We start from the raw sequence: 71,120 nt of genomic DNA, 5'->3' as shown, positions 1-71,120 counted from the left end.
GTTTGACTATAAATAAAAGACCCATTTATCTTTTAATCACGGCCCTCTCTCTCTCTCTCTGTGCTGTGTTTTAGGGTTCATCAAGCTTGCTATTTGCAATTAAACGTTTCATTTTCGTCGGCTGAGTAATATCCAATGCAATTTAGGTGGTGGGATTGTTTTATCGGTTTGAACCTGAGTTTCTGAACATGGACTTTAAACCCTACGAAATTAATTTAAATCTTTAACCGATAGAAAGTGAATTTAATAGTTAAAAATTCATGCACAAAATCCATGTTAACTTAACTCCTGAGAATTGGATCGGTTAGTGATTATGGGATGCACTCATTGGCAGTATGGATCAAACCTTGTTGAGATTAATGATTATTTATCCTTTGTTATCAGGGTTCTTCGAAGATTAAAAGATTAAATGAAGAGCACAAAGTTGACAAAAAGCTGATTTTCCTATGGATTGTTTTGTTACAAAATTCGTCAACAAGTTGTGTCCGACCTCAAGGCTCGGTCCAATATGAGCCCGTTCAAAGATGACCTTCAATGGAAAAATGTTTTGTAAATCCATGCCTAAGTTGGCATACCACACACCTCCAGTATTTTTAAATTTCCTAGGTGAAGAAGTAAAAACATAATTTAACGCATTATTGGAAATTATTCTATATTGGCTATCAAAACCTTACACTTTCCATTACCAAGCCAATCAGCCTAATAAAGGATGAATTTCTTTTTACTTGAGGTCGCCAATTACTAGCTTGATTCAGTATTAACTTTTCATCGTCAGGACCATCTAAGCCGCCTCACTTAACGTGGGCTCAATACCTTGATGTATGACCGAGGTTCGGCTCATCAAGAATGGGTTTCTGTTATCTATGGCATTCCAATAAACACCACATTTACCTCGTCACAATCACGATTTGGATTTGCAGCAGAATGACATATCCATATCAATTGAAAAAGGGGATTGGAATAGACCGGGTCGGGATTCTGGGCTCATTTAATTTTTCTGATCCGGGTCTTCGGGCTTGCGCATGTTCAGGCCCAAAAAGGCCCAGACCTGCTCATTTTTAAAAAAAAAAATTACTAACGTATAACTATTGTGAAATAATAACCAACTATTAAACCTTCTAAAACTGTTTTTATATTCCATCGAATTATATTAACTGAGAAAATAGTTTGTATTTGACAAGTTATGCGAATCATTGTAACTGTGATTCTACAATTATGTGGTTGATTAAGTATCGTCTATACTATTGCAGTTGATTGTTTCATAATATATATTATTCTAGTCATATTACACGACTATAATTAAATTCTGCATGATGAGTGATTTTTTTTTTTTTTAAGAGAAGAGGTAGTTTAGTGGCGAGCTGGATAATGGCCTTCCAATTTTCGGTGCACAAAAGTTAAAAGAACCAAATTGAGAAAGTGATGTACTTTATATAGAGGATAAGAATTATATCGACAAGTTTCAATGCAAAATATATCCTTCCAAATCTCAATAAGAAGCATATTGCTTACGAGAAAAACCCTTTACATAGAATGAATGTGGACACGTACGAAGCAAGATATATGGATGTGAACAATATAAGATAGGCTATTTTAAAAAAAATGTTATGATTTATGGAATTGCGAGATTACGAATGAAATTATGAAAATACTATTAATCCTATCAAACTCATCTCCTACATCACCACATATCCTCCCCCACAACTCCATCCACTAACTCCCCCATATCTTTATGGACGATGACATGGTCATCTTCCCTGACATCTTTCTATCGTCGACCTTCCTCTTTTGTCCTGCATGAACCAGGTGTTTTTTTTCAGAGACGTACTCCAGCAGATCTCCGGACAAGCGAACCATGCGGGCTAAGCAAGTAGGCACGCATGCAAAGGAACAAATGGCATCTAATTTGACCGTCACCTCCCATTCTTCGAGTTCGTTCTAAATGACAGTCTTAAAAGTCTCGCGGATAGCTCCACAGATGGTTGTTGCTCAATTAATGTCGTTTAGCAGATTCTCATGACTCGGTACCCCATGCGTGAATAGTTAATTACTCCCGTTTTCCTATTTTCTATGCCCACATACGCAGAGCTTTAATAACGGTTGAATCGTGGAGGATGACCCAACAAACAAAGAAATGACGATCACGAAATTAGGGACCGCAGCTCTATAATGCACGTGTTTCTCTCTTCAGATTCAACTGAAGATCACAACTATCCAGTCGTTATCCGGTCGAAGGCATGGACGGCCAAGTAGGCGGTGCCGCTAAGGGCGGCGAAAATCACAACTCTCTCCCTGTTATAGGGTTCAGCAAGCTTGCTCATTTGCAATTATATGTTTCATTTCTTTTGCGGAATGAGATGCAGAGTAGGAAGTGGGATTGTATTATCGGTTTGAACCTGAGTTTTGGGCATTGCCGTCAATGCTGTGATATAAATTCTAACTTTGACCAAAAGAATCCCAAGCTCAACCTAAATAATCCCATCTATCACTCTGATTATATCGTAGACATTGAATTTATATCGTAAACATTGAATAATCCCAAAAAACTCAGTTTTGGGCATCGCCTTCAATGCTTACTTAAATAATCCCATCTATCACTCTAATTAACCCTTGCGAACAAAGTAAGAAAGAGGCTACAACCTAAATAGACATTCCACACTTGAGATTTATGATGCATATATAGTATGAAGATCGAACATATGCCGTGCATTTAAACTATTAACATGTCCCCTTGATCATTAAGTAAACCGATAGGTTTAACTTCTTTCATGTAATTAACCTAAGTTATTGATTTCAAGAAGACTATTAAGCTCAGCTCATGGCCATGAGTAAGGACTAATTTCTGACTGATCATGCACGGATTTTCTTTAGACTCGACCTATGTAAGAAAAATATTGCATACAGATGATGCATCAGCCAATAGTATCCTATTCTATATCCTAAAGACCAATTACCATATATACCTATGACGATTCGCAAATAGATTTGAGGCTAAATTTTATTTTTAGGGTTCTCCTTAGTCATTACAATGTAACTTTAATGGCCTAAATAGAAATATAGTGGGTGGGTTGGCTAAGGGTCTGTTTGTTAACATTCCAATTTCTTTGTTTAAATAAAAAAAAGAAAAGAACAGAAATCCGCTTAGTAATATTAACTAATTTTTCTATTTTTCGGAATAGAAAAGTAGTCGGGGAACATATTTGGAATAGAAATAAGAAGTAGAAAAAAATAGCTTATTATTTGCAGGAAATTTTTTAGAAATAAGTTTTTTTCTTTTCTTCTTATATCTCGCCGGCCCTCGCCTCCCACTGTTCGCTACCCCTGATGGCGGCAGCATGCAAGAAGAAAAAAAAAGAGAAATCTACAAAAATTATTAACAAATTAAAAGAAACAAAAAAAATTTGTGAGTTGTACCAAACACATTCATATTCTTTATATTTCGAGAATAAAATTTTTGTATAGTTATTGAATGCGTTCTTTTTCTTTAGAAATTGTTCTAGAGAATATAAATAAAAAAAGACTATTGCTGAAAAGAAATTGTTTCTTATAATAGAAATGTACCAAATACACCCTAACTTGTTGCAAGTGCTTTTATGCATAGCTAGCCTCATCTTTACTTGGTAATTAATTAATATTATGGAGTATAAAGAATTGTATTCTTGGCAACCTCTTCTTTGCTTAAAATCGTAAAATCTAATGCACGTGTTTCACGCTTTTACCTTGTCATTTGACGTCCCCTACCGAATCCGCACCATTGTCGGCCGCACCATTGTCGGCACCCTAATCATTCTTTGGTTCCACGAGTTCATGCTATATATTGCACGACCTAACCTGCGCAGGCACAGAGAGAGAGAGAGAGAGAGAGAGAGAGAGAGAGATAATGGAGGATAATGGAGGATGAGAGGACGATTAGCATCTCTGAGCCAATGGCCATGAATGGAGGGAATGGACCTTATAGCTACGCCCAGAACTCCTCGTATCAGGTACTTCCTATACAAGATGAATATAAATTGTAGTTTCTGTGGAAATTTTTGGTTGTCGCTTTATATAATTTAATAGCTATCACTTGGTCGATCTAATTTCATAAAAAGTTTTAGCACGCTTAACATTTCTCTTCTTTTTTTCTACTATCTATGAAAAAAAAAAAATACAAACTCATGTTTAAATGTTGCATTGACTGAAGAACTAGAGCAGGAAGCTCGAACATGATTGGGTTCAATGACAAAGCACTTCTATATCGGAATATTGGTAAAAAAGTTTTAGACTTTTACTAATTTAGATCTAAATATTTTTATATTTTACTTATTGAGTCCATTTAACTAAAAATTGTTAACGTGACACTAGCTATTTTACGTGGCATGGCCTGTACCGACGTTTGACAATTTTTTAATAATGTTTAAATATTTTTTGAAAATTTTATATAGTTTTATTTATTATTTTCATTTATTTTTTTCCCTTTCTTTTTTCCTGCTCTAGTCATTGGCCAAAGGCAAGGGCCGGTGAGATCGACTTGCTAGCCACAGGTGAAGCTTGCCCACCCTTGGTAAGGCTTGACCTTGCCTTGTGACTGGTGAGGCTTAGCCCTCATTAGATTCAACAAGGTTGAGCCTCGTGCAACTACTGGTGAGTCTTGACCTTGCTTAGTGACGAAAAGGTCTACCTCACCGATCGCTAGGCGAAGTCAAGCCTTACTAGTCCCAAGATGAGGTTGACCTTGCTAGTGGCTAGTAGTGGTGAACTTTGCCAAGACCAGCTAGAGGAGGAAGGGAAGGGAAAAAAAGAAAAGGAAAAAAAAAACAACAAAAGAAAAACTCAAAAATACTAAAATATTATTAAAAATATTCATTTCATTGATTATGGGTCAAAATCAGCCGGATAAATTCAATTGGCAAAACGTAAAAAAAATTATGACTCAATTGACAAAGTTAAAAATGGTTTAAGATTGAATTGACAAAAGTACAATAAACTTAAGATTATTTGGACAATTTTCACCTTCTATATGCATACTAACATATTACTACCTTGATGATATTTTTTTCAAGTAGTAGATGATCATCTCCACTGCCTAAGCTTATTGATGCGAGTCAAGTAGCTTTAACTATAGGTGCAATAGACAAACGATTTTTTTTTTAATTTATAATTACGATGACGTGGTTTACAAAAATTTTCTAAATATTTTAGTCATAATTTGGTTCACTAACCATAAGATTTCCTTGACCTCATAATTCCGTGTTAGTTTCATTATCAGATTGTCCTATCTCATCCTTGCTTCAACATCTTTTCCACTTTTGCTCTCTCTTCATACATCCACTTCTACTCACTATCGTATCAGAATTAACAACCTTTATTTGGTGCATTTTCTCTCTTATTGCGCAAGTTTGCAAGTTTTTGAGTTGCTACTCGTGTTTGCGAATTTAGGAATTTTGTATGTTCTTGTCATCATCCGCTTCTGCCGTATCAAACGCTATCACTGTCATAAAGTCATTTGCGAAGACTAAAAGTTGTACTCCAATGGTGACTATTAATTATGGGGTGGACTTCCACTCATCAATCACTTCATAAAGTAGAGCATGTATGGGATTATCAACTGAATCTTTCTTGCATATGGTACATTGTTAAAGTGGCTGGACGTTGGACCATCTATCCACTAAACATATGGATGGGTTTTGCACGCATGGAAATAAGTATTGCAAAAGTAATTGCCAATATTGCCCTGTTCTACAGAAAGGAGTCGCTGTAGCCGCCATGGGTATGATCAAGGAAGCTTTACCTGCAACCCTCGATCTCAATCACCTCTCTTCATCCTCTCCAGACCCCATCATCAGAATAGCAGACTTTGGTTGCTCCACAGGACTCACGTCCATTCAAGCCATTGAAACCATAATACAATGCCTCTTAGACCTCATCAAACCCATCAAACATTCGCCATTTCGTACCCTCGAGTTCCAAGCCATCTTTAACGACCTCCCCACCAATGACTTCAATACGCTTTTCGCCAACCTCCCCAAGAAGCGGCGGTACTACGCCATGGTGGTCCCAGGGTCGTTCTATGGGCGTCTCCTCCCGACTGCGTCCATACACTTGGCATGCTCATCCTTTGCGCTCCACTGGCTGTCCCGTGTTCCGCAAGAGATATTGGACAAGTCTTCCTGTGCTTGGAATGGAGAGAGAATTCACTACGAGAGCTCGCCTGCGGAGGTGGTAGGGGCTTACGCTGCTCAGTTCGAGAGAGACATGGAGGCGTTTCTCAGCGCAAGAGCGGAGGAGATGGTCAGTGGAGGATTGGTATTCATGGTTGTGCCAGGTGCGCCGGATTTGGTTCGTGAATCTCAGGCCACCTTAGGGTCGGAGATTGAGCTGCTGGGGTCTTGCCTCGTGGACATGGCGAATACGGTACGTAGTTTCAGTTCAATGCTAAGTCTACTGATCTACGGTACAAAGAATGTAATAACTTTTTGGAATAATAACATCTCCTAGGGAAAATCATGTAGTGCGACATGTCGTTGGTTGTTTCTGCTGTTTATCCAAGGATGAATAATAATCTTTGTATTGATGGTGTTAATATTTGTTGGATCTGTGCAGTAGAAATATTTTTAAAAATAATTAAATAACAGTTTAACACATGGTGAAATATTGGCACGTGAAAATAGACAGAAAATACAAATGGCCAAAATCATTATTTGGCTCCAGGAATTAAGCAGGGCTTTCATCACTTTGAAAATAAATATTTGGAACGCAGGGGATCATAAGCAAAGCCAAAGTAGAGAGCTTCAACTTGCCAATATATTTCCCATCAGAAAAGGAGCTGAAGCAAGTGATCGATCGAAACAGATTCTTCGACATTGAGAGGATTCAGACCCTGAACCACCCCAAAATGCACGTTGCTTTTTCCACCCTCGAATCGCGCTCTCTCTACTTAAGAGCAGCATTCGAGGGATTATTGCTCCATCATTTCGGCGATGAACTGATCATCGATGACTTGTTCCACCGGTACTCGTTGAAAGTGGCGCAATCTCCCTTTTTCCTGAAGCCAGAAAACCATGAATCCATCACATTCTTTATGGTCCTTAAGCGTAAAAAGTCTGAAGAGAACATGCAGTGATTCAACTGGCACATACCGACCGTTGTTTCTGGAAGAGAGAATTGACTAGGAGCAGAAATCTGAGTTCAAATGAACGACGCCGTTAACTAGATATCCCCAACTCGAACAAGTTTGTGCTCCATTCTCCATGTAGTGTGCTTCTTTTTTATTGGAGTGAATATAACTAATGACCATACCGTACTGTCATGGTTATTTGTTAAACCTACATAGATTCGAATTTGCTTGCTCTATTATAAAGAATACGTTAATGCTCATTGCCTTTTCATTATTGAAATGCCTACTTGTTTAACCTGCTCCGTTAAGATATCATATTTTAAAACCGCCAGCTCTGCATCTTTTAGTTACTTGTAGTTCTGGAGTGTTTACATTTTTTGGTGCTATAAGAGCAACCACGACCACCAATTTAGTATCACAACAAAGATAGACAAGATTGAGACCAGACAATGTAGTCAAAATGGAGGGTCTATTACACTTTAAGATTACCAAAATAATTAACTTGAGGAGTGTCTAAAGATTTTCACGATGCTCCTACTTGATTCAATTAACTTGCCTTTTAATTTGGTCCATGTGATTTATACGATATTTTATAGGCCCAGAATTATTTATCTAAAGTGATCTTCTTTGTCATAAAGCAATCAAAATTATTGGAAACGTTTGTATTATGGCATCAAGCGGAGGGAAGGAAAAAATGGGGTGAGGGCCACGGATCATCTACTATCTATCCATGCCCATTTTCTGTGGTTTGCAACGATATTTGACATGGGGCACTTAGATTTTATATATATAAGCATACCAGATCGCTCTCTCACCCACACACCGAATCCCCCACCGGGCATGTCTCCCGTTGAAGTCGAGCTTGCGCTGGCATTGAGCTCGTCTGTTGCGACTGAGCTCAACCCAGCGCGCCCAACTCCTACTCTCGCCACAATTTGCTCGTCGCCTGTACCGAAAACTGGAAGAGTGACCTCAAAATCAAAATCAAAATCAAACCATCATCGCCGAATCTACAAAGATCCCGATCGCGATGGGTGGATCTTGAAGAAGAGAGAGTTCACCTGTCTTTGAGGTATCTATATTTTCTAACTAGAGTTCCTTATTGTGACAATATGGCTAATGGTGATCGATTTCAGGATAGATAAGTTCCAAATCTAGAATCCATACTTATCCTATCAGAACTAGTTTTCAGATTTTGCAACTTGGAAACTATCCTATTTGCCCCGAAACCAATCCCGAAACCTATCTTTTGTTTTTTTGTTCGATTCTAAAGTGTGCTTAGGAGCCTACTTTTCTTTTGTTCCTTCATTTGGTTCCATTTTTTTTTATAGCAAAATAACATGAGTAAAAAAACGGTTCAAAATAAAAGTTGAACAAGGGCGAGCGGGCAGAAGGTGAGTCATGATCAAGCGAAGAATTGTCTAAGTAAATTGAAGAGAGCAGAGAAAAATATGTTAGGAGAAAAATTAGGCTTTAAGACTTTATGAAACTGGTTTCAAATTTGGTTCAGTCAATCTGGTTCTCGAGAACCAGATCAGTTTTCATTGCTTCCAAAATTAGGACTGAGAATCGGACCAGTTTTTAGGATGGTCTAGTCTTAATTTTGAGTAGAACCAATCTAGTTGCATAGGCCAAACTTGTGTTGAATCCATGAGCTATTTGACGGACATTAATGGAGGAGAGTGGTGGTTGGTCATGGTGGGGGTGCGGATGTGGCAAAAATGGGGGCAAGCCGTTGAGGAAGAGAAAAGGTAGGCCTAGTCATGATGAGACTGACGCATGTTAGCCATTCATGGGAAGAAAATATTAGGTGAAATTGTGGTAGCCACCTCAATAATGCACTAGTCTATTCCGTGAGCAACAAGTGTTGCTTGTGGACCCACTTTTAAGAAAAACTTGCAAGCTCCTCTCTCCATCATGTCTCTCTCTTCTTTCAGTGTTTTCTTCTTTTTCATTTTGCCTTCTAAGGCCATGGATGATGCTTGTGCCATGGATTGCAGTAGCCAACCATGGACGATATGCTCATGAGCATGCCGACACCCATCCATGGTTGTTGTTGGTGTTGTTCGAGCATGCTATTGATCCTCGGGTATCCATCTTTCCCATCTACCCATGGACGATCGACTCACGAGCGACACTGATGCTCATCACAGGTTTTTGCCGCCCCCAATTTTAAGAGCAAGCTTAAGCCCCCTATCATCTTTGACCTCAAGTCTTCCCTCACCCCTTGCATCCTTGAGATCCCTTGTGACTTCGATGTCGTTGCCTCCCAAACCATTGCTAGACCCTGTGAAGACGATCCTCGCCCTGGCTTAGGGTGTGTTTGGATGGGCATTTAGAAAGCCTCTTTCAAGCCCCAAAACCTTTTCACCCCAAATTGAGGTGTTTGGCAACCATTCTTCAAGCGGCTTTCAAGTGAAAGTCGACCCTTGAGAATGCTGAAGGCCTCATTTAATGAAAATAGTAAGTTGTCTATTTTGCCCTCAAAAGTTTATTGAAAAACCACTTTTGCCCATTTTAAAAACCAGAAAAACCCTAGATCTCGTTTCTCTTCCCACCCTTCCATCGCTCTCTCCCTCGTGATGACCGCTTCTCACTCGACTACGCTCTTCGCTCGACTGCGCTTTTCCTTTGCTTGTCCTTTGTAGGTTCATCTCTCCTCTCTCCCCTCGCTCCTAAAGCCTAGTGTTCCCGGTGAGGAAGGGGGGAGTCGGTGGTCTTGGACTGCGGCAAGCGGAGGAGCTCTTGCGGGTATTACAAATCGCCGAGTGGGTCCAGCATTTCTCACGGTCCGTACGGTTTCTCCTTTGTTTCTCGTGGTATCCCTCCCCTCCCCTATCGTTGAGTGCGGTTTTTGCGCGGGCTCCGATGGCTCGGGACTGGAGATGCCGTGCTTCAAATTTGCCTTTTTTCGGCTTTTATCATCTGTCGTGATGTTCACAGTTGCTGGAATTGCTGATTTGCGCTTAGTCTCTAGTTCCAATTTGATGCTTCGTTGCGTGCGTTGGCTTGCGCTGACGATTTTTTCCATTTTGGGTTGTTTATTTTTTAACTTCTTTTCGACTTGGATCGCAGGCTTGATTGCGCAAAGCCTAACCGTGGATGACTATCAAGGTTGGTGCGCAATTTCCTAATTTTGAGAGTCTGGGTACCTTTGGATTGTCGATGCACTGTTACTAATCCCAATTCGCTGCTCTCTCTCTGATGGAAGAATTGGAGTGGGAAGTAAGATCTGATTGTAATGCCTATCGAGGGATTTTGGGTCTCCAGATGGTACTCATATTCCAGCGGTGGTCCCTACGAGTGAGCAGCTTTCGTTTTATTGGTTGAAAATGAACATTAACACAAAATATGATGGTCTGTGTGTAATTTTAACATGGAATTTACTTATGTTTGGGCCAGTTGGGAGGAATAGCTCATGATACTCGTATATTTTATGAAACTATTATAAGACATGATTTACAATTTCCCCATCCTTCTAAAGGTTTGTTAATTAATGGGTTTTATGCATTAATATATGTATGTGTTATATGTTGATTAAATTTACAACTTTTTGTGTAGGTAAATATTATTTGATTGATATTGGATATTCAAATCTCACGGGTTATTTGGGCCTATATAAAGAAGTTAGATATCATTACTTGAGTTTCAATGAGGTCCTCAACCGACGGGTTATAAAGAAGTATTCAACCGTGCTCACTCCTCACTAAGATCAGAAATTGAGCGAGCTTTTGGCGTATTGAAGAATAAGTGGAAGATTTTAAAGAGTATGCAAAGTTATCCATATACAAAGCAAGTGAAAATTATGATAGCAACAATGACTTTGCACAATTATATACGAAGAAATGCCCTGAATGATGCACATTTTGCTAGAGTGGATTTAGATCCTAATTTATATACAACGGATTCTGATGATGTAAGTGAGGAGAGTAATACTTCAAACGATGATGTAACATCTGATATGACACGTTTACATGATCAAATAGTTATGAATTTAGGAAATAATTAAGGATATTTGTAATTTTTAAGGATAATGCGCTTCTTTCCTCAAAGCATATGTTATCATGTTTTTATTGTAATGAAAGTATTCTTTTTGTAATTGAGAAAGAGAGCACGTAAATTTTTTCCATTTGATGTTTTTTTAGCAAAAAAAGAAATTTTAATTTTAATAAAATTATTTACACAACATCTTTAACATTGTTGTCAAATATAATTAAAAAAGTCGCAAACATTATTTTTTTAATTTTAAACAAATAAAAATTAAAATATTTAGATTAATCACCAAAGGAGCTTTGTAAATGTGTTTTCTACCAAATATCATTTATCTCAAAGTTGCTTTTCAAAGAAAAATTTACCAAACAGTTTTTGCATTTCCTCAAAGTAGCTTTTTGGGCTTTCAACATTTGCATTGGACTCAAAGCCCATTGTAAATACTAAACCAAACGTAGCCTAAATCCAACGAAAGTGACCCTTGCTTGTGGCCGGTGAAGGCCGCGACACACTTGCTAATGTTGTTGCTGATATTGCTAGTATGAGTACCTAGAGGGGGGTGAATAGGTATATAAAAGATTTTCCTTCAACAATCGCACAATACTAGACAGTTGATGGATTTTAGACAAACGATAATCAAAGTAAGACTGAGATAAGAGAAAATTGAACACGCGGTTTATAGTGGTTCGGCTTATATCAAGCCTACGTCCACTCTTCACCGACAGCCTATTGGCTGGATTCCACTATGAACAAAAAGAGAAGTTACAGCACAGCTTTGCCTTGATTCTACGGTGTAGATGTTCTACCACACCTCCTCAAGATTTCTCACAAATATAGACTCTCTTTTGTATACAAGTATTCGCTTAAAGGAATTTGTCTAAACAAAAAGGAGCTTCAGACTTTGGAATTCTTCTATCGCGCACACCTTGAACAACTAAGACCGTCTTCCTTATATACTTCTTTATGCCATCATACCCGTTGGCACTTACCAAAGGAATTCCTCCAATCTACCCGTTGGACGGAATCAATTAGAAAGATTGTTCAAGCTATTAAATGAACGTGTTGATAGCCCATCAATCCTATTCGCCCATACAATCAGGATCTCGGTTTCCATAAGTAGAACATTCCAATAATATTTAGACAATCACCGGATCTTCAATTATCGAGTCAATCTTCGATCAATCAAAGGACTCCGATATGTCTTCTCCAGCCCACGAGATCTTCTCCAGTTGATAAGGTTAAATCCTTAACGAAACATCCAGGATCGGATAACCTTTCTTCAACGGATTAGAGACTCCAATGAGGATAGACTTTGAGTCTTGAGTCTCAGCTGTCCGGAGGTCTTCGGACTTTAAATAACGAGTCTCGCAAGCCTTTAGACTAGACTGATAAAACGTTTTGTCGACTTCAAAACACTTCAAGAAGATTTCTCCAACAGTTGCCTCCCAAACCCTCCCCAGATTTGGCGAGGGCGACTCTCACCCTGGCTGCAAGGGTTGAGCCCTCATCAAATTTGACGAAAGTGACCCTCGTGTTGGCTATAGGTAGGGGCACAACACCCTCGCTAGTCCTCATCTGTGGCTGGTGACCGGCCACGAGCCAAAGGGAAAGAAAGGACATAAAAGGGCAGAGAGGGAGGGTGGGAGGGAGGGTGAGTGAAGAAGAGAAACAAATGTGCGAGAGGAGAGAGACAAAGGGAGATTCCAATTTTTAGACCGAGCGGGCTCACAACGTACACTAGATGGATTAGCGTATTGCTGAAGTGGCTACCATAGCTATACCCAGTGTTTTCTAATTGTAGCTATCACCGTGTACATATAAATTCCAAATTAGCTGGTTTATTCCATGAAAAAGATGCTCAATTTGATCGAGCATAAGCCTTAGGCTGACTCTTCCCTTCCAAAATCGAGAGAAGTGTGGCCCCAACTATGTTTAGCTTTAAAGTGACCTATCGACATCAGTTTTGGAGCTTTCGCTGTCATTATCTCAATAGAAAATGAGGTTGATTTTATCGGGAATTATTCTGAATGGACAAAGGCAATAAGAGTTGGTGAGGTTACGACGTACGAGATTTTGTTTTTTCAATGGACGGTTTGCAAAAAGGATTCCACTGGCTCCTAAACTGGCATCAACTTCAAGGGCAGGCAGTACCGAGGAGCATGCGTGTGCACATGTGCCTCCCGTGCTTCTCGTCCTCTTCTGTTAGTATTATCGAAGTTGTTTAATGTTTCTCGGTGACCTTCTTCTTGGTCAAAATTAATATGAAAAACGATAAATTTTAAAAAAGAGTCACACAATAATCTAAGTTTCATGGTCGGCAACTTGTTGATTCTTTTGCCGAATTGCACGACTAGACCTGAGCCTGGAGAGAGGAAGAAAGGGAGATACAGAGGATGGAGGAGGAGAGGAAGATTAGCATCGCTGAATTAGTGGCCGTGAATGAAGGAAACGGACCTTACAGCTACGCCCAGAACTCTTCCTATCAGGTACTTCCGTTTACAAGATAATTTTGTAGCGGTCACTTGGTGAATCGAAGTTCGTCTATTGTTTTAGCATGCTGAACGTTTCTCCTTCTCCTGTGAAAAGAATACGAACTCATGCTCATATATCGCATCTGTTGAAGAACTAGAGCAGAAAGCTCGTGTGTAACTGGCTTCAATGACAGAGCGCTTCTTTATGCACCCCACATATTACTTCTTTGATGATATATCTTTCAAGTAGTAGATGATCATTTTCCCCCGTTGAAAGATGTTAATGTGACATTACTAGCTTGGATGGCTAATAGCGAGTACGTTGGCTTATCTACCACAAGCTTCCCTTGATCTAATAATTCCATGTTAATTTTATAATCAGATTGTCCTCTTTCTCCCTTTCTTCCACATCTTTTCAACTTTTGCTCTCTTTTCATTGGTGAAGAGACAGTTGAAGTTGGACAATTCCACAATCTTTGTTCGAGTGACTTAAAAAATACTCTCCTACTAAGTTACCCACTAATTGAGTTACTAAGGGCCCATTTAGTTCGGTTTTGGGCAAATGTCATTGGGAAAATACAAATATCTTTGGGCTAAAGGGGTTTGTGAAAATGCAAATAGCGTTTGGTAAATTGTAGTTTTATAGTGCATTGTGAAATGACTTTGGACAAAATACTGTTTAATAAAAATTGCATTTGTAAGGGACTTTTGTTAAATTAAAAAAACAAAAAAAAAATTGTATTTTTTTTTATGAAGTCTGGTTGCCAGACCGTTGGATATGGCCGTTTAGTTGCCAGATCTGGCCCCCATTTGCTATTGCCTAAGGTCGCCCACCTTAGGTCGCGCGACCTCAGGTGGCCGCTTGGGGTCGCTTGACCCAGGTGATGCGCACCCTCAGGCGGTCATCGCTGGGGTCGGGCACCCAGGCGATGGCCGAATCCAAGAGGGCGACGCTTGGGCCGTTCAGCCGTCGCGCGACCCTAGGCGTCGCTCGCTTGGGTTCAGCTGTCGCTTTGGGTTGTGTGACCTTAGGCAATTGTCGCTTGGGGTCATGCGATCTAGGCCATAAGTTGCCTGGGTAGCGTGATCTGGGGTTGCCTAAGGTCCGGTGATGGTCGTTGGGGTCAAGCGACCCTCAGGTGGTGATCGCCGGTGTGTGCCACCTCTTGGCCGGTGGTTGTTGGCCTCCGATCAGCTTTTCTATGTAGAGGTCGTTGGAGAAGATGAACAGTAACCGAGACTATTTGCATTTCGAAATGCAACTTCCCAAAATACCCAAAGACTTGGTTTGGACTAAAGGTCTTTAGAGTCCCTCGGAGATGCAATTGTATTTTCCCAAAGTTAAACAAAAACACGAACCAAATGTGTTTGCATTTGGTCAAGGGATTTTAGAGTCCCAAAGCCCATTTCAAATGCCGAACCAAACATGGCCTAACTTTAGTTTGAGTTGCTTATTACTGGAATTTATTTACTTTCTTTTTGCATCCCACGAACTTTTTTTTTATTGACTTACCCACTTATATTTGCCTTACTTGTTAATTTTTTTTAAATATTAACCAACTTTTTTTAGAAGGGCAAATTACCAATTTGGTCCTAAACCATTGCAGAGATGCAGAAAAAGATTGGGTGACAGTCTTTTATCTACTGTAAGATTAACAATTTGTTTTATACAAAAAAACTAAATAACTAATAATTATCAATAGTTATGGGATCTATTCTTTTAAAAATCTGTGACTCATAGCAAGCTGTTATTTTTATAATAATCCAAAGACTATTATGTTAGCAAAGCCCCAAGGATGCCAATTAAATCTTAAATTTTTTCAATTTTACTAATGTAGTGTTAAATCTTTACGCGACATTTCAATGTAGTTCTTCTAGTCATTTGAGATGATGTAACGGTTCATTCATCCCTAGCCAAACTACATGGCATAACCAATTTGATAAGTATAACTCTACTCGTAACAACGTTGTTTGCATATTTTTCTAATTTATCTTTTTTTTTTTTTGTTTTTTCTAATTTATCTTTTTTGTTTTCCTTTTCTTGTCTTTCGTTTTTCTTTTCTTTCCTTCTCCACGCTATTGTTCATCTACTCCTTTAGAGAGCTCCTATTCATCGTCCACAGCTCAATCTTGTTATGAGATTACTGACGCCCATGATGACCTCGCCACAGTTGTGTGAGCTTTCGACAATGATATGTACCCAAATCTAGGCTTCATGGCGAGCCACTGAACCTCCAGATATGGGGGCTTGGTTTATGGCTGTCGAATTCATCGAGATCTCAATGGCTATGGAGGACAAGTGGCTGTTTGTAGGGATAATTAGTTCCTGGTCCAGTTCAGTCCTACCCTCGAACTGGGAATTGATGATTCACAATAATGTAGACTTCATTTTCGTGCAGCCACATATGATCACACATATGATGATGCTTCTACAGCTCTGACCCAAAGCAAATCGAATAGGACTCGGCCATATTTTTGTTTTCTCACCATCTTAGGAGAAGCGCGAGTGCAATGCAGTGTCGCCGAACTCATCCATCTGCTTCGATGTCTTTTTTTTGGGTTGGGGGGGGTGGTGTTTGGGGTTTTAACCTTGCAGCGACGAGATTCAACGAGATGCCGAATCTAGAGCCAGGTAAAATCAAACTCTAGAATAAGAAGTGAGAACCCTGGATTTTGGTGATCAGAGAGAGAGAGAGAGAGAGATTTGAAATCTGCTTTTGGTTGTGTCTCTTGTGCAAGAACTCTTACAAGTCGTCTTCCGCCGAGCTGAGAGGCATGAGAGGCAGAGCTCAAGCCATTTAGGCGATTTAGGGTTTTTATGAAAGAGGCGTAACTCGTGAGGTGAGAGAGGAGAGGGGGAGACATGAGAGGCGCACAGGGAAGGGAAGGAAATTGAGTGCAAAATTTAAAAAATAAAAAACAATTGATCTAGTCTCCTTTGGAACCGGACCAAAAATCATTTGGAACCGGGAATTGGACCAATATCTTCAAGAACCGCCTAGAATCGGCTGATTCAGTTTGGTTTGGGCGGTTATGGATGGTCCATGTTGCTCAGCCCTACTAATCACTACTCAACCCCAAGAACACAACAACATAATAACGGCCGACAAGTAAAATAAATAACATATCGTTCGGGGAATCACTACAATTCTGAAAATATCAATCACTTATTTGGCAAGAGAAAATATCAATCACTTATTATAAGCACTAACCAATCATGTCAAATTTCCCCAAAAAAACTTGCCCACTACAATAATAAGGATATTATCATACTCAAAACAACGAGCATTCACATTTACATTTCAAGATAGTGTAATTCACATGTTATGACAATAATTATGTGTGACATGAATAAAACTAGATGACATGAGCTGATATTCAGTTAAACACTCAAATGCATTCAGATAAACGTATTAATATCGTGATATGCAAATACTACATAGTAGCTCACCAATTGACATGAGTGAGTATCTATGCCTACTTGTCATTAGCCATTGAAACAAAAATTGTTGTGTGTTTCCATTAAAGGTAGGTGGGTATTTATATACCCAAGAGTGCATTCTAGAAGAATTATTTGCAAGAAAAGATACATAAAATTGAAAACTTTCCAATACATAAAATTGAAAACTTTCCAACTTCTAAAGATAAGATTCTAAATCTTCTAAATCTGATAGCACTATATTTGGTCGAGACACCCCCTCAAGTTGAAGAGTCGAGATAACGAATCTTCAACTTGTCTCGTAAAAATGCAAAACATACTTTAGGAAGAGATTTAGTGAGGGCATCAACGAGTTGGTTAGCTGTGGAAATAAATTGCACACTGAACTGTCCTTGGGTGACACGATCACGAACAAAGTGAAAGTCAATTTCAATATATTTGTTACGAGCATGGAAAACAAGATTTGCATATAGATAAGTGGCACCAATATTATCGCACCAAAGGATTATGGAGGGGACCTTGAAGAGGGAACTCAAACTCTTGAAAGATTGACTTGAGCCAAATGAGTTCAGTTGCAACATCGGCAAGAGCTTTATACTCAAACTCTATAGAAGAGTGCGTTACATTCGTTGTTTTCTAGAACTCCAAGAGATCAAGTTAGGACCAAGAAAAATAGCATATGCTCTAGTTGACTTCTTGTCATTAGAGCTATTGGTCCAATCTGGATTGAAAAAGGCTTGCAAGCGAGTACCATTAGATTGAGAAAGAAGCAAACCAAATGACCTTATATGATTGTGAAGATGCATTTCACCATTTGTTAATGGTCTTTAGTTGGTGCATGCATGAATTGACAAGTTTTATTAACAGCAAAGGAGAGATTCGGTTCTGTCAATGTCACATATTGCAAGGCACTAACTATAGATCGATAATAAAGTAGGATTAGATGTTAGAGCACCCCCTTCTTAGATAGTTTTGTAGTCGTGGCCATAAAAGTTTGGATAGGCTTGCACTCAGGCATCCTAGCCTTGTGAAGAAGATTATCAATATAACGTCTTTGAGAAAGAAGTAACTCGTTAGAGTGAGAGACAGCCTCTATCATAAGGAAGAAGTGGAGCAAACCCAGATCCTTAATTGACTACTCTGCAGATAATTTTTGTGAAATTGCATTGATTGTAGAAGATGCATTACCTATAATCAGAATGTCATCAACATAAATGGAAAAATAAATGACATAAGTGCCTCTTCGATAGATAAACAATGAGGGATCTGTTTATGATGCCGAGTATCCCAAATGAAGCAAAGACCATGAAAGTTAAGGTTGAAAAGGAGCGTTAGTTTTAGATGGCTTTAATATCATATAAGATTTTGGTGGGATGATAGATACCCGTTCTAAAAACTTAAGTTATTAGATGAATGTGTGGTCATGCTTAGTCTAGTCTTTTGCCTAGTACTAAGCGTGAAAATTTAAACTGGGAGGCAAATGGGATCTAGAAGATTCAAATTTAAAACCTTCAACTCTGATATCATATCGAAATAGAATTTGTTCTATGTTTCCTTTAAATGTAGGTGGGTATATGTATGTATATACACACACACCCAATAGTACATTTTAGAAGATTTACTTGCAAGAAAAGAAATGCATTAAATTGAAAACTTTCAAACTTCTAAACATAAGATTCTAAATCTTCCAATTTCTAAAGATAAGATTCTAAATCTTCCAAATCGGATAGCCCTATATTTGATTGATTTTATCTCTGACTCATCTTGACTAACGAGACTTCATCACCCACAACTCATGAGAGATAGAATCATAAACAGATTCTTGACACCCTACTCAACCTTTTTTGCTACATCAAACAGTATCACTGTCATAAAGTCAATTGCAAAGGCTTCTTGATTCCTCAAAAAAGACAAACCTTAAAAGGTGGAGTCAAGCATTGACAATTATTTTGGGGTTGGACCTCTACTTGTTAATCATTTCAAAAGGTAGCGCATGTATGAGACAGTGAGTGTATGTCTCTTGCATCGTGTACCTTGTTAGAGTGGCCGGACATGGGACAACCTATCTACTGAACGTCTTATATGTGTTATAGAAGGGTTTAATTGCACGTATAAAGATGAATATCGTGGAAGTAATCACCGTGTATTGCCCTATTGTACAGAAAGGAGTCGCTGTTGCCGCCATGGATATCATCAAGGAAGCTCTACTCACCACCCTTGATCTCAATGACCTCTCTTTATCCTCTTCAAACCCCATCATCAGAATAGCAGACTTTGGTTGCTCCACAGGTCTCAATTCCATTCAAGCCATTGAAACCATAATAAAATGCCTGTTGGACCTCATCAAACCCATCAAACAACCTCAATTTGGTGCCCTCGAGTTCCAAGCCATCTTCAACGACCTCCCCACCAATGACTTCAACACGCTATTCGCCAATCTCCCACCCGAGAGACAGCAGTACTTTGCCCTGGCGGCCCCGGGGTCATTCCACAGCCGTCTCCTACCGAGCACGTCCCTACACTTTGCATACTCGTCCTTCACAATCCACTTTCTGTCCCAACCTCCGCAAGAGATATTGGACGAGTCTTCCCGTGCTTGGAATGGAGAGAGAATTCACTACGTGAGCTCAGCCGCGGAGGTCATTGGCGCTTACTCTGCTCAGTTCGGGAGAGACATGGATGCATTTCTCAGCGCAAGAGCAGAGGAGATGGTTGGCGGAGGATTGGTATTCATTGTTGTTCCTGGTGAGCCGGATTTGGTTCATGATTCTCAGACAACTATAGGGTCGGAGATTGAGCTGCTGGGTTCGTGCCTGGTGGACATGGCCAATAAGGTACGTAAGTACATGCCTGGGCAAGCATTTGGCTATGCTAATTGTAGTAAACTTCGCTTTACTAATACTGGTTTCGTGAGGATTAGCAGTAGCTTGTTTGATGTCCTAATTATTCCAACCCAATACATTCACTAGAGTTATTTCAGATGAGATATCATAAAATGAGTAATCACTTGCTTTGGTAGATCATTTTGTAGCAAAACTTCTGAGCCTACTCGTAGCTTCTTTCTTAAAAAATTCTAAAAGTTGCAATACTAAGCTACAAATCTATACTAGAAAGAATCTACTGAAGTTTCGTGAAAATAATATCTCCAAGTGAAAACCATAGAGCGCAACATGTCAGTAGTTGTTTGTGCTATCTATGCCAGGATGAAAAAGTAAATATTACATTGTGTTAATATTTGTTTGATCTGTGCGGGTGAAATCTATTTAAAACATGATTAAATATCAGTTTGATACATGGTGAGATACTGACACTACACATGGAAAAAAAGAAAAAGCAAATGCATATTCGACCAAAAAAAAGCAAATGCATAATTCACTATTTGGCTCCAAGAATTAAGCATGGTTTATCGCTTTGATAATTTGAAAATGAATGAGCGGAATGCAGGGGATTATAAGCAAAGCCAAAGTAGAGAGCTTCAACGTGCCAATCTATTTCCTATCAGAAGAGGAGCTGAAAGGAGCGATCGATCGAAACGGGTTCTTCTACATCGAGAGGATTCAGACCCTGGACCACCCGAAAATGCACGTCACTTTTTCCACTCTTGAATCGCGCTCTCTCTACTTAAGAGCGGCATTCGAGGGGTTATTGCGCCGTCATTTTGGTGATGAACTGATCGTCGATGATTTATTCCACAAGTACTCGCTGAAAGTGGCGGAATCTCCCTTTTTCCTGAACCCAGAAAGCCACGAAACCATCACATTCTTTGTAGTCCTTAAGCGTAAAATGTATGAAGAGAATTTGTAGTGATTCCACTGATATCTACTCTACGTTGTTTCATGGGGGCTGAAAATGCTTTGGCCATATATTCTTTTGGAAGAGGGAATTGACTAGGAGCAGAAATCTGAGTTCAACTCAATGAGTATACTTAAACAAATTCGTGCTTAATCCTCCGTGCCGTGTGCTTCCTTACCGTATTGGAGTGGACATAACTAGTGACTATACTGTCATGATTTCTTGTTAAACCTCCGTAGATTCGCATTGGCTTGCTCTATCTTAAAGAAGACTCTGGATTTTTATATATGTTATATGCTCATTGCATTCTTATTGCTGAAATGGTACTTGTAGTACTTTAGCTGGTACGTCCATGATGGGGTGCGATTGGAACGCATCGTTTCGTCTTGATGCGTTACAATGGAAAGACACTAATGGAGGGGTATGAAGGGAGATGTATAAAAGTCTCCCGAACACAACCGTTGGGTTGGTTGGCAAAATGTACACACCAAATTTCTCTCAATTTCCATCAAGACAGAAGAAAGCATTCCATTTCAGTTTTGCAAGAACAATTGGCATTTACGCTGTGGAAATCGGGTGTTTTCATTATGATTGCATCCAGACTAACGTGAGGTAGTGTTGTTTGTGATTTATCGAAATTCAACATTTGTTCCGGGGCTATTTGCTGTTTGTGCATCGGAATCAGGTAAGTCGTTTTTCTGCCGACTTGAATTCCAACATTGGTATCAAAACACCACCCACCTGGGTGGCGTTGCTGGCTTTGGGCCCTCTCCCCCTCGTGAAGGGGAGGGGTTCGAATCCCCAGTGTGTCGTAGGGTGACTTAACCGCTGGCGTGAGTGTGGTGGCCAGCTTGCATCAGCCCCAGGTTCTTCCCGTCGGTTGTCGGCTTTCGGGGTTTCTTGGGTCACCAAAAAAAAAAAAAAATATTGGTATCAAAGCCCGGTCGTGATTTCTGCCTTGTTTTCATCGAGTTTTCTCATTTACCATTTGATATTGAGATCAAGAGATTGTATTCTACATTGTTTTTGATGTTTATTGGTCGGAATTGCAATATGAAAACTTGAATTCGAACCGAAGCGAAGAACGGGTTCGGGGTCACGTGCATCCGTGAGGTTTTGGCCATTTGTTGAAATAATTTTTTGGTCAAAATTAATTTTTGAATATACAGGGTGAAAGAGCTCATCAAGACGAGTTCGGCTATGGGTCGAGTGCCGTCGGGCGACGCCGGACGCGCCTGAAGCGCTGGTAAAGCCAGCGCGTGCACCACACACGCTAGTCGGCGAATCGGCATGTGCGTGACGCGTGCCAGCCGGCGCGTGGTGACGTCATCGTAACGTCATCCAACGGTTGGTCGCCGGATGACGTCAGCGCCGGCGACAGTTGGTCGGTTGGTCATCGGCCGGCGACCCGACCTGACTCGACTCGTGACCCGACCCGACCGTTGACCGGTCAACGGTCGAACCGGTCAACCGGTTGGACCGGTCAAACCGGCCAGGAGCCATTTGGCTTGCTGGCGCGTACACCACACATGCCATGCACTTAGGCAGCGTGTGGGGGCGCGTGCGGGCTCCGATTGGAGCGTGGTCAGCGGCGTTTTGGTTCGTATGAATGTTCTCTACACAGTGGTGTAATTATTTTATACTTTTGAATTTTATAAATGTATGAAAATGCGTAGAAAACCCTATGTACGCGTATTTTTTGGGGTTTAATGCAGTTTATTCATTTGTAACTTGTATTTTCTTGTGATTAGGGAAATACAGTAGCTAGCTTATGTGCAAATGGTGTTATATATGCTGTGTAGAGTTTGGTTCAATGATATGATGTATATATTTTAACATACTTGCAATTTTCTAGTTGATAGAAAATTAGAACAATGGTAGGAAATCCATTACTTGTTGAATTGCAATTTTAATTATAGTTGAAGCATGATTGTTGTTTATACGTTGGTAATTATCATACTATGCTTTTTTGTAATAAGGAAAAATGTAGAAAATTACATAAGGTCATGTAATTATTTTTCCTAGTGGGAGTTCGTAGGTTGGTAGAATTTGAAAGAATTCTCACCTAGACCTTAAAATTTGCGCAAATTAAACTAATTAATTATAATAGAACAATTGTACATAGAAGTTGATTGGAAACATAGTTAACTTTTGCTTTTGTGTCTTTTGTTGAATTATTATTAATTTAGTTTGTCTTTACTGCAAAATTAAAATATGTGTGTTACTCTGTAAAGTGTGCTAGTATTGATTCTGCGTTTATTATGTCAATGTGTTATAGCAATTGATTATGGTTTCAGCATCCAAGACAATTGTGGCTGACCTCAATAAGGGTGAGAAGTTGAACGGTGACAATTATGATATTTGGCACCGAAAGGTTCAGTACATCCTTGAGGAGCAAGAGGTTTTGGAAACCCTTAACCATACCATGGATGAACCTGAGCATGGAACTTCAGCTCAACACATGAGAGATCTAGAAGCTTATCAAGCTTGGAAAAAGAAAAATAGCATTGCTCGCATCACGTTGTTGAGCTGTATGCAAGATGATCTCATGTGTGAGTTTGAGAGTTATGACAAAACTCAAGCTATGTGGGTTGTCTTGAAAGATAAGTTTAGGGGTACATCTGCCACTAAGCTGAGGAGATTCACCATCAAGCTTGATACATTCCGAAAGCGCCCAAATGTAACGATGAGGTAGCATCTTCGGGAGATGTCAAACATGATCTGTGAGCTGAAGTCGGCAGGTCACTCCCTTACTAATGAACAGCAAGTTCAGGCTGTTATAAGGTCTCTTCTTGACAATTGAGAGCATATGAATATCAATATGACACATAATGAGAATATTGTCACTTTTGCTGATATTGCGTGTCATTTTGGAATTAGAGGATGAGCGCCTAGAGGCTGCGAGATCCTCTACCCATACTTATGTTGCTGAATCGAGTTTGCGCAAAGCTTCGGATTTCAAGCGCAAGAGGAATCTTCAGTTCAACAACAAAGGGAAGAGGACTGATCAAGCACCCAAGAGGGCTAAGACTTTCCGACGCAAGAAGCGTGGTGGGAAGAAGGACAAGGCCAAGATGGAGTGTCACAATTGTGGCAAGATGGGTCACTTTGCTCGTGAATGCACTGAGCCAAAAAAAGGTACCTTATTACTCCATTACTTTGAGTAATGCTTTTGTTTCTAGTACTATAATGCTTGCTGAATCTCATCCAATATGGACTGTAGACTTAGGAGCAACAGACCATGTTGTTGGAGACCGAGAAGCATTTGTGGAGTATCATCGGATACCGCCTAAAAGAAGATGGATATATGTTGGGAATAACTCAAGAGTTGAAGTGAAGGGTATCGGCACGTAAATTAATCTTATGTGGTGGTCGAAACCTATTCCTGCATGATGTCCTTTATGCTCCAGATATTCGACGAAACTTGGTCTCTGTAGTTGTTCTTCTTAACTTAGGTTATGTATTGAATTTCCATAGTGATTGTGTTGACATTTTGTATGGAACAGTTTATTATGGTTCAGGTTATGTATCGAATGGTTTTATGGTGTTAGACATTGACTATGATAAGTACAATGTTAATGTTGATGGTTGTTTTTCTTTAATTGCATCTTCTAATAACGTTGAGATTGATGCAAGTGCTTGGCATGCTAGATTAGGTCACATTGGATTACAAAGAATGCAAATATTAGCTAGAGAAGGCCTTTTAGGGTCACTCACTAATGTTAGTCTATCCGTATGTGAACATTGTTTAGCGGGAAAAACAACTAGAAAACCATATGGTAAAGGAACTAGAGCTGAATTTCCATTGCATCTCATACATTCTGACATTTGTGGTTCTTTGAATGTGAGGGCGAGGCATGGAGTCTCATATTTCATCACTTTCATAGATGACTTCACACTTTTCGGTTATGTCTTTCTGATCTCCCATAAGTCATAAGTATTAGGCTGCTTTAAACGATATATAGCGATGGTAGAGAATTAGTTGAACAAAATAATAAAGGCATTGAGAACTGATCGTGGACGTGAGTATCTAACGGAGTAATTCAAGGCTTTTTGTGATGAAAAGGGAATTGTACGAGAATTGACTATTCCTGGTACTCCACAACAAAATGGGGTAGCTGAGAGAAAGAATAGAACCCTATTGAAAATGGTTAGGTCTATGATGGCACAAGCAAATTTACCTATCTCCTATTGGGGAGATGCATTATTGACTGATGCTATATGTTTAACCATGTGCCCTCAAAATTGGTCACTTTCACCCCTTATGAATTATGGACTAGTATGAAACCAGACTTGTGTAGTCTACGTCCATGGGGATGTGCAGCTTATGTTCATGATTCTTCCCATAAACATGGCAAATTAGGTCATAGAGGGAAGAAATGTATCTTTATAAGATATTCCGAACACTCCAAAGGGTACGTGCTCATAGGTGAACAAGTTGATGGAAGTATGACCGAAATGGAGTCACGAGATATCACGTTCTTGGAGAACGATTTTCCTAGTAGAGGTGAGATTGATAAGGACTTTCAATTATATGAGATGAAAGATCCTGATAACACACCCACTGATATTGTAGAGGAAAATGAAGATTTACCTCAACACACATGACCTAGTGGGAGTGTTGCATCACCTGATGAATTGAATTCATTCTCTTGCGTAAAAGTAATCGTAAAAGTATTTCCCGTCGTCGTTTTAAGATTGAAGGGAAACATTTATGATTACTCAAAAGGACGATGCCGAGCCTAAGACTGTTCAAGAGTCTCTCTCATCCTTTGATAAGGAAGAATGGAGAAAAGCTTTGGAAGATGAGATGGAGTCAGTGAGGGAAAACCATGTCTGGGACTTGGTTGATCTACCACCCAATCATAAGGCCATTGGAAACAAATGGGTCTTTAAGATTAAGCGAAGGGCGAATGGATCCATTGAAAAGTTTAAAGCTCGCATTATGGCAAAATGTTATATTCAACAAAAGGGTATAGACTATGAGGAAACTTTTTCACCAGTTATAAGATTTGCCTCAATATGCCTTATTCTAGCCATCGTTGCACATTTGGACCTTGAATTACATCAAATGGATGTAAATACGGCATTTCTCAATGGAGAATTAGATGAGGAAATCTATATGAAACAACCAATAAGTTTCATAGCTAAAGGTCAAGAGCATAAAGTTTGCAAGCTTCATCGCTCAATATATGACCTTAAGCAATCATCTAGATAGTGGTATCTTCGTTTTCATCGAGCAATAATAACTTTTGGTTTCACGATGATCAAAGAAGATCATTGTGTATATGTCAAGCGATTCAAAGATAAATTTGTGATTTTATCACTTTATGTGGACGATATTCTGTTGGCTGGAAATGACAAGGTTTTGGTTATCACCATAAAAGAATGGTTGTTCTCCAATTTTGAGATGAAGGACATGGGAGAAGCTGCTTATATATTGAGAGTTAAGATCGAAAGAGATCGATCGAGGAAACTCCTTATTTTATCACAAGAGTCTTATATTATGAAGATTTTTGAGCGTTTTAATATACAACATTGTAATCCCATAGATACCCTTGTCATACAAGGTGAAGGCTTAAGTACTGAGATGTGTCCTAAGACTCTAGAAGAAATTAAAATGATGGAAACGGTTCCTTATGCTAGTGCAGTCGGAAGTTTGATGTATGCTATGATGTGTACTCGACCCGACATATGTTATGCTGTGGGATTGGTGAGCCGATATCAATCAAATCCTGGTCAAGCACACTGGAAAGCAGTGAAGAGGATCCTGAGATAATTGAAGGGCACCATGGACTATCGACTTTGTTACCAAGGGAATGATTTATACCCATTGGGTTATTCAGATGCCGATTGGGATGGAGACCTGTATGAGCGTAAATTGACTTCTGGATATTCGTTCTTGCTTAATGGAGGTGCGATTTCTTGGAATAGCAAGAAACAGACATGCACGGCCTTATCTACGATGAAGACATAATTTATTGCATGTTTTGTCGCAGTGCAAAAAGCAGTATGGCTAAAATGTTTCTTGGAAAATTTAGCCACTATCACTGAAGTTCCAAGACTGATGACAGTTTATTGTGATAGTCAATCAACCATTGCCTATGTGAAAGATCCCAAGTATCATGGAAGGACAAAGCACATTAACATAAAGAATAACTTCATCAGAGATATTATAGCGCAGAAAGAAGTGATTTTGCAATACATTTCAACCAATAGAATGGTTGCTGATCTATATACGAAGGCTATTCCTAGAGACATATTCTTGACCCATAGGATGTCACTAGGATTGCGTAGAATGTGATATCTATTATTGTAGAGGATCATTGGTTTATGTATTTGTGGACAGATGTATTGTACTTGTTTATTTGTTAGTGATTTGATGTTTTATCAATAAGTACAAATCCACTATGAGACTAGCACAAACACACATGTATTATTGAAAAGTATGTCAGCAGGCAATAATTGGCTCACTCACACGAGCAATTGCCTTAAGTGCTTTAGATAACACGTTGAGATGAGACGTTATGTACAAATAAATGCTGAAGAGTAAGTTTGGTACATAAAATATGTCGCCTTGATTGGAGTCAAGATGAGGTCTGTGATTTGTTTATAACAAGACCGAACATGATATTCCTATAATCATGTATGCCTGAAAGATGCCGAATGCGAGTACTTAATTGTGCGCTATAGAAAGCGAGCTGATATAGCACTCGGGCTAAACATGAGTACGTGAGAAGCACGTGACTATGTTTAGGCTAAGATCCGTATAGTGGATATATTTGATAAATGAAATACGCTCTTATAGAAAGAGTAATCCACTATAACATGTAATTCATACTACATGTGCATTGTACGATCGACAAGGAAATGTGAGTAAAATTATCCCTATTTACTCATCGTGTAAGCCTTTGAGGTAATTTATAATTTACCTCATTATGTGTCCTATGTTACTTTTGACTATGTTCTCGAAGTGAAAGATCAATGTTGCTACTTTAGCATGTTACGGGCGGTCATGAATAGATATGGCCTATGAGACATGTCTAGGAAAGCAGTTATTCTGAAATTGAGAGAGACATGAGTGCGAAGGAAGACTATTGTTGTTTAACATCTATCACGTGTATTTACTAGTCGACCAATTATATCACTATATGTGGTTGTGGATGTAATTGTAAATACATGGTATTTTTGATAATAGTCAAGTATAGCCTTTAAGGGATAGGTATACTTGGATTGATGTAACAAAATATGTCTAGGGCATTGTAAGACATTGATTGTTTATTTCTTTTTGGGTTGTAGCCATTATGACATCCCTAACAGGTGCATAATTTGAGCTCCCAAGTGCAGGTGTACTCATTGGTCACACGGCTTATTTGCCAGTATGAATTGTTTTGTAAAGTTGATGAATGTTGAATGCCTTATATTCTTGATAGAGCACTATTAAGCCCATCATGTCCGAGTGGGAGATGTAGTACTTTAGCTGGTATGTCCATGATGGGGTGTGATTGGAACGCACCGTTTCGTCTTCATGCGTTGCAATGGAAAGACACTAATAGAGGGGTACGAAGGGAGACATATAAAAGTCTTCCGAACACAACCGTTGGGTTGGTTGGCAAAACATACGCATCAAATTTCTCTCCATTTCCATCAAGAGAGAAGAAAGCATTCTATTTCAGTTTTGCAAGAACAATCGGCATTTACGCCGTGGAAATCGGGTGTTTTCCTTGTGATTGCATCGAGACTAACGTGAGGTAGTGTTGTTCGTGATTTATTCGCAATTCAACGTTCGTTCCGGGGCTATTTGCTGTTTGCGCATCGGAATCAGGTAAGTCGTTCTTTCGCCGACTTGAATTCCAACAGTATTTGTATAACCCGCTCTAATGTCATGTCTTAATACGGGAGCTTTGCAAATATTAGGTGCTGCTAGTTCTAGAGGTTTACATTTTGTGGTGCTCTAGGAACAAGCAAAACCATCAATTTCATATGAAATAATAGGACAAGATTGAGACCATGCAATATAGTTAAAATGGATGGTCTAATACACTTTCAGATTACCAAAATAATACCTGGGGAGTGTATGAAGCTTTTCATAATATTGCTGCTTGATTCTATTGTTCATGAGATTAAGGCTCTGCTGGTTTCACGGAGAAAGTGGCATTTCCGGAAAATGTTTGTTAAGTAGTCCTTTTTCAAGAAAACGATACTATTTTCCGGTGTTTGGATGAAATTAAAAAATGAAGTAGAAAATATTTTTTGCCATTTGGTTATACTCATTTTCCATTATTATTATTATTATTATTATTATTATTATTATTATTATTATTATTATTATTATTATTATTATTATTATTATTATTATTATTATTATTATTATTATTATTATTATTATTATTATTATTATTATTATTATTATTATTATTATTATTATTATTATTATTATTATTATTATATTTTTTTAATCGATTTTTTTTTTTTTTTTTTTCTTCTTCTTCCTTGGCCATCACCATTGCCCTCGGCCGACCACAGGCAAGCTTAAGCCTCACCATAAGCTAGTGAGGCTCCAGCTTGCCAGAGCCTAGGCAACCTCGATCTAAGTTCAAGCCTCGCCTAGTTTGTCGCTCTAGCGAGGCCTAAGCTCACTTGACAATCTAGGTGAAGAGCCTTGTTGGCCTATGGCAAGACTGGAGCTCACTTGTGGGCAGTCACCAAATATCACTTTGGCTAGCAATCGACAGAAAAAAGAAGGAAAAAAATAAAGAAAAGAAAAAAATTATAATAATTAAAAATTCATTTTTTTTTTTTAAATGAAAGGTGTTTGGTAAAAAAAAAGTGTTTGGTTTAGAAGTGGAATAAAAAAACGGAAAATATTTTTTCTATTTTAGAAGACCTTTTTCTGTTGATGGACTATATTTTCCTCGATCAGTTTATTTTCTGTGAAACAAACATCCAAAGATTAGGAAAACATTTTTTTAAAAGTTGTTTTTTGCTAAACGAATGGAGCCTAATACAATATTTTATTGGCCTCAAGTAATTTATTTGAAATGATCTTCTTTGTCATAAAAGAATTAAAATTTTCGGGAACACTTTTCTTATTATGATATTGAGCGCAGGGAAAAAAAGGGGCTTAGGAGAGAGGTTTATGATTTTTATGTATCAAGAGAGGTTAACTATTGAGTATAAATTTTTTATACTAAATTGACATAATCGAAATGTTTATGATTGAATTGATATAAATGTAATATGTTTAAGATCTTCTTTATAAGCTTTCCAAATATGTCTCGACGGTGATGGTGGCAAATAAATACAGAGAGAGAGAGAGAGAGAGAGAGAGAGAGAGAGAGAGAGTTTTTGCCATGAGTGAGATGGCCGAGAGCGTGGGTCGAATCCGCAAGCTGTTGGAGGTGATATTGATAGGCCGATCATGGTGGTGGGAACATGGCGATCATGGTGGTGGCGCGAACATGGGATGGGGCTGAGAGAGCGGTGGGGGCAAAAGCGCTTGCCCATGAACTAAAATGTATTAGATTTTCTTTATAAAACGAACGAGCTCGAGCTCGGTGCCCAAGAAGATAGGTCCACTTCGAACCCGTCTGGTGCATCATGGTGACCAATTGATAAACAGATTTGGGAAGGAGGGAAAGAAAAGAGGGCAGCTCTCTGCCCGCATGGTGAGGAAAGAGGGAAGGAGGGAAAGAAAAGCAGGATGGATAACGCAAGGCATGTTATGCAAAATTAGTATTGTAACAAACGTGAAAGATAGGCTCTCAGTAGATTTTAGATATGGAAAATTTCAAAAAAGGGACGGAAAAATATCTTGAGTCAAATAGGGATTTTTTTTTTTTTTGGTCAATAGGCAAATAGGGACTTAAAGTGGCAATGTTAGTCTCAAATAAGGGCCTAAATAGAGACCTCACCTTGTAGGTCGCTAGCCCGCTAGATATCTCAGCCCATCAAGGGCATTTTCGTCAAAAGATAGTTTTCATTTATTTTTTAAAATTTTTTTCTCTTTTTTTTTTTTTTTTTTTTTTTTTCCTTTTGACTAGTGCCAAGGAGCCTCACTAGTTGTTGGTGAGGCGACCCTCACCATGTCCTCTCTAGTGGCCGTCCATTACTTGAGATCGACCACGGATGAAGAAGAGGAAAACTAGAAGAAAAAAGAAAGAAAAAAAAATCAAAAAATATTGGCACTTCAGATTATTCAATATGACCTGTTAGTCCGTTTTCCTTTTTTTTGTTTTGACTTTTTTTATCAAAATTTCTGGTACGTCCACTCGCTACTCTTTCTGGCGGACTCTTTAACCGTAAGGGTGGGATTTGAAACGTTTGATGATGGCTAAAACTAAAAAGTGGGATTCGTCCACCAATCAATTTTTTCCACTATTTTTCTTTTCTCATTTACCAAACCCTTATTCCAATTTAGAAGAAAGTGCCTAATTAATCATGAACCCATCATATCAGCCAATCTTCATCGAAAATCACCTATGCGGTAGTGTGTCGTATAGGAAGGTGGATAATCACTACAATCTGACCGTGCACATAAGAATTCCCAATTTCCTGGTTTATCTAATAAAAAGATCGAAAGTGAGCCTAAGTTGGATCCAACGGACAAAAGCTAAACAAAAGAAAACGGAACTTAGTGTGTGTTTATTTTATGGAAAACGTAATGTTTTTGAAAAATGTTTTCTGGGAAATCATTTTTTTAGGAAAATAGTTAGTTTTCCTTTATTTGATGATACGTGACTGAAAATACTTTCTGATGTTTGGATTGCATTTCAAAAATAATTGAAGGTGTAGAAGATGCCGATGAAGAGGAAGAGGAGGGAGCGAAGCCAACAAGAGCGCAGGAGAGGCTAGGGTTGGAGGAGGTGAAGGAGAAGGAGAGGGGAGGGAGGAGGAGTTAGGATTTACGTTCACAAGCAAAGAAAGAAAAGAGAAAAGAAAAAAAGGAAAAAAAAAAAATAAGACAGAAAAAAAGATATAATAATAACAAATTCAAAATTTTTAATTATAAATTCTTTTTAATAATAAATTTTTTATTAAACAGGGACCTTAAAATATTTTGGAAAACGTTTTCCAGTTCTTTTAAAGGGAAAATCATTTTCCTAAATTTAAGCTTTGGAAGGAAAATATTTTCCGTTGACTCATTTTCCTAAATGAATCAAACACTAGAAAATAAGAAAAACGTTTTTCCAAAATTATTTTTCGCAAAACAAACACACCCTTAGATCCACTCGTTGGCTTTTGACCCGTCTTCATTTGGCTGCACGTATAGTTCAGGCATATGCCGTAAGCTCACCGTTCCTCTTCCACGTTCGACAGAACGTGTGGCCCCAATCATTCTTAGGATTAAAACGACCGATTGACATAACTTCGGGATATCCGTCTGTTATTTATATCGATTGGAAAAGGATTGATTTTCTATTGGGAAAATTCAAAGGGACAGAGACAACAAGACCAAGCTATAATCTTTCTTCTTCTTTTCTACCAAAGGACGTTGCGTGCCCGGCGCGCTTCTCGGCTTCTTCCGTTTGATAGTACATCATCGCGTGCTACAGCGTCCTAGCTCTCACCATACGTTCAGACAGGACAATGGTCCTAGGTTTGATATTACCTTACTAATAAAAGTAGCATGCCACGCCAGACAAAAATTTACTAATTCAGCTCCAAACTAACAACAGGTCCAAATTCAAGCAAGTTCGTTGAATCCCCCTCTAAACTCTGTTTGTCATAGCTAAGATCTCAGAAAGATGTCACTCATGTCTTGGATAGCTGCGATCCTGCTGTTCGTGAATCTGGTGCCACTGAGCTGTCAACGAGCGACAGTGTCATCTTCTTCATCTGCTGTCGGAGTGCATTCGACTCCGCGAGCTGTCAAAACCATTGGCCTCCCTGCAGATTGTGCCGTCGAATTGAACGCCACCAACTTTGATGCCGTACTCAGAGGCACTCCCGCTACTTATGCCGTGGTCGGGTTCTTCGCTCACTGGTTGGTGCTTCTGTACCTCTTGATAGCATCATTTTGGCACAGCTCTGTGCGTGCATGCGTGCGAGTAAGTTTGATCATGCTTTGCTGTTTGATTTAATTTGACGCGATTCGTTTCACGTTTCTCTCCGGCGAAATGATTAGTGTTAGGTAACATAGAATCGTTTCTGGAAATTTTGAGATCGGGCTAGTTGGTGCGCTTATGTTAGCTCTACAGTGTTGCATCTGACAAGTGGTACTAGTTTTCGAGCTAATAAAGTAGCATGTTCCTTTGTTACTCCATTGCCCATGACCAGCTGAAGACCGTGCGAAAAATATCTGCATCCGTTTGGCTGTGTTGAACATTGTGCTTTCACTTGAATCATTAACTTGGTAGCAGTAGGACATTGGGCTGACCCCTTTTGTTATATTGTTCTGCCGGTCATATATTTATTGGCCTTTGCCAAGAACCATTAGACGGAAGGTTATGGTGGTACTCCTCACTAACAAATATCTATCTGCGGTGGTTGATAAGATGAAGGACTGAATATTGTGTAGTGATTATTGTATTTGTTCGTTGGGCTTGATCGCCCTTGCATCGATGACATAATGATTTTGGTTGAGTATGCTGGCAAGACTTAACAGTTTTATTCTGCACCTCCTAACATTTTGTGGACCATCATCTTGCTGTTGCTTTGCTGCATATCCATGAGCCCTTCATGGTCAAGCTGCAGAAAATTTTAACTGCATATTGACTAGGAATGACCTTATTACCACATTGGTTCAAGCAACCCTTTGGCTTCTTGATGCGGATATCATTGAGTGGAGCCAATAGGAGCACATGTTGGGAGAATACTGTGGAAGGGTTCATGAGACTTGCATGTTTAATCAGAGACATTGTGGATGAGCTGCTAGATTAAGGAATTTCAAGGACAACATTGTATCTTGAGGTGCAGGTTTTCACCCCAATGCACTCACTTTGCTGTGAGTTGGCCTTTAAGACTAGCAGAGAAGATAGCTGCAGCTGATCGTAGTAACAAATAATAACACACCTGATAGCTTGAATATGACTGGCCCAATCAATTAAAACAGCGGTTGCTCAAGTTCCAGGTCTTTTGAATTTTGGAAACTAAGATGCTCATTCTTAGTATGATTCTTATGCTAGAGATAAGTCTGGCAAAAAAGTCGCCAAAATTTACTTTCTCCCAACATGTTAAGGGGCCAACGACAGCCCTTACCTTTTAGGTATAGGTATATTTGCTTATGCAAAGCATGACAGGCACAGTGATTTCCAAAATTTTAGTTAACATTGCAGGTACTGCGTTAGATTGTGAGTTTTTATGTATCTGTGCTTCCATGAGAACAGCTCTGAGCTACTCTCTCTCTCTCTCACGCACAAACACACACTCGTGCATGCATGTGCACAAGCTGAGTTCTCATGAGTGTCTTTATGCAGATTCTTTTTTTTTTTTTTTTTTGTGTGTGTGTGTGTGTGTGTGGCAGCATGGGTGTAGGGATTATTGGGTATGGCTGAATTTCTGATTGCTGTTTGATTACTGATCTTGCAGGTGTCCTGCATGTAGAAATTACAAGGTACTATTTGCTAGTGCTACATCTCCAATATTGAATTTTCTTATTCTTTTTCTCTTTATAACTTCTTGAGATTCAATTTTGTAGCCGCAATATGAGAAGCTGGCGAGAATTTTCAATGGACCTGATGCGGTTCATCCTGGGATAGTTTTGATGACAAGAGTAGACTGTGCTCTGACGGTACTTAAAATTGTTGTGCCAGCATTTCATTCAATTCCAAAAACTGTTGTTTAGAACAGACTGCTTCATGGACAAGCAAGTGCTGATAAACTCTGGTTTCCTTTAGAGAGGGATTGACGTCTGGACTTGTGGTCTGATGGATCAGTATTTGCATGGTTGTGCAAAATGATGTAGGAATTTTGAATTGGATAGGTAATCATGTTGGCGAATATCTGATGTTCAGGCTGCTATTATTAGACAATGAACTTTCTACCCATAGGAAATAGAATAATCTGCGAATTAGCTACAGGTAAAGATGGACGGTCCAGTCCTTGAAGGCCGCCACTTCTATGTACCATCCATTTATGAAAATTAAAACCTGCCCCTTGTCGTTTCACTTATACATTCCGTTGTACTATAGATTAACCTGCTGATGTGGTCTTTGCCGGATTCTCTTTAATACATGATTGAGCTATATCGCCTGTTTTTATTTTTTGGCTGAGCAGATAAACAACAAACTTTGCGATAAATTTTCCGTGAGTCATTATCCTATGCTCTTCTGGGGCCCTCATTCCGAGTTCATTGCTGCCGGTTGGGAACCTCAACAAGAGAAAAGCAAGATACGTGTGATTGATGATGGACGGACTGCAGAACGCCTGCTGAATTGGATCAATAAGCAAATAGGCAGGTAGGAAGTATCTCTAGTATTTTCTGTTTACCAAGTGATTATTCACAGTACGTTGTTCATCTTATAAGTCTTGGGACATTCTAACAAATGCATCCACCCACTTCAATTCCTTTCAGCAACCTGAAATAAGTTCTCCTTCAGGTTTTGGAATGTTTTAACGAATTAGTCATCTGAAATTTTTAGATTCCCAGATCCACAGCTGAAGTATATGCAAAGTTCCATGCTTGGAATATGATATAGCCTTTTTAAGTTTGGTTAACTTATGTTTGTCCCGTAGATGCTGACACACTTATCAGAATGTACACTGAATAATCACAATTGTCAGGGAGTAAAATTGAGAATTTACTATGAGGACCTAATTATTAAATATCAAACAGTGAGCTACATTATTTTTGAGGTGCAAATTAAGTATCCCTTCATGAGAACTAGAGTCTCAAAAGGTTACAACTCGGAGCAGTTTGTTGATTTGATAATTCTTGTTTTTCGAGCTTCTACTTTAAACTGCAGCTCATTTTTTGTGATAATTCTGAGGGAAGAATTGCTGAGGAAAATCTCATTTGTTGAAATCACTAGAAGGGATGGAGTTATGCGTTCTTTATTTGCAGTTGGAGTACAACTTTTTAAACCGGGTATTGGTTCTTTTAAGACTGCTATTACTCACTGGACTGCTAGTCCTTGTCCTTTTGGGAACTGAGATCCTGCTTTCAGGAGAGGAACTAAAACTGTCCCACATATGTTGGATAACTCCTAGATTGGTTTGTGGTTTAAGCTTTGTGATTTATATGGTGAATACTCGTGGCAAAGCAATTTGTGTGCTGGGTCGAGACATGTCTGATCTTCGCTGCGAAGCAGAGTTTACCTTTTTTTTTTCATGTTCATGGACAACTTTCTTGTCTGTCTGAAGAATTTGAGCCAAATGATAAGTTCTGCAGAGTTGAACTTTTTGAATTCTCATTCTTTTTTCTTCTTTTGTTCAATACTGAATTTACAGCACATATGTTTTGGATGATGAGAAATTTGAGAAGGAGCATCCCTCGTCAAGCATCTCAGACCCTGAACAGGTGGGCTCAGTGCTGTTCCAAATGGTTTTCTTCCATCCAAACATACTCTTCAGCACTCTTACTGACTACGAAATGGTTTGATTGAAGATCGCACAGGCTGTATATGAAGTTGAGGTGGCCACATCCGCTGTGTTTGACATCATTTTAGAGCACAAGGTACAATTTGTACACCTTCAATAAGGTTCTGTGAGATCTATTCGTATCTTTCCATTTTTAGCTCAATCACTTACATGCGTTTGCTCAAGGAAGCACGCGTGCATGAAAAGGGAGCAAATGGTAGGTAATTGGAACATCACTCGCATCTTTCATGCGAAATTATTTACTCTCATTTTTCTTTTCCTCTGTTCCTGCAATTCCTCTTATACTTATCATCCGTGCACGCATGCGTAGAGCACTTATGACGGTTGAGTCTAATCACCATCACGAAATTGCTAACCGCAGCTCTATAAGTAGCGGCTTACCATCTTTGCGCTTCGTCTCCTTATAGTATAGTCTCTCTAGATTCCATAGAAGATCACAACTAGCCAGTCATTTCCTGATCGGTCACATTTCAGGCAAAGGAGGCGGCGGCGACAAGGGAGGAGGCGGAGGACAAGCAACACGTGGAGGTGTGGCTACAAAAGGCCGTGGTGGCAGCAGAGGAATGATGTCGTTCGAGAATAACCCAGGGGGTTACTTCGACTATAATAAATAAAGACCTTCACTTGTTCTTCCAACACTCAATTTCGCTTTAACGAAGACTTCTAATGGTTAAAGATCAAACAATAATATGCAGAGCAATAAGCAGATTTTCTTATGGATATATTTATATATTTGGTCACTAAAACGCTGTTAAGTATTTTTGTGCATGGGTGGCCTGATCATTCCTTTAGAGTTAGTGTTACATTATATAAAGAACTGTATTCTTGGTAAATTCATGGCTAGCCTCATGCGCCCCAAAGTAACAGCCTAAATTTCATTGTCGCCAAATTAATGATTCTTTCAGCCGAGATTCTAACCGGTATAAAATCATTGAGCATCACAGTGGATCTTACCCCCAAAACAACTCTTATCAGGTGCCTCCTATTACAAGATTTGTACATATTACAATGTCTGCGTAGGTTGGGTCACTATCCTTTTAACATAACTTAGTAAATCGAATTTTCTAAAAAGTTTTAGCAAGCTTAGCATTTCTCATTTTTTTTTTCTACTAGCCGTGAATAGAAAGTTCATGTATAAATGGCTCCTGCACTCTACTTCTGTGGCATCCCAAAATTCTTAACGACCTCTAGCTATATTAAATTCTATGAATAGGTGATGGAAGTACCATCAAGTTATGGCCATTTAATCCATAATTTGTAATAAGATTTATGGCCAAGCGTTTAATGGATAATTATTTGATAGGAAAGAAAATCCTATCATTGGCCATGTGTTTTATAAATTGGGATTTATGGATTTGTGACTATAAGTTTAATGGTCTTATTATTTATGCAATTAGGTATTTATTTAAATGATGATTAAGATATATTATAAAAATAAAATAAAATAAACTTGGGCCATTTAAGTTTGGGCCTTAGGCCCAAGTGAGATGGGCCTAAAGTGGGCCATAAGCCTGGCCCATTGTCGCATGGAGGGGTAGCCGCATGGCTTCCAAGTGTCTTCAACCAAGGAGACACTTGTCTCCTTCTTAGGGACAAGTGTCCCCCATGCAAAGAGGGGGTGCATGCAAATATATAAGCATCCAAAAAGAGAGAGAGAGAGAGAGGGAGAGAGAGGGAGTGGCTGGTGGAGGATTCGGCCAAAGGGAGAGAGGAGGTTGTGAGAGAGAGAGTGAGGCCGAGAGAGTGAGGCCGAGAGAGGAGGAGCTCGCCCGTCGCCGCCCGCACGCCGTTCGTCCGTCGCCGGTGTGCCGCCGTTCGTGTGGTCTAGAGGCAAGTGAGAGTCCTCTAACTTCTCTTGCATGTTTGTATGTTGCTTGCATGTTGAATCTTTGGGTGTTTAGGTGAGAAAAACCTAAGCATAGATGATTTATGTTTGAATGGCATGGCTGTTCTTGCTCGAACAGTGTGAGTCAGAATGTTGTTTGAGCTTGAATGTGTGTTTAGAGTCCGAATTTGGCTTCGATTTCTTCATGAACGTTGTAGCTAACATCTTTTACTACAACATAATAAAATTTCATGGACAATTATGGAGATTTGAGGGGTCAAACTCTCATCTTACGGAGATGTCAGATCTGGAATGTTTTCGCATGAATTCGCTCGAGTCAGAATGTTGTGAGAGCTTGAATGCATGTTTATAGTTCGATTTTGGCTTTAGTTTCTTCATGAAAGTTGTAGCTAACATCTTAAAATATAACATAATAAAATTTGGTGGAAAATTATGGAGATTCAAGGGGTTAAAGTCTCATCCAACGGAGACCCCAGATCTGGAAAGATTTTACTGACCTTTGGTTGGATTTGTGGTTGCATGTTGGTTTGTGTTGAGAATATCACTTTTATTTCTTCATGAAAGTTGTAGGGGACATCTTAAAATACAACATACTCAAATTTTAAGTGAAATGAACAATAATAGCCTAGTAAATCAACTAGATATTGAAGACGGTGATTCTGGTGATGTATTCCGAGACACCCTAGACTTCATGGACATAGATGATGACTATAATCTGGTTATTTGACTTAGATCTATTCATGAAAATTGTAGAGGACATCTTGATGTATAACATATTCAAATTTAAGAGGAAACGAAAGAGAATAGGTAGGTTAAAACTCAATATTTCGGAGAAGCTTGCACTGGACGATGCGGTAACGGATCCAGAAGCTTCGTGAGACTGTATAAAATAATATAAAAATAATCTGGCTTGGAAGTCTTCATGAAAGTTGTACGAAAATGTCTTGGCTATCACTCGGTAAAATTTCGTAATTTTTGGAGGTCGTATGGATATTTTAATCGAATTTCTTCGGAAACTGTGCATTCTGGTTTCATCCGAAAATTTCATGCTGTTTTTGTGTAAATTATGGATTTGTGTGGATTTCTCATTGGCCGTGTATTTTGCATGAAATCATTATCCTATTGCCTTATTTATTACTTGCCTTAATTTTATGATTTTTGAGATTATATAAATAATTAAATTTAATATTTTTGAAAATGGCACAAGCTGGAATTTAAATAAAAATAAAAAGGGGCATGACAAATGGATTATTTTAATTGGCATAAATTCCATGAATTTTATTGCACCATGTAGTATGTGTGATGAGGTCTGGATGTATGCATTAAGATGCATGTGTGAATTCAAATGCTGAACACGATTGTTAATTTGCCAATACATCATATGCCATGCTAAATTAAGACCAAAATTGGTGAACATGAATAATGTTAAATGAGGAGATTGTTATGGTGGATGATGATGCCCGGTGGCCTAGTGGCGTAATTCCGGAGATTCCCCGGGAGTGTTGGGATGCCCGGTGGTATACGGTACGTAATTCCAGGGGAGGCCTGGTGGTATGTCGGTATATAATTCCGGAAGCCCTGTCGGAGGTTTCTGCCCGAAGGGAATGCCTCGCGATGCCAGGATTGGGGTGCGGGGTGCGGGATGCCCGGCCAGGGAGTGTAAATGCCGGAAGCCCTGTCGGAGGTTTCTGCCCGAAGGGAATGCCTCGTGATGCCAGTTGGGATGCGAGATGCCCGGAATGTGGAGGGCCGGATGCCCAGTGGCCTGGGATGGCTAAATGCCGGAAGCCTCGGAGGTCTTTGCCCGAGGGGATGATGAAATTGATGATTTGAGGAATGGGTGATGTGGTGATCAAAATTGAAAGTTAAAAGTGGAAATTGAACCCATGGCATGATATGCATGATGATATGCATGATGATATGTATGATGATGATGATGATGATGATGATGATATGTGATATGGAATAATGATGATCACCCATGGCATGATATGTATGATGATATGCATGATGATGATGATGATATGTGATATGGAATAATGATGATCACCCATGGCATGATATGCATGATGATATGCATGATGATGATGATGATGATGATATGTGATATGGAATAATGATGATCACCCATGGCATGATATGCATGATGATATGCATGATGATGATGATGGTGATATGTGATATGGAATAATGATGATCACCCATGACATGATATGCATGATGATATGCATGATGATGATGATGATGATGATGATGATGATGATATGATGATATGGCATAATGATATGCATGATGATGATGATGATATATGATATATGATATGGCATAATGATATGCATGATGATATGCATGATGATATGCATGACGATGATGATGATGATATATGATATGGCATGATGACATGTGTAATGTGATGATGCCATGATGAGGATGACGTGTGTGATGTAATGATGTCATGATGATGATGACATGTATATGATTATGAGATTGATGCATGATAGTATGCGCATAGCTTCAAGGTAAGTAATGCCTGCAATGCATGTATAACTTGTATGATGCATTGAGTAGTTATTGGATTCCTTTACCTGCTGAGTGGTTGTACTCACTTTTGGGGAACATTTTAGATTAGTAGATGGTTTGAGCGGTTGGATATGACCGCAAGGAGAAGGATAGCAAAGGAGGGAACTTTTGGACGCCGATACTGGTTGATGGACCTTAAGCATACGATTGTGGGAGGAGATGTCGGTCATCTTTTGAAGTGTAGCCGAGTATAGAAAACTACGGCATTTTGATGTACCGACTAAAGATGTCCATCTGCTCTATGTAAATAAACGCGTTCGGTTTTAACTTATATAAGATATTTAGTAGGAGTGCATCGTTTTCTGAATATAGGGAAATTGAGTTTGTTAGATGTGCTTCCGTATATGAATTGCGCAAGGGACCTATAAAAAAAAAAGTGTAAACCCCTATGTTGTATGGACCTGCTGAAATTGAAATGGTATTAGAGTGACATGTTAATAAGGAAAGTGAAAGGAAAACGAACTGTGGCGATCCGAACGGATCGGGGGCCGTCGAGGGGTGCCACAACTTCTACATGCATTCCAGGATATTACTACGCCTCCTTCAACGATAGATCTTTCAAGCTGGGGATGATCATTTTCCGCTGTCGGAAGAGATTTCGCAAGAGCGAGTTTAGTGGCTAGTTGGCTATTGACCTTTAAAATTCTATTGCACAAAAGTTGAAGAACGAAATTGAGAAAGTGATGTATTTTATATAGAGGATAAGAATTAGACCAACGAGTTCCGAGGCAAAATATATCATGCCAAATCTCCATTACAAGCATACTGCTTACAAAAAAAAATCCTTATATCTTGAATGAATGTGGGCATGTCTATAAAGCAGATTGCATCAATATGGACAATATAAGACGCGTGTTCTATAAGGCCACGAGATTATGAAAGAAACGTATAAAAGGCTGTTGTCTTCTGACCAAAAAAAAGAAAAGAAAAAAGGCTGTTGTCCCAGCCAAACTCATCTTCTACACCGCCCCCATATTCTCACCCATTACTTCACCGACTAACTCCCATTCTTTTTCTTGGACGACGACATCATCGTCTTATCGTCGCTGACATTATTCTCTCGCCGACCTTCTTATTTGGTCCTGCATGAACCAGGTAGTTTTTCAGAGAAAAATAACTCCAGCAGATCCACGGACTAGCGAACCACGCTGGCCGAGCAAGTAGGTACGCATGAAAAGGGAACGAACGGGTATCTAATTTGAACGTCGCCTCGCATTCTTCGAGATCGTTCTAAATGACACTCTTAAAGCCTCGCGGATAACCCCGCTGATTGTTTGTTGCTTAGTTAATGTTGTTCGGCAGATTCTCATGACTTGGTAACATGCGCACGTATTTAATCACCCCCGTTTTTCTTCTCTCAGTTGCTGTAAATCCCCGTATTCCTATCTTCCATGCACGCATGCGCAGGCTTTTATGACGGTTGAATCTTCGAGATCGACCCAACAAACGGAGAAATCACAACCACGGAATTACTGACCGCGGCTCTGTAAATAGCGGATCATGCGCTGGGCCTCTTCACTCGTTCGTTTATAGTCTCTCTTCAGATTCCACAGAAGATCCCAACTAGCTAGTCGATACCCAGTGGAAGGCATGGACGGTCAAGTAGGCGGTGGCGCTAAGGGTGGCGGCGAAAAGGGAAGTGGTGGTGGCGGAGGAGGGGCAACGGGGGTAGTTGGAGGTGGCGGGACTGCAAAAGGAGGTGGCGGCAGCAGAGAAACTATGGTTGCGCCAGGACGCGGCGGATCCGTGCATATTCCGAGGGAGTCGTTCGAGAGGGACCCGCAGGGCTACTTTGCTGGACTTCGTGAGATCTCCAAGGAGAAGAAATGAGACAGCCTATTGACGAGTTGATCTCAAGTATGATGTATGGACTGGGAAAGCAAGTTTGAAATTAAATAAAGACCTTTATCCTTTAATCATCTCTCTCTCTCTCTCTCTCTCTCTGTTATATGGCTCATCAAGGTTGCTCATTTTATTAAGGCTTGTCCTGGTTATGTGACTTGGCCATAGTCAAATTCCGGTTGGGATTGATTATGATTATCCATTGTTCTGGAGTTCGTTAAAGATAAAACAACAATTTCGAAACCAAAAAGCTGTTTTCTGTACGGATATATTAAAAAAATGGTTATTTTATATTCTTTGCGAAACGCAATTGTTGTTTTTATCTTCATAAACATTGAAAACAGTGATAAATGGATAGGACAAACAATAAATCAACAAAAAAGAGAAGTTATCATTGGAAAAGGAAATTTGTAAATAGAAGCTACCATTTATGATCTCCGTGAATACATCATAGATATTGCTCCCCCAAGCTTGGGAGCCTCGATATCTTCCATTTGTGAGTATACGATGCGCTTGCCTTTAGTTTAAAATATTCGCCGATTCCACAAGATACCTATTGGTCAGAAAAACGGATATTCATTACTAAATCAAGTTTGACAAATTATAAAAGAATTCAAGATCCGAATATCAGATCGATCAAAGGGATTGAAGGGGATTTATAATCTAGTTCGTCACATAGGGCCTTTGCAACCCAATTGGCCTCTTTATTGTAGTCTCTCGGCTCAAAACGGATATTGACATCTTCAAATTGGCGTAGCAAATTTGGCAGTCGTGGATAATTTTTTTGGAGGCCCACAGTGCGTCCAGCCAACCCAAGATACACTCAACCGTTGATAAGCTATCAGTTGATAAGAGCAATGATAGATCAGAGGAAAGTACCTGTCCAATTCGCGTGTTTCGGTCTTGAAGCTTTTGTTGAAGCCACTTCAGGGCCTCCCAAAGAGCAAGGGTTTCAGCTATGGAGGCTGTTGGAGCAAAAATCTTCTTCGCAAATCCGTCCAAGAGTACCCCGTCGGCGTTTTGACAGACCACCGCAGTTGATCCCTAGGTCATCAAGTTGTTCCAGGCCCAATCGGTGTTGATTTTCCATCAGATCTAAAGCGGAGATGGATCACTCACTACTGCAGATCTTCGTTCTTCAGCTTGAGCAAGGCTCGTGTTACCATATTTCTCGACCAAGTTGACCGAGATGATTGCTTCATCTATGATTACGCTCCACTTTGGTTTCAGAGCTTTAAAGATGAAGTTATTCCGCGCTTTCCAGATCCGTCCGACCACTTCGGAAAAGAGGGCTTTGGATTTCGAGGTTGCTTGCACGGTAATGTTTTCCTAAACCCATCGGTCCATTCTATTTGCATATTTCTGGGGATAAGTCCGCTTGCACTCTCTGATCTGACCACACTTGTTCTATCCAGGGGCATTTGATGAAGGTATGCTCCGTTGTTTCGGTAGCTTGGTTGCACAAGGGACATTTCAGGTATCATATTCCTCTTATGTAAGTTTTCCTTCACGGGTAAGGCATTGTTACACACGCTCCATAATAAAAACCTGACTTTGGGGTATGTTTTAAGCTTTCGTAGTTCTGTCCATAGTTTCTTTGGTGGCTGGTATGAGGTGGATGGTTGATTTGCCGATTGAGGTTTGGCGGAGTTGCGGAGCTTGTTATGTCCACTTTTGACTGTGTATGCACCTGAGTTGTTTGCTGTACATATAATTTGGTTTGATCTGAGCGATAGGCTTAACAGGGTAGCTAAAATTTCTTGTACCACGCTTTCCTCGAAAATCTCCTGTAGCAAAGGGACGCTCCATCCATCCTCATTGTGGTTGATTAAGGGCGTGCTTGGTAACGCTTTTATTCTGGGGAATAATTTTTTATCAGAAATGGTTTTTTTTTTCTTATTATGTTCTCGGGAATAATTTCTTAGCAAAAGAACGCGTTTAGTAACTTCACAAATTTTTTATTCCCAGAATGCATTTAGTAGGTTCTTAAATTTTTTTATCTTAATTTTTTAATACTTTTATTATATTTTCTTATTTTTCTCTTATTTTTTCTTTTTCTTTCCATAGCCGGTGACTGGCTGGGCAAGATTCGGCGAGCTCGTCGGAGCTTTGCTAGGCCGGGACGAGGTCGAGTGAGCTTGCTTGGCCACGACGAGGCTTGGCCTTGCCTTAGTTGGGCAAGGTCGACCTCATCTAGATCTGGCGAGGCCGAGCTCGTCGGGCCACCGCCCGGGCAACATCGCCGACCTAGAGGTGGCTCAACGAGCCTCGCCATGGCTTGGCATCGTCGGGGGTTGGCAACACTTTGGCGCCAGCCCTCATTTGGCCGGTCGCTAGCACTAGCCATGGCCAAGGTTGGCAACCGGCCAAAGAAAGAAGAAGAAAAGGAAAGAGAAGAAGAGAGGAGAAAAAATAAATTCTTTGTTTTTGTTCTTTTAATTCTTAGGAATTGTTCTTGAGAATAAGAAGTTTTTTTTTTTTTCTTGTTTTTATTCCAAATCTATTCTCGGAAAAAAAATAGATTTTTTTTTATCAAGAACAAAAATTTTACCAAACAGATTTTTTTTTTCTCATTCCCAGGAACAAAAGATCATAAATAGTTGTTCTGGGAACATAAATTTTTTTTTACCAAATAGGGCCTAAATCCACTACCAAGGTGACATCCCGAAATTCGACCCGTTTCGATAAAGTGAAATGGGCATTTCGTCAACGTGCCTATGGCTCTTTTCTCTGAGCTGATCACTCACGAGTTAACTGACCTATTGGGTGAAGCCGTTAAGGGATGTATCGGCCGTAAAATCCCTAAAAGCTACCTAATTGGTTGGATTGAGCTAAAATCACGTCTGATCGATTTTTAACCACGAAATTGAACTCGATTTCGGGAATCGAATTTTAAGCATGTCATAATCCTTTTTTTTAGGACATTGTCTCATCGCTCGTCAATTTATTGACGAGTCCGAAATTTCAAGAAAGAAATTATCGGAAGAAAAAGATTGAAGACCAAAAAGAAAATAGAAAGGAAAAGGAAAAGAGAAAAGGAAATTAGCATAAAAGAATTATGTATTTCCCTTTTCTTTTTCCTCTCTCTCCCTCTCTTTTCTTTTCTTTATTTTCTTTTTCTCTCTCTCTCCTCTCCCCTTTTTCCCTCCCCCTCGTGCGAATTGCCCCCACCGCTCACTTTCTCTCTCTCCTCTTTGACCGGTCAATACATATCCTCTCCCCTCTCTTCTCTCTCCTCTCTCTTCTTCCTCCGCACGCTCGACCGAACCAGCTTCTTTCTTCTCCTTCTTTTCTTCGCGTGCGAACCAGGAGCTCGGAGCAAAAGCAGCACAGCTCGTCCCGCCGCCGCACGCCCGCCCGCGCCGCGCCGCGCACCCGTCGCCGTCCCGCCATCCGCGCACGCCTAGGCCGCGCGACCCAGTGCTGTTCGCTCTGTTCCGGCTTCGACCAGCCACCGTCCGGCCACCTCCGGCCACCGCCTAGCCCCACCGGACCTCCCCCGCAACCCCCTCGCCCTCGCCGGCTTCCCCTCGCCGCCCTAGCCGCCGGAGCAGCCCGGATCGGCTCCGTCCGTGGACCCACGAGTGGGTTTCAGCATCTTCGGGCTGCTTTTGGGCCGTTTTCCGGCCCCGGATCCGCGAGTCGCTTTGGGAAGTTTTGTTCCTCGCGTCGCCGCCGTCGGATTGATCCGATTTGCGCGCGATTTGGTGAGTAATCTCACTAATCTTGGATTAGTTGGCTAATTATGCTTAAGGTTGGTTTAGTTTTGATTAATTATGTTTAGGTTGTTAGATTAGAATTAATTAGCAATTATTAGTCAATTGTGATGTGATTTAGATAAATTGATTGTGTAATTAGCAAGTAGACGTGGTCTACTAATTATTGGAAGTGCCTCGGGATTTTTCCCGACCCTTAGTGGGCTCCAATTAGGCTTTTCGGGCCTAAGTGGATATTTTTAGTATTAATTATTTAATATTCGAAATTAATTAATTATTTATTTATTTTCCGGAAATTCAATTGAGATGGCCTGGAACCGGAAAATTATGCTGATGACCGTGGTGAAGTCCGTTTATTTAATCGAGCTTTAATTTGAGCTAAATGGGATTTTTAATATTAATTATTTAATATTCGAAATTAATTAATTAATTATTTATTTTCCGAAAATTCAACTGAGATGGTCTGGAACCGGAAAATTATGCTGATGACCGTGGTGAAGTCCGTTTATGTAATCAGGCTTTATTTTGAGCTAAATTGAATTTTTAATAATAATTATTTAATTTTCGAAATTAATAAATAAATTAATTATTTTCGGAAATTAAGATTTTGATGGCCGACGACCGAAATCTCGTGCTGATCGTCGTGGCGCAGCCCGTTTATTTATTTGAGCTCCACGTTGTATGGAATTGAATAAATTGAGATATTTTAGGGTTTACCCTAATTTGATTGGAATTGATTGAGATTGAATTGGCCAAGTATGTTATCTAGCATTGATAATGCTTTGTTGAGTTGATTTAATTAATTGATTGAGAAATCGTTGGGTATTTGAATATCACCTAGAAAATGCACGTGAGATTAGTGGTTGATTATATTGAATTGTTTATGTTGGCTCTGTGATCAGTGTATCACCACGGCGAAAAAGACGCCCGAGAGCATATTGAATTGTTTATGTTGGCTCTGTGATCAGTGTATCACCACGGCGAAAAAGACGCCCGAGAGCATATTGAATTGTTTATATTGGCTCTGTGATCAGTGTATCACCACGGCGAAAAAGACGCCCGAGAGCATAGTAAAGTGTGCACTGTATGTCACCTTGGCGAATCGATGCCCGAGAGCATTGATGGAGCTCTGTGACTAAGTGCAGGCATCTAAAAGGGCACGTGGCTCGGTGACTTGATGTATCACCTTGGCGAAGAGGTCGCCTTAGAGAATGCACGTGGGCCCAAGGTTCGAGGCACGTGACCCGGAGACTTGGAAGGTCATCCTGGAGAATGCACGTGGCCTAGCTTTTAAATATCCCACAGTGGGGATTGATGTGTTTGACATGTAATCGACTAGGTCGATGCTTTGATTTGATGTTGTGAATTGATTGACTGAATGGAATTGACCGTGAGTGGTCTTGTCGGAATATAATCGACTAGGTCGATTTGATCGATGCTTCGATCGGTGATATGATTGATTGGGTGCCTATTATGAATTGTACTGACTTGCGGGTGGGATCGAGAGGCCAAGGTAAGTCCTCTGCCCTGTGCGTGTTTAGGCAGCCTTTAGTATAATAGTTTACTAATCGGGCTTAGTGGGGTAGAACTCGCTGAGACGTAGTCTCATCCCAGTTTGGGGAAAACCATTTCAGGACCCCGGTGAGAAGCTGAAGAGGAGGAGTCTAAGAAGGAGAACTCGGAGGTGAAACTTAAGGAGAAAGATTTTTGGGAGAAGATGATAATCCCGAGAAGGGCCTTGAGTACGGCCCGGATGGCTAAGAGTTTCTGTCTCCTTTTGAGATCTCCGTTTTGATGTGAATAGTTATGAAGAGGTTTGTGGTTTGTATAAAAGTGTGGTTATAAATTTCAATATGAAAAATATGGCCCTGCTTTTCTATCCCATCGTTTTATTGTCTGGGGATTTTAACTGCTTCCGCATGTGCTTAAAAATGAAAGGGTCGGCGATACATTGTCCTGGGATATCGCATATTAAAATCGACCAAGGTAGAAGGATGTGTGCATGCCCGAGGATCGGGGCGTGACAACCAAGGTTCATTATGGTTTGTGGGACCTTCGATCTTGCCTGAAAGTAGCTATCCATCCTCTCTGATTTTGATCTTTTGTCCATCCCCCACCTCCCATTTAATCTCTAACTCTATTGTGTCTTTCCCTATGAGTAAACTTTGCCATCCCTATGAGGGTCGGGTGATATTGCTAGTATGAGTACCTAGAGGGGGGTGAATAGGTGCCTAAACAATTTATCGATATACGGAAGCGATTCTTAACATATGATAGAAAGTAAATTCTCTCTTAATTAACAAAATGAAATACGATTGAGGTAGAGAGAGTGAGGAAGAGAAAATTGAACACAGGATTTATAGTGGTTCGGCTTATTCCAAGCCTACGTCCACTCTTCCGCACTGATAGCCCACCGGCTGGATTTCACTATGATCAAAAGAGAAGTTACAGCACAGCTTTGCCTTGATTCCACAGTGTGGATGTTTTACCACACCTCCTCAAGGTCTCTCACAAATATAGACTCTCTTTTGTATACAAGTATTCGCTCAAAGGATTTATCTAAACAAATAGGAGCTTCAGACTTTGGAATTCTTCTATCGCGCACACCTCGAACAACTAAGAACGTCTTCCTTATATACTCCTTTATGCCATCATACCCGTTGGCACTTACCAAAGGAATTCCTTCCAATCTACCCGTTGGACGGAATCAATTAGGAAGATTGTTCAAGCTATTAAAGGAACGTGTTGATAGCCCATCAATCTGTTCGCCCATACAATCGGGATCTCGGTTTCCATAAGTAGAACCTTCCAATAATATTTAGACAATCATCGAATCTTCAGTCATTGAATCAATCTTGATCAATCAAAGGATTCTTATACGTCTTCTCCAACCACGAGATCTTCTCTAGATGATAAGGTTAAATCTGAACAAAACATCCAGTTTTGGATAACCTTTCTTCAACGGATTAGAGACTGTCAATGAGGATAGACTTTGAGTCTTGAGTCTGGCTGTTCGGAAGTCTTCAGACTTTAACTAACAGAGTCTGCAGACCTTTAGACTAGACTGATGGAAACGTTTTGTCAACTTCAAAACACTTCACGAAGATTTCTCCAACAATCTCCCCCTTTTTGATTGTGACAAAACCTTCCTGTAGATTTGGATAACTTTGACCTGCAAAATATTTCTCAAACACATATGCATATCTTATAGAGATGAATGGCTAAAAGATTAACACTAGAATCTGCAACCACAGAAAATAGGTTAGTCTAGTATATAATAAAACCATCCATAAGATATCAATACTTGTTAATAGAAGCAATCAAGTCCAAGTCTAGTTTAGTTCTCATCCAGACACAAAACAAAGTCAAAGTCTGTCAAAAACAGTTAAACAACAACACAATCCAACAAACAGTTAAAAATGATTGAAAGTTTTTGATCAAATCATGCATCTCTCCCCTTTTTGTCATCATTAAAAAGGATGAGATAAAGTCTTGGGAATGCGGACAAGCTGGAAATCTTCCATAGACGAACGATGCCTTCCAGGCCTTTTAAAGTCTTCCTTTAGCCGTGTACAACCTCCTCACTCTTGGCATTGGCCTGATTCGAATAGAGAGGGCTTGCATCTTATCATTCAATGAACAGGAAGAGGCTTGACTTTCATTCTTCAAACTTTGAACTTCGCATCCCAAGGCATAAATCTGACCTTTCATCTCCAAGAGAATATCCATGATTCTGCGAAAATCTGCTCCATTATCAGTCTGAGTACTTACTTCGGCTCGATCTGCAGAAGATGGTAGATCAGCATAATCTTGCAGATTTGGCGATGACACTTCATGATCTTCTTCTGGAAACTGAGATGCATAAACATCTTCTGGGTCTGCAGGCGAGCGACTGACTCCTTCACTTGCATCAGGATATGAAGACGTCACTCCTTTCTCCTGAGCTCCCCCTGTTTCCATGCCTACGGTGGAGAAGAGATTTCCTCGGGTTCTCCTTCTTCTCTTCTTTCTTCTTCAGGTCTTTCTTTCTCTGCTTCTTGCTCTGATTCTCTTTCTTCTTCTTCCTTCTCCTCTGCTTCTCTTTCTTCTTCTTCCTTCTCCTCTGCTTCTTTTGTCTTTTGTTCCGATTCTTTCTGTGGAACAGGACGACCTAAATTCTTCAAAGCCATTGTAGAGATGGTGATGTCTTCGTCATCATCTTCATCCTCAACAAGGAGAGCTCTTCTTCTCTTTGATGAAGCAGCCATGGGCTCCTTCCCTTTTCTCTTAGCAGCGAAGAGAGTTGATGAGATTTGGCAGAGTCTTCTCCTTGAATTTCTCCAATTCCTTGCTCGGTTCCTTTCGGACGCATTTTGGTCACCATTTTCAGTCCTACCACCATATGATCGCATGATCGAACATAAAAGATTTGCGGAGGCTGAATATTCAGATGTTTGAATAACTTCGTAACAAGGCTTGGGTAAGGGAGTTGACCTCTGTCCTTCATCACTGCTCTATACATGTGAAACATAATAGTATGAGGGAGAGAAAACTTCTTACCACAGAGGATGGCATACATCAACTTTGCCTCAGAGCTTGAAACATCGGTTTGGAAGTTGATTTCGGCCGAAGGCAATTGATCACAATCTTGTGAAGCAAGATGTTGAATGCATTCATCCGTGAGTAGGTGATCTTCTCATCTGTTCTCCTGTCCTTCACCAGTTCAAGTGTGGCCCGAGCAATGGAAACTTTGATTGGTTGATATCTGCCTCTCTTAACTTCTAACACATCTGCCAGGATATTCATATCCACAACATAGTCTTGTTCTTTAATGCTGAAGGAGAATCTATTCGCATCCAAAAAGCTAAGATTTGAATAGAAATATGCAGTCAATTCAGCATAAGCCTCAGTTGAGTCAGAGCAAAACTTTTCAAGTTGAAGATAACTGAACTTTTCTCTCAAGTTCACTTTCACAGCATCCAGAAAATCAAAGTCCACACTCCTAGGGTTTATTACCCCACGCTTCAGCAATTTTGAGTACAGATCCTTTTGTTCCTTTGATCTGAACAAATCTCCCATTTTTCCTTGAATTTCAGCCGCAATACCCATTTTCGATTGAAATAGACTGAACAGATTGTCATCGTCATTCCCATCTACAGATTCGGTCCCCGATCACGAGGATCACTTGGGATATTCGCAAGGGTTTCCTCGCCACCCCTTTACGAGCGATTCCCAAACTTTCCATTTTTCGCGAAAGATATATTCGTTCCTATATCCTTTGTCTCTAAGAAACTCATCAACATAGTTCAAAGGAGTATGAATTCCTTTTAAGGCACGATATAGCTTGTAAATAAAAGCGGGCTTTTGAACTCTTACGAGGTCTGCATCCTCGATGATTTCTTCTTGATGCTGATGAACAACGCCTTGAGGACTAGATGGAGGAGACTGACGCTGCTGAGAATGTTGTGGGCTCGGTTGCTGATCCGGAGTAACTTCATCTTCGAAGATCGAAGTGCGTAGGCCCCTCACTCATTCTCTGTGGTCCCCTCCTTGCGATTCTTGAGGACTTTCGTGAAGATGACATCTTTCTCAGTGTTTGGAAGATTCCTTGCTTGACTTTCCCGGAAAAGATGACAACTTTTTGAAGATTGAGCGAAGAAGACAAACGGGAATTGAGGATCGATGCTTTCTAGGGTTTTTGAGAGAAAAGTGAATAGAAAAGTGAAGAGAAATCGACAAAGGCACAATCGGTTAAAAAGAAGAGTAAACGAACCGTCACAAAGGAAATAAAAATATGCCTTTTCAAAATAACTGTCTTTATCCGCAAAAATAGTTATTTCAAAAATAACTTCCCTTTTGAAAAAGAATCGATGCAATATTTACGTTAATTAAATATAGCAACAATTTGAACATAGCCTAATGATCGTACCTTTTCAAGATAAGATTGGAGAGAGAAAGACTTACAGTCTGAAGGTCGAGCCAAGACAGTAGATAAAGTCTTGTTAGCCTGAGTCTGACAGTCTTTAAACTTTGATATCCTCATACCTCAAAATGTTGAGTCCGGACCGTATAGACTCAAATTGATTTTTCTCCAAAGGCTTTGTGAGTATATCAGCCAGTTGATTCTTTGAGTCAACAAATTGAATTGAAACATCTCTATTTTGAACATGATCTCTAATAAAGTGATGTCGAATCTCTATATGCTTTGCTCTTGAGTGGAGAATTGGATTTTTGGTGAGGTTGATAGCGCTGGTGTTGTCGCAATTAATCTCCGTGCATGAGTCTTCAATTTCAAAATCTCTTAGTTGTTGTTTTATCCATAGAATTTGCGAACAGCAGCTTCCAAGAGCTACATACTCTGCTTCTGTTGTTGAAAGAGACACAGTGCTTTGTTTCCTTGAAAACCAAGACACGTCCTACTTCAAGCAACGGCAAGTTCCCGAAGTGCTCTTTCTATCAACTCGCAACCGGCCAGATCTGCGTCTCGAATATCCCGGAAGATTAAAGTCTCCTTCTTAGGATACCAAAGACCAATGCTTGATGATGAAGCAACGTATTTAATGATGCGTTTCGCAGACCGAGATGAGATTCTCTAGGATCTGATTGAAACCTAGCACGGATGCAAACACTTAACAAAATATCAGGTTTAGAGGCAGTAAGATAAAGAAGTGATCCAATAATGATCCTGTACAGCTTTTGATCAACTTTCTTCCCTTCTTCATCTTTGTCTATCTTTAAAGAACTTGACATTGGTATGTCGACCTTTTTGCACTTTTCCAGTCCAAACCTTTTGACAAGATCATTAACATATTTTTCTTGATAAATAAAAGTTCCTTCCTTCAATTGTTTTACTTGAAGGCCAAGAAAGAATATTAACTCTCCCATCATACTCATTTCAAACTCATCCTGCATAGACTTGAAAATTTCTTGCAAAGACTTTCATTAGAGGATCCAAAAATAATATCATCCACATATATTTGAACAAGTAAGAAACTTTTGTTTTCCTTCTTGATAAATAAAGTCGTATCTACTTTACCTTTGACAAAACCATTTTGTATTAGGAACTTACTTAATATGTCGTACCAAGCCCGAGGTGCTTGCTTTAAACCATACAAAGCCTTTTTCAGTCTGAAGACTGAGTCTGGCTTCTTTGGGTCTTCAAACCCTGGTGGTTGTTCCACATAAACTTCCTCATGGATAAATCCATTTAGGAAGGCGCTTTTGACGTCCATTTGGAATAACCTGAAATTCTTATAACAAGCAAACGCAAGTAATAGTCGAATAGCTTCTAACCTTGCCACTTTGGAGCGTAAGTCTCATCATAGTCTATTCCTTCTTCTTGCGTATATCCCTTGGCCACGAGTCTTGCTTTATTTCATACGACTTTTCCTTTCTCGTTCATCTTGTTTTTGAAAACCCATTTAGCTCCAATAACAGTTTTACCTTTTGGTTTGAATGTCAATTCCCAGACATCATTTATGCTGAACTGTCTGAGCTCTTCTTGCATAGCTTCAATCCAGCTTTCATCGATAAAGCTTCTTCTATGCTCTTTGGTTCAATTTCAGAAACGAGTGCCAAAGACTAGACTCTTCTCGCCTTTTGGATCTGGTGCGAATTCCTTCATTCATTTCGCCGATTATAAGATCTTTGGGATGACTGGACTTATGCTTCCAATTACTTGTTGATTTGTCTGATTGATGATCTCTCTTTGATTGAATCTTCACGAACATCTTATTCTGGTTTTCCAGAGTCTGAGATGCTTCTTGAGTTGTAAGCTTTGGAAGATCTGGAGCAGGTTCGGACTCTTCTTGATGAGTCGACTTGATTCATCTTGTGTTGAGTCTTGAAATTTGACATTCATTGACTCCTCCACGTGACCGGCTCTTCTTGTTATAGACTCGAAGGCTTTGCTTGATGTAGAATATCCAAGGAAGATACCTTCATCCGATCTTTCTTCAAACTTACCAACTCGATCTTTTGCATTTTTCAGTATAAAACATTTGCAACCAAATACATGAAAGTATGAAACAATAGGCTTCTTTTCTTTGAATAACTCATAAGGGGTTTTCTGAAGAATAGATCTTAAGAAGACTCTATTGATGATATAGCATGCTGTTGAAACAGCTTCAGCCCAAAATCGAGAAGAAATTTTACTTTCAATTAAAAGAGTTCTAGCCATTTCTTGAAGAGATTTGTTCTTTCTTTCCACAACTCCATTTTGCTGAGGAGTATATGGAGAGGAAAACACATGCTTACAACCAGATTCATCACGTAATTTTGTAAAATCTTGATTTTCAAATTCACCTCCATGATCTGTTCTTATACTAGAGATAACACATCCTTTTTCATTTTGAACCATTTTAGCAAATTTTTCAAAATACGAAAAGGTTTCGGACTTACTTGCAAGGAAATATACCCAAGTAAAACGGGAGTAATCATCAACAATTACTAGGCAATACTTCTTACCCCCAATACTTTGAGTTTTAGTTGGTCCGAAGAGATCCATATGCAGCAACTGTAGTACATGATTAGTAGAGACATAATTAATTGGCTTAAAAGAATTTCTTACCTGCTTTCCCCGAATACATGGAGTGCATGAATCGGTCTTTTGGTATGGCAATCTGGTAGTCCTCGAACAAGCTGTTTTGAAGAGATTTTGGCTAATTGCTTCATGTTGACATGACCAAGCTTTTTGTGCCATAAGCTTGCTTCGTCTTGAATTGAGATAAGGCATTGCGATTCATTTGGTTTCACATCCAGAAGATAGATATTTCCATGTCTTCGACCCATGAAAGACTGAGTAGAGTCTTTACTGATTCCAGAACATGTTCCTTCTTGAAAGAAGATCTTGAAACCAGTATCACACAATTGACTAATGCTGAGAAGATTGTAATTGAGTCCTTCCACTAAGGAAACATTACTTATTGTGAGAGTTCCAATTTTCACGGTTCCAAATCTCACAATACTTCCTTTGTTGTTTCCTCCAAATGAAACTTTTCCACCATTTACTTGAGCAATCTTTATAAAGCAATTTGAGTCTCCCGTCATGTGTCTTGAGCATCCGCTGTCAAGATACCACTTTACTGTTTCTTAACGGAGACCCGCATTTAAAAAAATCTCAAGCTTTCTTTGGTACCCAAATTTTCTTGGGTCCTTTGGTGTTAGTAAGATAAACAAGATTAGCCCATATTTTCTTAACAGGTTTCCATACCATAGGACACTCTTTTTCAAAGTGATCCGGACTGTTGCACTTAGAACATCCGAGAGCATTTCTACCTACGGGTTTTACAAAAACTTTCTTGAAGTGATTTTTGTAAACCTCACTCGAGAGTCTTTTCTTAATTCTTTCTTTTACTTTAGGAAAATCAATCAAGGGGATTGTTTCTTCTATCATACCTAGACCAGACTTATTGAAATAAGGTCTTTGTCTTTGAAAGAATTTTCTCAAGTTTTTCAGACCCTATAGAAAATTTCTTTGATATATTTGATAAGTCTGTTTTTAAAAAGCATTTTCTTTTAAAAGATTATCTTCATTTTCTTTAAAAATGGAAACAGACAAGTCTAGACTTTTAACTCTTTCGCTAAAACATTTTCCTTTTGTTTTAGAGCTGAGTTTTCTTTTTTTTTCAGTTCGGAAATTCTTTTGAGAGAAGTCTTAAGACTAAAGCATAGTTCATCAATATATTTAGAAACTTTGACAGGAATTTTAAAATCACTTGCCTCAAATTCACCGTTCGAGTCGATCCCGAGTCGATCCAGTAGAGTCCGAGTCGATTGTGCCATCGGACATAGATTGGCATATTCATTATCACTTTCTTCACACTCGCATCACTCCCGGGTTTCGGCTTTGAGAGCTTTTCGAAATTTTTCAGCTTTTCCTCTCTTCTTCTTCGAAGAGGACAGTTGGGTCCGATGTGTCCCTTTTTCTTGCATTCAAAGCGACTACATCTTTATTTGGTTCCTCATCATCAACGAGACTTGGTCTGCTGTCTTTGAAAGCTTTGTTTCTTTGAGTTGAACCTTCTTCCTTTTCTATTTAGTTTTCTGAATCTTCTTATCATGAGAGCAAGCTCCTCATCGTCCATATCATTTTCAGAATCTGTATCATCAGAATCATTATTTGATTTTAATGCAATGGATTTCTTACCTTTTGGATCTTCATCTTCATTGATCCTTTTCACTTCATAGGACTGAAGAGTTCCAATCAGCTCGTCGACAGATAGTGGCATGATTCTCTGCGTCTCTCTTATCGAAGTCTTTATGTGATTCCAATCCCTGGAGAGTCCACGCAGTAGCTTGTTTACCTTCATGGGATCAGAAGTTGGTTGACCTTGATTTTCAAGACCATTCACAATATCTGTAAAACGACTAAACATGTCAGATATTGATTCTCCTGGTTTCATTCTAAAGGCTTCGTATTGACCGAGAAGAATGTTGATTCTTGTTTCCTTCACTCGATCTGTTCCTTCATAGGTGATATGCAATCTGTCCCAAACTTCTTTTGCTGTACCACAAGAAGATATTCTATTATATTCAGTTGGTGATAAAGCACAATATAAGGAGTAAATTGCTTTTGCATCGAGTGTTTGTCTCTTGATTATTTTTCCCGAGACATTCCGCTGGTTTCTTCAGTTTCTTTTCCTCTTTCGAGACTCGATGCAAGTGGTAGGAGTAATTCCCTTTTCTACAACATCCCATTCCGAGAGGATCCTTTGATCGTAGGAACGCTTTCATCTTGTTCTTCCGGATGTTGTAATCCTTTCCATCAAAGTAGGGTGGTCTCGGTATTGCTTTGCCCTTCCATCAGCCCCGGTGCTAGCATACTAGCCATGGATCTTTTACTATGAAGTAAAACACTTCAAATAAAGTAAGTACACAGGCTCTGATACCAATTGATATTGCTAGTATGAGTATCTAGAGGGGGGTGAATAGGTGCCTAAACAATTTATCGATATACGGAAGCGATTCTTAACATATGATAGAAAGTAAATTCTCTCTTAATTAACAAAATGAAATACGATTGAGGTAGAGAGAGTGAGGAAGAGAAAATTGAACACAGAATTTATAGTGGTTCGGCTTATTCCAAGCCTACGTCCACTCTTCCGCACTGACAGCCCACCGGCTGGATTTCATTATGATCAAAAGAGAAGTTACAGCACAGCTTTGCCTTGATTCCACAGTGTGGATGTTTTACCACACCTCCTCAAGGTCTCTCACAAATATAGACTCTCTTTTGTATACAAGTATTCGCTCAAAGGATTTATCTAAACAAATAGGAGCTTCGACTTTGGAATTCTTCTATCGCGCACACCTCGAACAACTAAGAACGTCTTCCTTATATACTCCTTTATGCCATCATACCCGTTGGCACTTACCAAAGGAATTCCTCCAATCTACCCGTTGGACGGAATCAATTAGGAAGATTGTTCAAGCTATTAAAGGAACGTGTTGATAGCCCATCAATCCTCGTTCGCCCATACAATCGGGATCTCGGTTTCCATAAGTAGAACATTCCAATAATATTTAGACAATCATCGAATCTTCAGTCATTGAATCAATCTTGATCAATCAAAGGATTCTTATACGTCTTCTCCAACCACGAGATCTTCTCCAGATGATAAGGTTAAATCCTGAACAAAACATCCAGTTCTGGATAACCTTTCTTCAATGGATTAGAGACTGTCAATGAGGATAGACTTTGAGTCTTGAGTCTGGCTGTCCGGAAGTCTTCGAGACTTTAACTAACGAGTGCAGACCTTCGACTAGACTGATGGAAACGTTTTGTCAACTTCAAAACACTTCACGAAGATTTCTCCAACATCGGGCACCTTTGCTTGCTTTCTAGAATTCTCCTATGGGAAAATAGATTCCTTTCAGCAGTTTGCTCCATATTGCATTTGGGTTTTGGATGAATCTCTATGCTTGTTTTCCCAATGTCGCTTTGTTAAAGTCGACTAGTCACTAGAACCTAGCCTCCCCCTACCCCCAAAATCTTCTCTATTTTTCAAACTCTCCCATTTTTTCCAATGTATGCCCTTTGTAGAAGCATTTTGTCCCCACCTGAACAAAGATACTTTCTTTTCAATTGCTCTACAAATCATTATAGGAACTTTGAAAATGGACATGATGAACCGAGGTAATACTTGGACCAACGTTTTAATCAGGATCTCTTTTCTGACCTTCAACATTAGTTTTTTTTTCTACCCTTTTAGTTTGCTATCGACTTTTTCAAGAACCCAGGAGAACATTTACTTCTTTATTTGTTTTCATTCTGATGGAACGCCCAAATGTTACCCCGTTTTCTTGATGACTGGTGCTCTCAATTCCGCTGCTAGATTTTGTTTCAATCCTTGGGGACAATTTTTCCCAAAGAAAATTCCTTACTTATTGAGGTTAATAGCTTGGCCCAACTCATGGCAATACTAAGATAAGATATTTGCCAAATTCTAAGCCTCGGTGATGGTACCATCTGGGAAGAATATGGCGTCATCCACAAATAAAAGATGTGATAGAGTGTGACAATGTGGATTCAATTGAATGCCCTTTAAGCTGTCATCTGTTGTAGCTTTCAATATCAAGGAGGATAGAACATTGACCATAATGATAAATAAATAGGGAGATAAGGGGTCTTCTTTTCTAATTCCTCTAGACGGTATGAAATACTAACATGATTCTCCATTAACCTTGATGCTAAAAGACTTGAGGAAATGCATTGTTTTACGAGGGAAACCCATTTCTCACAAAAGCCCATTTGTAACATGCAATTGCATAGGAAATCTTGTTCCATCCTATCATAAGCTTTTTACATATCAAGGTTTAGAGCCGTTGGAAATTTCCTCGCTTTAAGTTGATGAAGAACCTCTTGAACAATGAAAAACATCCTGAACAATGAATATATTGTCTTATATTCGAGGTCTCCTACAAAAGCACTTTGTTTTGGAGATATAATTTCTGGTAGCCAGGGTTTAGTTGATTGGCCATCACTTTTGTAATAATTTTGTGGTTGAAATTACATAAGCTAATGAGCCTATACTGAGAAATGTTTTAAGGATTTGAGACTTTTGGTATGAGGGTTATATGGGTAATCTCAAGATCGAAAGTACCTTGGCTGAAGAAGTTGTCAATCATTCTAAAAATGTCTTCCTGATTTTCTCCCAATTGTTTTGGTAGAATAACCCGTTAAGTCCATTTGGTCCTAGAGTCTTTGTAGCACCTATTTGAAAAACAAGTTTCTCTTCTTCTCTTGTGACATTCCCCGTTAAGGTCTCATTCATCACATTTGTGACCATTTGTGGGCATTGGTCTAGGACTAGTTGATAATTTCTACTTCCCACCATGGTGTACAAGGATTGATAGGAGCTAGTTATATGTAGTCGGAGGGGTAAATAGGTTCCTACTCCAATTTTAGTCACCTATTTGCAACATGGAGATCTTGTTGCGTTATCTTTTTGTATTGTTGTTGCATTGAAATACTTCGTATTCTTATCCCCCATTTTATCCAATTAATTTTGGATCTCATATCCCAATACATTTATTCTTGTCTTCATAGGCCTTCAATTTGCTCGACAATTGTGCAATATTCTCCCTACTTTGGAGCCCCTACAGTTCCATTAGTCATCTCAGTAAGTATTCCCCGAAGTTTTTGAATTTGGCATGATGCAATTTTAAACTTTGTCCTTCTCCAACTCAATTTTTCAACTACTTTCCTCGTTTTGCTGACAATATCCACAACTTGGTTTTCCTCACTCTTCCAAGCTTTTCTAATTACTTATTTGAAATCTAGATATTCTGTCGAAAAAGCCTTGAATCTGAAAATTTTTAGTCTTTTAGTCTCCATTATCTCTGAAGTTAAGATAATCGGACTATGGTCCGATCCAATAGTTGGTAGCGCATACGCCTCTGCATTTGGGAATAGGACTTGTTAATTAAGAATGCAAAGAGCTCTATCTAGCCTTTTTTTCACAAGTTCTGCCCCTTCCTGCTTGTTAGACTATATATAAGCACACACCTTACTCTTAATATCCATTAATGAACATGAGCTGACAAAATCCCTGAAAGCCATCATTCTATACCGTTCCACTTCTCGTTTTTCCATCTTTTTCCATTGGTATAACACTTCATTAAAATCTCCGATATAAGCCATGGGAGACTATTAGAATTATGAAGGGAATGCACTAATTAGCATACTATTGACCTCTCTCGGTAATTCGTAGAAGCATGAAGCAATGATATTCTCGTAATAACACCACTCGTATGATCATTACAAATAACATCCATGAACTCCTCGATGCTAGTTTTCACTTGCACATTAACCTCCTCATTCCACATAAGTACCAATCCACCCCCAGTTCCAATCGGATTATGTATTACTGAATTTCTGAACTGAAACATTTTTTGAACTCTTTCTACCATTATTCTTGGTTTCCATGAGGAAGTACAAGTCGGACCTCTCTTGAGCCACAAGTGCTTGAAAGTGCTGGACTATCAAGGTTGTGCCCAAAACTTGATAGTTCCAGCTCAATATCTTCATATATCCCTTGGTGGCTTATTCAAGCTAGCCACCAAAGCCCATTTGTTGACCCCTTCCCACACTTAGACAAGGGTATCAAATAATTTCTCCTCATCTAACATATTTCCCTCATATGGAGTAAACTGTTTTTGTTTCTTGGACACTGGAGTCTTTTGTCCTGTTTGGCTTTCTTCGATGATCCTTCTTCTATAGTAATTCGTAGGTGGTAGAGATAGTATCTGAGTTGGATGCACCCTTTTCCCTTTGCTTCTAGCTGTATAATCCACAATTTGCTCCTCTTGAATTGGCTTCATTACTGCTGAATTTTAAATAACTAGTGCATGGCTAGCCTGAGCTTTACTTCGGAGTTGGTATTGGTAGCCTCATTTGCTGAATATTGGTAAGATCTAATGCACGTTTCACGTTCTTACCTTGACTGTGATGTCCCCTTACCAAATCCGCCTCGAAGTAAACTTAAAATGTCGTTGTCGGCATATTAGCGATTCTTTTAGGGAAGATTTTGACCAGATATGAAATAACTGGTGCTCAATCTAATGTTAGCCTTGGGAGGATTCTATTTATCGATCTAGAATTCCCATTTATGATAGCGCAATTCCTTTTCAGGCAAATGTAAGACGGACGGCCCCCCTAGATAGGCGATAGGGTAGGGTGAGTGGTACCGCGCATATTGTGGCAATCTTCCTACCTGTGCTTGCGCTGAGATTCGATACTATCGCATGACTTGACCTGCGCGTGGAGGGTGAGAGAGAGAGAGAGAGAGAGAGAGAATGGAGGATGAGAGGAAGATGAGCATCTCTGAAGCAGTGGTCATGAATGGAGGGAACGGGCCTTACAGTTACGAGCAGAACTCTTCCTATCAGGTACTTCTTATTACAAGATATACATACATATAACAAGATATATCATTTTAGCTTTTCTCTTTGTACTAACAGTAAAATCCTTGTCGCATGTAGTCCGTTCCTTAAAGTTTCCCTGCACTTACAAAGATGTATTGCTCTAATTAACCCTTATGAATTAAGAAACAAGCTGTAACCTAATTAGACGTTCCAAACATGAGATTTTACGGTGCATATATAGTGTGAAAGATCAAATATATGCCATGCACTTAAACTATTTACATATCTCCTCAATCTTCAAGTAAACCAACGTGTTTAGGGGCTGTTTGTTTTAAAAATTAAAAGAAATAGAAAAATTATACAAGTTTAACAAATGTGTTTCTATTCCTTTTCTATTTTAGGAATAAAAATTTTGTACAGTTATCAAACGTGTTCTTCTGTTAAAAAATTGTTCTCCGGAACAAAAATAGTTTTTTCTATTTCTATTCTCGTGAACAATTTTTTAACAGAAACGTTACCAAACGCGCTCTTAACTTCTCACATGTAATTAACCAAGTTATCAATCGAGAATTGAAATACAGTTGGTGACGAATTTGCTGCAAGTGCTTTTGTGCATAGTTAGCCTGATCTCTACATGGTCAGTAATTCATATTACACTATATAAAGAATTGTACTCTTGGTAATCTCTTCTTTGCTAACGAGCGTAAGATCTAACACACGTGTTTCCTGTTTTCACTTTGACTTTCGATGTTCCCCCACCAATCCACCCCATCGTCGGCACAGTAATGATTCTTTTGTTGCACAACTTCGTGCTATGTATTGCACGGCATAACCTGCGCAGAGAGAGAGAATGGAGGATGAAATGACGCTTAGGGTATGTTTAGGCCCTATTTGATAACCATCTCTAGAACAATTGATTTTATTCTTTTGTTTTTTGGAACAAAAAAAGAACAGAATTTTGTTGGATAAAATTTTTGTTTCTGAGAATATATATGAAACAAAATTAAGAAGTAGAAAAAAATTATTTTTTATTCTTGAGAACAGTTTCAAGAATCAAGCCAAATTCTTTTTTTATTTCTTTTCTTCTTCTCTCTTCTTCTTCTTCTTCTTCCCCCTAGTCCTAGTTAGTCACTGGCCATTGTCAACCCCCGATAGTGGTGGTTGGCGACCGATTGGGCGAGGTCTGGTGAGCTCACTCGGCCACGATGAGTATTGACCTTGCCAAATCTAGGCAAGGCCGAGTCTCGCCAAGCTGGGGCAAGCCTTGCCAAGCCAAGGCAAGGCCGATGTTGTGCCAATTGGGCGAGATTGAGCCTGGCCTGGCCACCAACAAAGCTCAGCCTCACCTAAATCTAGCGAGGCTGATGCTCACCATGGCCAAGTGAGCCTTTGACAAGTTCACTGGACCTTGCTCAACCATTCACCGGCCATGGCGATCGACAACCGACCATAAAGAAAGAAGAAGAAGAAGAGAAAAGAAAAAAGAAAAATATAATAAAAGTATTAAAAATTAAAAGAAAAAAAATTAAAATCCTACTAAACGCATTTCTATCCTAGGAATAAAATTTTTGTGCAATTAACAAATGTGGTTTTTTGTCCAGAAATTATTTGTAGGAACATAATTAGAAAAATTCATAAATGATTCATTTTTATTTTATTCCCATTAACAATTTCTAAACATTAAAAGGTGTTTGCTCCAAAATTTCTATTCCCATAATAGAATTGCTTCTAGCACCATTTTCAAAATTTCTAATGAGAATCATTTTCTTTTAATTTTTTAATAATTTTATTAGTCTTTTTTTTTTTCTTTCTTTTCCTCTCTAGCCTTCAATTGGTCACACGGCATTGGGATGATTAGTGTCGGGTCAAATGAGGGCCAGCGACCTCAACAGGGGTCGTTGACCCTCGGCAAGGTCGCGCTTCATTGGCCAAGCCTTGTTGGCAATTGAGCAAGGCTTGGCCAAGGTCAAGCCTCACTAGCGGCTGGGCGAGACTTGGTCGAGCCTTGGTTGGGTGAGGCTTGACCTCACCTAGATTTGGTGAGGTCGAACCTTGCATTGCCAAAGCTCGGCCAAGCCTCGCCTTGTTAGGGGAGGCTCACTAGTGGCTGGGTAAGCCTCACTCGGCCTCGCTCTGGCCTAATGAGCCTCCAGCAAGCTTGTCAGACCTCACCCAGTTAGTCGTTGGTGACCAATGGCAGTAGACGGCTGTAGCGGTGGAAGAAGAAGAAGAAGAGAAAAGAAAGAAATTTGGATTGGCTTGATTCTAGAATTATTCTCAGAAACAAAAAAACAACTTTTTTTTTTTTAATTTCTTAGTTCTATTACAAATTTATTTCCATGAACAAATTTATTTCCAGAAACAAAAAATTTACCAAACAGAATTCTATTCCAAATCTATTATCGAGAACAAGAAAATAAAAATTGTTATTGTCTCGGCAAATTGTCAAATGCACCCTTAACATCATTGAACCAATGGCCGAACGAACAAAAAAATTATCAAGAAATTATTGAACCTAATGTACTTTTGTCAATTCAATCATTAATTTTTTAAGTTCGCTAATTCAATCCTAAACATTCACTTATTGGCTATTGAGTGCACCCAACCAATTTTGATCGAAAATTGCTAATATGGCAAGTCGATGCCGATGTGGCATTTTTAATATAATTTTTAATATAATTTTTTTATTATTTATTATTTTTACTTTTTTATTTGGGTTAAAGTCGGCAAGGATTGCCGGCCAACCTTCGTTGGTCATAAACAAGGGTCAACAACCCTTGTCGGCCACATGGAGGGTCGACCAACCCATTGGCCTTGGACGACGATGTTGCCACCCTTGAATTGGCAAGTGCCGTGACGCCCTCATCAAATTTGGCCAGGCGAGGGCATCGTGGCCCTCGCTCAAGGCCAACGAGGGTCGGCTAGCCCTCGCCTATAGCTTGCAATGGCTGTCGGCCCTCAATTGTGGCCAGTGACTGTCGGTTGACAACCCTCGCTAGCAAACCCAATAAAGAGGAAGAAAAAAGTTAAAAAAGGAAAAAGACATTAAAAATTCAAAAAAATTATTTAAAAATGCCACTTCAGCAATTTCTACCAAACTTGGCCGGATGAACTCAATTGGTAAGAAGTAAAAATGTTTAAGATTGAATTGGTAAAAGTATAATATATTTAGGACTTTTTGGACAATTTTCCCCCGAGCATACCTTATAACTATGCCTAGAACTCCTTCTATTAGGGATTTTCTATACAAGATGAATACAAATTCTAGTGAATGTGGATCGTGTTGGTTGTCACTTTATATAATTTTATAACTTCACGTGGTAGATCGAATTTCATAAAAAGTTTTAGCACGCTTAACGTTTCTACTAGCTGTGAAAAGAATACAACTCATGCCTAAATGTTGCATCCATTGAAGATGAGAACAGAAAGCTTGTGTGTAACTGGCTCCATGGACCAAGCACTTACTATATGCGTCCCATCATAGTACTGTTTTGATGATATATATTTCAAGTAGCAAATGATCATTTTCCACTACCTTAAGATATTATTTTTTAAAATTATTTAGTTATAATTTGGTTCACCAACAATAAAATTCCCTTTGTCTCATAATTTTTAGTTTAGTAGTTGGACTGTCCTATCTCATCCTTTCTTCAATATCTTTTCCACTTTGCCTCTCTCTTCATACATCCACTTCTAATCACTATTATATGAAATTACCAGCTTTTATTTGTTGATTTTTCTCTCTTATTGCACAGGTATGCTAGTTTTTGTGTTGCTACTCGTGTTTGCGAACTTAGCGTCTTTTCTGTATTTCATTACCCCGCTTCGGCTGCATCAAACACTATCACCGTCGTAAAGTCATTGGCAAAGACTCGATTCAGCAGTTAAGATAACCCTTAACAGGTGTACTCAAGCGGTGAGTATTAATTATGGGGTTGGTCTGGATGTATCAATCACTTCATAAGCTAGTGCATGTATTAGATATCTAGTGAATCTTTCTTGCGTCTCGTGCATTCTTAGAGGGACTGGACATTGGACGATCTCTCCACTAAACATATGGATGTGTTTTGGATTAGTCTTAATTGCAATTATTAAAATTAAGTATTGCAAAAGTAATCACCACATATTGTCCGACTCTACAGAAAGGAGTCGCTGCCGCCGCCATGGATATGATCAAGGAAGCTTTACCCACAACCCTTGATCTCTACCACCTCCCGTTATCCTCTCCAAACCCCATCATCAGAATAGCAGACTTCGGTTGCTCTACAGGACTCACATCCATCCAAGCCATCGAAACCATAGTACAATGCCTCTTAGACCTCATCAAAGCCACCCAGGTCTTGGTTATAATCCAAGCCTGGCCTTATCATTTCCCTGAACCGCGCCCAGGCAACCCTGGGGAAGGCTTCACGGGGATCAAATGTGGGTCCCTTAACCCTTTCGGGGTTGGCCGGGATACCCAATGGGAAGATTATCCCATACTACTCTCCCCTCATTTCCCTGTAAATGGGTTGTGAGGAGGAGTTCCCCCGGGATCTTCATTTCAGGGGGAGTAGTTTAGAGACCTACTCAGGTCTAGTGCATGTATTAGATATCTAGTGAATCTTTCTTGCGTCTCGTGCATTCTTAGAGGGACTGGACATTGGACGATCTCTCCACTAAACATATGGATGTGTTTTGGATTAGTCTTAATTGCAATTATTAAAATTAAGTATTGCAAAAGTAATCACCACATATTGTCCGACTCTACAGAAAGGAGTCGCTGCCGCCGCCATGGATATGATCAAGGAAGCTTTACCCACAACCCTTGATCTCTACCACCTCCCGTTATCCTCTCCAAACCCCATCATCAGAATAGCAGACTTCGGTTGCTCTACAGGACTCACACCCATCCAAGCCATCGAAACCATAGTACAATGCCTCTTAGACCTCATCAAACCCATCAAAGAACCCCGATTTCGTACCCTCGAGTTCCAAGCCATCTTCAGCGACCTCCCCACCAATGACTTCAACACGCTTTTCACCAACCACCTGCCAGTGAGGCGGTGCTACTATGCCATGGCAGCCCCAGGGTCGTTCCATGGCCGTCTCCTCCCGACTGCATCCCTACACTTTGCATACTCGTCCTGTGCACTCCACTGGCTGTCCCGCGTTCCCCAAGAGATACTGGACAAGTCTTCCCGTGCTTGGAATGGAGAGAGAATTTATTACGTGAACTCGCCCGCTGGGGTCGTCGGGGCCTACTCCGCTCAGTTCGGGAGAGACATGGAGATGTTTCTCAGTGCGAGAGCGGAGGAGATGGTCAGTGAAGGATTGATATTTATGGTCGTGCCTGGTGAGCCGGATTTGGTTCATGATTCTCAGACCACCTTAGGGTCAGAATTGGAGCTACTGGGTTCTTGCCTTGTGGACATGGCAAATGAGGTACGTAATTGCATGCATAGGCTAACACTTGATGCATGAGATTGAATTATGCATTTCAGGATGATTGGCCACGCTAATCGTACTAAATTTCGCTTCACTGATACTTTTCATGAAGGTTAGCAGTAGCGTGTTTAACTTGGATGTCCCAATTATTCCAACAAAGTACATTCACAAGAGCTATTTCAGAGGGGATCTCCTTAAAGAAGTAATCGTGTGGTTTCATGGATCACTTTGTGGCAAAAAACTTTGAAAGTTGCAAAGCTAAGTTTACAGATCTATGCTTCAAAGAATGTAATAACTTTCGTAAAAAATAACATCTCCAAGTGAAAACCATGTAGAGTGACATATTGTAGGTTGTTTCCGCTGTCTATCCTGGATACAAGCGTCGCGACCTCTTTTTTTTTCGGCGCCCGCAATCGGGTACGAGCGCCTAAGGAGGCTAATGGCTCGGCTGAATTTAGTTAAGCCCGGACTCTCCCAAGTCCACCAATTCACGACTTAATGGTCTGAGTTTTTAACCTGTAAATTAATTTTTAAATTGGAGTCGCTACTAATCGATTTGGGGTGGGTTGATTAGAAACCCAAGTGAAGTATCGGGAGAAATACTCACTCCTGCGCAACTAGAGAAATTAGGATCGGGGACTTGATTACACTAGTTAATCACTAATGCCCTTTCGGTACCTAATCTTATTTAAACTCGAGGCTTTTTGGATTTTTGAGAGATTTTCCATACATTTTGGGAGGAAAAACATTTTTTTGAGTATTTTTATCATTTTTGGACATAAAAGGGATTTTTTGAATACAAGTCTTTTTGGCTTTTTCTGAATTTTTAGGCTTTTTCTGAATTTTTGGCTTTTTTTGGAAAATATGAAATATTTTTGATTTTTTTGATTTTTCGGAAAATTAAATATTTTTATCACTATTTTTCGATTTTCTGGAAATTAAAACATTTTTTAATATTTTTGGAAAATAAAATATTTTTTGGGTATTTTTATTTTTTTTTAAATTAAAATATTTTTTAAATATTTTTCGAAAATAAAATATATTATTATTTTTTTTGAAAATAAATTATTTATTTATTCAAAATATTATAAAAACCGGCCCGGGTCAGATCCTCGGGTTGGGTTCGACCCGGGCCGGCGACCCGCACGCGGACAAGCCCGCAACGCGGGCCCGACTCAGATTTTTCTCCCTTTTTTTCTTTTTCCAAGCCCATGAACTAACCAAGGCCCATTTTCATTATATAAAAAAAACATGGATTAACCGGCCCACACGCGCAGGCCCACATCGGGGGGAAACCCTACCCGATCGCTGACCCATGCCCGACCCGCTCTCCGACCCGACTTCTCCTTCGTAGAACCGGATTTTGGGAACCCTAGAGCTCGACGATTTGCGGCGCCGAGGTGGGGCTTGGCTGGGATGTCACCGGGCGGTGACACGGCGACGGTGGCGACGCGGCAAGCGACGGTGGCGTCACGGCAGGCGGCGACACGGTGACGGTGTGAGGTGCGACGGTGGAGATGACGGGACGGCGAAGAATGGGGCAACCGGTAGTTGGAGCTTCTGCGAGCTCCGGCGTGCCCAACCCAGAAGCGAGGGGAGGTCAGGGATACTCATTGGCTTCGGGGACTTCAACCGGGGCTCGTCGGTAGGGGGCAAAGACACGGGTGGATGAGAGCGTGTCGCGGTGGCCGGATCTCGTGGATTCTCCTCAGATCTGATCTTCTACTTTCCAGATCTGAGGGCAGGGGGTAGTAGCGGCGGACAACGACGGCACAACAGCTGACTGGAGTTTCGGCGTGGGCGGTCGACGGCGTCGGGAGGGACGGCAGCGCTGGCGGGTCCTCGGCTTCTCAGATCTGGCACCTTTCCCTCCGGATCCTTTCTTTCAGACCCGACCCTCTCGGATCTCTCCCCCTCACTTCTCACTCTGGCTAGATCCGAGCCTCCACCGGCCGGATCTAACCTCCCCGAACTCGCTCACCGGCGACCTCCCCCGAAGTCTCTCAGTGGGAGGTCGGCCGAGCTCACAACCCGAGTCCTCTCTCGCTCGCTCTTCGATTCCTCCCCCGAAGTCTCTCAGTGGGAAGATCTCAGAGCTCGCGATGCCGTTCGTCGACGGAGGTGCTCCTTTATTTATAGGCGAGGAGGTCCGGTCGACGGAGCTTCGACCGGCGGTCCCCTTCGTGCGCCGAGCGGTTCTCCTCGGCTGGACCGGCGTCCCATCCGAGCTTATCTAGCGAAGGCATTGATGGCGCCCGAGATCTTATCCTCTCCGGCCGACGTCGGCCTACTCCCCTCGGCCGTAGGCCGTCCTTTGCGCGCGTCGTCATCTTCTGCGCGTGAACTACAGAGGCAGAGAAAGAAGGAACGAGGAAGAAGAAGAGGGAAGAAGAAGAAAGAAGAAGAAGGGGAAAAGAGGGGTGGGGCCAAGTCGTGCGAAAGGAAAAAAGAAAGAAAAGGGGGCTGACTGCTTTTCTTGCTTTTATTATTATTTTTTTGTTTTTGTTTTTGTTATTTATTTTGTTTATTATTCGAAAAGGAAAAACAAAGATTAAAAGAAATTAAAGCCTAACTAACCAAAATTTTAGGTGTCAACAGCAAGAAATAATTTATTTTCGATGGTGTCCATATCTCTAGGATCTGTGCAGTTGAAATCTATATATTAAACGATTAAAAATCAGTTCGAGGCATGGTGACTGTTGAGATATTGACATTGCACGTGAAAAATGGACAAAGAAAATACGAATGGCGAAAATCACTATTTGCCTCCAAGAAACGAGCAGGTTATTATCACTTTGAAAGTGAATTTTGGTTACGCAGGGGATCATAAGCAAAGCCAAAGTAGAGAGCTTCAACTTGCCAATATATTTCCCATCAGAAAAGGAGCTGAAACAAGTGATTAGTCGAAACGAATTCTTCCACATCGAGAGGATTCAGACTCTAAGCCACCTCAAAATGCACGTTGCCTTCCCCACCCCCGAATCACGCTCTCTCTGCTTAAGAGTGGCATTAGAGGGATTATTGTGCCATCATTTCGGCAATGAACTGATCATCGACGATTTGTTCCACCGTTACTCGCTGAAAGTGGCGAAATCTCTCTTTTTCCTGAAGCCAGAAAGTCATGAATCCATCTCATTCTCTGTGGTCCTTAAGCGCAAGAAGTCTGAAGAGAATATGTAGGGATTACGCTGGTACATACTGTACTTTGTTTCACGGTGGGAAAGATGCTTTAGCCAGCTACCTTTTCTGGAAGAGAGAATTGACTTGGAGCATAAATCTGAGTTCAAATCAACGAGGCCGTTAAGTGGATATCCCCAACTCAAAGAAGTATGTACTTCAGTCTCCATGTGGTGTGCTTCTTTTTCATTTGAGTTAATATTGTTGAGAGAACCCATAACTGAAGCTGACAAAATTATTAATGAGTTGCATTGACCTTGATAAATGTTAGAGTTGTTTATTTTTCAGGTTACATCCACGTCGAAAAAGAACTTTGATGTAATTGGTAAAGTGATTCCGATAGACTTAAAGAACCTATGTCGAGCGCACTTAATCTTGGATATACCAAAGTGTCAAGTTTAGAGAATCCATAGGAGAACAGTTGAATATATTTAGGAAGCTAAGTGTATCTGTCGCTTGAATATCAACACAGTAATGCATGGATATCAATAGGCTATCGCATAAATATTGGTAATGTACTGAGTGGATATGGGTAGAGCACTACGTGAATACAAGTAGATTAGGAAGTGGATATTAGTAGAGTTTACACTAGATATCACCAGCTAGAATATAAGCAATGACCGTGAATATGAAAATGGAGTTATAATTCTATGATGACAACTTTTATCACGAATATTATCTTGAGAAAATTTTACCCCTTAATCGTTTGTGATCTGGTTGGAATTCCTTATTTAGAAAATTTTAATTGACTGAGATTATCTACATAAAAATATTCAATCGCGCAAGATATCTTTATTGATTATCATCCCAAAGACAAAGTATGTTCCATAGATGAGCTACTCTATTTTTGGAAACCAAA

The 71,120-nt window shown here is 39.8% G+C and overlaps 4 protein-coding genes and 2 long non-coding RNA genes across 10 annotated transcripts; all 6 read left to right on the top strand.

Moving 5' to 3' along the window:
- Window positions 1-3,868: 3,868 nt before the first annotated feature.
- On the top strand, window positions 3,869-7,349 carry LOC104433183 (loganic acid O-methyltransferase). The gene is made up of 3 exons (XM_010045854.3): window positions 3,869-3,983; window positions 5,725-6,393; window positions 6,740-7,349. Exons 1-3 carry the CDS (start codon window positions 3,891-3,893, stop codon window positions 7,100-7,102), a joined length of 1,125 nt encoding a protein of 374 aa, XP_010044156.2. The 5' UTR covers window positions 3,869-3,890; the 3' UTR covers window positions 7,103-7,349.
- Window positions 7,350-13,479: 6,130 nt separating this feature from the next.
- On the top strand, window positions 13,480-20,800 carry LOC104435499 (probable S-adenosylmethionine-dependent methyltransferase At5g38780). The gene is made up of 3 exons (XM_039307153.1): window positions 13,480-13,572; window positions 19,090-19,830; window positions 20,441-20,800. The coding sequence occupies exons 1-3, from the start codon at window positions 13,480-13,482 to the stop codon at window positions 20,798-20,800; spliced, it is 1,194 nt and encodes a 397-aa protein (XP_039163087.1).
- Window positions 20,801-32,236: 11,436 nt separating this feature from the next.
- Window positions 32,237-37,096, top strand: LOC104433182 (sulfhydryl oxidase 2). Of its 3 annotated transcripts, XM_039306442.1 has the most exons (8): window positions 32,237-32,387; window positions 32,467-32,774; window positions 34,319-34,343; window positions 34,428-34,520; window positions 35,006-35,187; window positions 36,179-36,248; window positions 36,336-36,404; window positions 36,803-37,096. In XM_039306442.1, the coding sequence occupies exons 2-8, from the start codon at window positions 32,536-32,538 to the stop codon at window positions 36,893-36,895; spliced, it is 771 nt and encodes a 256-aa protein (XP_039162376.1). In that variant the 5' UTR covers window positions 32,237-32,387; window positions 32,467-32,535; the 3' UTR covers window positions 36,896-37,096. The 3 variants fall into 3 exon arrangements, with proteins under 3 accessions (XP_039162376.1, XP_039162377.1, XP_010044155.2); XM_039306443.1 differs by having other exon boundaries at window positions 32,249-32,774; window positions 36,345-36,404; XM_010045853.3 differs by having other exon boundaries at window positions 32,249-32,774.
- A 6,393-nt stretch (window positions 37,097-43,489) lies between these two features.
- On the top strand, window positions 43,490-65,984 carry LOC104429043. Of its 2 annotated transcripts, none has more exons than XR_005547997.1 (5): window positions 43,490-43,914; window positions 44,012-44,073; window positions 61,425-61,681; window positions 65,413-65,573; window positions 65,800-65,984. It is a non-coding gene; the product is annotated as an uncharacterized LOC104429043 (long non-coding RNA). The 2 variants fall into 2 exon arrangements; XR_005547998.1 differs by having other exon boundaries at window positions 44,012-44,091.
- On the top strand, window positions 46,157-48,191 carry LOC120290150. Its single transcript, XR_005547996.1, has 2 exons — window positions 46,157-46,303; window positions 47,947-48,191. It is a non-coding gene; the product is annotated as an uncharacterized LOC120290150 (long non-coding RNA).
- Window positions 65,985-66,269: 285 nt separating the features above from the next.
- LOC120285889 (loganic acid O-methyltransferase-like) lies at window positions 66,270-70,562 on the top strand. 2 transcript variants are annotated; one of them, XM_039305852.1, is made up of 2 exons: window positions 66,270-67,081; window positions 67,197-67,446. In XM_039305852.1, exons 1-2 carry the CDS (start codon window positions 66,431-66,433, stop codon window positions 67,329-67,331), a joined length of 786 nt encoding a protein of 261 aa, XP_039161786.1. In that variant the 5' UTR covers window positions 66,270-66,430; the 3' UTR covers window positions 67,332-67,446. The 2 variants fall into 2 exon arrangements, with proteins under 2 accessions (XP_039161786.1, XP_039161785.1); XM_039305851.1 differs by lacking the exon at window positions 67,197-67,446 and adding an exon at window positions 69,905-70,562 and having other exon boundaries at window positions 66,290-67,081.
- Window positions 70,563-71,120: the final 558 nt, after the last annotated feature.

The sequence above is a fragment of the Eucalyptus grandis genome, chromosome 2, assembly GCF_016545825.1.
Source record: "Eucalyptus grandis isolate ANBG69807.140 chromosome 2, ASM1654582v1, whole genome shotgun sequence".
NCBI lineage: Eukaryota > Viridiplantae > Streptophyta > Magnoliopsida > Myrtales > Myrtaceae > Eucalyptus > Eucalyptus grandis.
This window is presented reverse-complemented; position numbering and strand designations above follow the sequence as displayed.

What these genes read in the sequence shown, in the direction of transcription:
- LOC104433183 (XM_010045854.3), top strand. Translation starts at nt 3,891, where the DNA reads ATGGAGGATGAGAGGACGATTAGCATCTCTGAGCCAATGGCCATGAAT. An exon ending in CCCAGAACTCCTCGTATCAG is followed by an intron (nt 3,984 to 5,724) that starts GTACTTCCTATA and finishes CCTGTTCTACAG; the next exon opens with AAAGGAGTCGCTGTAGCCGC. An exon ending in TCGTGGACATGGCGAATACG is followed by an intron (nt 6,394 to 6,739) that starts GTACGTAGTTTC and finishes TTTGGAACGCAG; the next exon opens with GGGATCATAAGCAAAGCCAA.
- LOC104435499 (XM_039307153.1), top strand. Translation starts at nt 13,480, where the DNA reads ATGGAGGAGGAGAGGAAGATTAGCATCGCTGAATTAGTGGCCGTGAAT. An exon ending in CCCAGAACTCTTCCTATCAG is followed by an intron (nt 13,573 to 19,089) that starts GTACTTCCGTTT and finishes TATGTGTTATAG; the next exon opens with AAGGGTTTAATTGCACGTAT. An exon ending in TGGTGGACATGGCCAATAAG is followed by an intron (nt 19,831 to 20,440) that starts GTACGTAAGTAC and finishes AGCGGAATGCAG; the next exon opens with GGGATTATAAGCAAAGCCAA.
- LOC104433182 (XM_039306442.1), top strand. Translation starts at nt 32,536, where the DNA reads ATGTCACTCATGTCTTGGATAGCTGCGATCCTGCTGTTCGTGAATCTG. An exon ending in GTCGGGTTCTTCGCTCACTG is followed by an intron (nt 32,775 to 34,318) that starts GTTGGTGCTTCT and finishes CTGATCTTGCAG; the next exon opens with GTGTCCTGCATGTAGAAATT. An exon ending in CTGCATGTAGAAATTACAAG is followed by an intron (nt 34,344 to 34,427) that starts GTACTATTTGCT and finishes TCAATTTTGTAG; the next exon opens with CCGCAATATGAGAAGCTGGC.
- LOC120285889 (XM_039305851.1), top strand. Translation starts at nt 66,431, where the DNA reads ATGGATATGATCAAGGAAGCTTTACCCACAACCCTTGATCTCTACCAC. An exon ending in TTGTGGACATGGCAAATGAG is followed by an intron (nt 67,082 to 69,904) that starts GTACGTAATTGC and finishes TTGGTTACGCAG; the next exon opens with GGGATCATAAGCAAAGCCAA.